Source organism: Simochromis diagramma, unplaced genomic scaffold, assembly GCF_900408965.1.
Source record: "Simochromis diagramma unplaced genomic scaffold, fSimDia1.1 OVJJ01000308.1, whole genome shotgun sequence".
Classification (NCBI taxonomy): Eukaryota; Metazoa; Chordata; class Actinopteri; order Cichliformes; family Cichlidae; genus Simochromis; species Simochromis diagramma.
In genome coordinates, this window is record NW_024386785.1 from 4,310,280 (window position 1) to 4,380,819 (window position 70,540).

Below are 70,540 nucleotides of genomic sequence, written 5' to 3' on the forward strand. Positions count from 1 at the left end.
AACCACACGGGGATGCAGCTGGACAGGACGCTCTCTATGGTGCCCCTGTAGAACAGGGTGAGGATGGGAGGAGGGAGGTTGGCCCGCTTCAGGCGTCTCAGGAAGTTTAGGCGCTGCTGGGCCTTTTTGGTGATGGAGGTGGTGTTAGTCATCCAGGTGAGGTCGTCTGAGATGTGAACTTCCAGGAACTTGGTGCTGTTAACAGTCTCTACCATGGATACTGAGTGGTGTGTGGGTGGAGCGAGTCTTTCTGAAGTCAACGATCATCTCCTTGGTTTTTTCCACATTCAGTGATAGGTTGTTTTTGCTGCACCAGAACGCCAACTGCTGAGAACACAGCCCTGAGGTCGACCTGTTCAGCCGGCATGCAAGCTGCAGAGGGTCCAGTGAGCAGGGGAGGCTGCTCTTCATGTGTGCCATGACAAGTTTCTCGAAGCACTTCACGATGATGGGGGTCAGGGCATTCAGGCAGGATAGGTGTCCCAGTCTGTCTGTGTGAAGCAGTCCTGTAGTTTGGAGAGAGCATTTTCAGGCCAGGTTGTAACAGTCTTTGTGGTGGGCCTGCACTGCGTCTGAGGGGGGTGTAGGCTGGGGAGAGCAGGAGGGAGAGGTGGTCAGACTGACCGAGGTGTGGGAGGGGTATGGCTCCATATGCATGCTTAATGTTGGAGTAAACATGATCTAGAGCAGGGGTCTCGAACTCCAGGCCTCGAGGGCCGGTGTCCTGCAGGCTTTAGATGTGTCCTTGATCCAACACAGCTGATTTAAATGGCTAAATGACCTCCTCAACATGTCTTGAAGTTCTCCAGAGGCCTGGGAATGAACTAATCATTTGATTCAGGTGTGCTGACCCAGGGTGAGATCTAAAATCTGCAGGACACAGGCTCTTGAAGCCTGGAGTTTGAGACCCCTGATCTAGAGTGTTCTCTCCTCTGGTGGGACATTTGACATGCTGATAGAACTTTGTGAGCACAGTCTTTATGTCGGCCTTATTAAAGTCACCTTTCCCATTGTAGTGTATATTTCAGTGTTTTTCTGTAACGCAGGTCCAACATCAACAGTACGGAGCATTCGCCTGCATCACATCTCATCAAAATGGAGACTCTAAGGAGTGCAGTTTCAGCAGAGTGAGCTCTACAAAAACCAGGTTGGAATTTATCCAGAATGCTGTTTTCATCCAGAACAGCTATAAGCTGCTTAGCAACAACCTTTTCTAAAATCTTAGCAATGAACGGTAATTTTGAAATCGGTCTGTAGCTACTGAGAAGAGAAGCATCAAGCTTAGGTTTTTTTAACAGTGGGTGAATGACAGCATTCTTACAATAAACAGGGACCCGACCAGAAACCAGTGAGGTATTGATAATTGTAAGCACACAGACCGATAGACTGAAGGACATTTTTAAACACAGATCCAGGTAAAATATCAAGAGAGCAGGAGGACGCTTTCATCAAATTAACTAACTTGACCAGCTCTGGTAAGGACGCAGGTAAAAATCTTTCTAAAATTACAGGCCTAGCTTGAGTTGGAGCAGACAAGAGAGACACAGAAGGAGAGATACTGTTCTTCACTTTTTCAACGAGGAAAGAAAGAAATTTTTCACAATCTTCATTTGATGAAATTGGGACAGCAGGTGGAGCAGGAGCAACAATATCACTAATGGTGTCGAATAGTGCCTTGGGGTTACCTCTGCAGAAATAGGCCGCCCTTGCATCTCGAACTGAAGTGTTAAAAGAGACTAAAAGGTCCTTTAAATGAAGGAGATGGACATGCAAACACGTTTTCCTCCATAAACGCTCAACCTTACGGCAGCAACGCTTTAAGAAGCGAATGCTGTCATTTATCCTGGGAGACGACTTTGAAACCGGAGCTAGTCTAGTTTTGACAGGACAAACATTGTCTAAAATACAAAGACAATGATTATTAAAAAGATTTCTTAACAGATGAACATTGTTATAAGGAGATAAAACTAAATTAAAAGCATCGGAAAATTTAACAGCAGTTAAATTGAAGATGCGAGAGCTAACCACATGTCAAATAGGAGAGAGGGACAGATGAAAAGAATACAACGATGGTCCGAAATAAAAATGACCTCAGTACAAATAAAATCAATGTTTAAACCTAAAGTAAAAACAAGGCCCAGTGTGTGTCCTTTGGTGTGTGTGGGACCAGACACATGCTGAGTAAAATGAAAAGAATCCATGACGCTAAGGAAACCTCTGGCAAAGAGGTCAGAGTCATCATCAACGTGTATATTAAAATCCCCGACTATAACCAGTCAGAACAGCTTCAAAGTCGAGGATAAAAAGTCACTGAACTCCTTTAAAAACATGCTGTTTAGGCCAGGTGGACGATACACTACAGCGCAGTAAAACGGATCTTTATTTCCAATTTTAACCAGCTGTAGTTCAAACTATGAAACGTGTCCGACCATTGAGCGACAGTAAAACCGGCTTCCAAACAGCGCAGCCACACCTCCTCCTTGACCCGACGACTGAGGCCGGCTGATGAAGGAGTACCCACTCGGGCAAAGTTCGACGAGGGATGAAAAGTCACCATCGCCCTGCCAGGTTTCAGTTAGAAATAAGAAGTGTCGTCTGGATTATTTTTTGGTCAGCAGCTCACTGCTGAGTGACATTTCAGACACTGAGATTCACCCTATAGCTGTCAGCGATCATGCTCCTGTATCTTTAACACTAATGCACAAGAATAATACTACGCCAAGTAAAAACTGGAGATTTATTAATACATCACTGCTTAAAGATGAAGACTTTATTAAATATTTTAAAAAGGAATGGACTTCATATTTAGACTTTAATGACACTCCCGGAATATCTGCTTCTGTTCTATGGGAAGCAGGGAAAGCTGTGATGAGAGGTAAAATAATTTCTTTCTCATCACACAAAAAGAAAGAAGAAAACAAAAATATTCAGGAATTAGAAAAAACCATCAAATCACTAGAAGAAGCCTACGCGTGCGACCAAGATCAGGAAACATTGAACAAAATACGCAAAACAAATCTAGAATTAAATGAAATTATTAATAAAAAAACACAATTCCTTGTACAAAGACTTCGCTTGCAGAATTTTGAACACAGTAACAAATCAGGTCGATTTCTAGCTAACCAGTTAAAAATAAATAAATAAAAAACAACTATATGTGCTGCTAAAGATTTATCGGGGAACACAATATATGACCCTGGAAGAATAAACAACATTTTTAGGGATTTCTATGAAACTTTATATTCACCACAAATAAACCCATCTGAAAATGAAATTGATCTGTTTCTTGACAACGTAACTCTTCCAAAATTACTAGACAGTCAAGCAATGGCATTGGATTCGCCACTGACGCCAGGTGAACTCCAGGAAGCCCTGATAAGTATGCCCAATAATAAGGCTCCAGGTCCAGACGGCTTTCCTGCAGAATTCTACAAAGAATTCTGGACAATTTTGGCACCAGTATTCCACAGCATGTTGCAGGAAATCGAGGAAAAGGGCAGACTACCACCAAATATGAATTCTGCCAACATTAGTCTCCTGCTAAAACCAGGCAAAGACCCTTTATTTCCCTCAAGCTATCGTCCAATTTCTCTTTTAAATGTAGACCTTAAAATAATCTGCAAAGCTCTCTCAAAGAGATTAGAGAAAATGACCCCCCTCTTAATTCATCCTGACCAAACTGGTTTCATAAAAGGTCATCACTCCTCAACAAACACTCGTAGATTACTTAATTTAATAGACTACTCATACAATAAAAACATCGAAACCATAATATTATCTCTAGATGCAGAAAAAGCATTTGATAGAGTTAACTGGAAATTTCTATTTGCAACTTTACACAAATTTGGTTTTGGATCCTCTTTCATAAACTGGATAAGAATATTATACAATTCCCCAACGGCTCGTATCAGAACAAATGACCAGACATCCTCCAGCTTCTGTCTCCTGAGGGGCACCAGACAGGGATGCCCACTCTCCCCTTCACTTTTTGCAATTTTTATCGAACCTCTAGCAGCAGCATTTAGACAGGCTACAACAATTAAGGGCATAAAATGTAAGAACATAGAACATAAAATCAGTCTCTATGCGGATGATGTGTTGCTTTTTCTGCAAAACACACAAACCAACCTCTCTGAGGTAATTACTCTAATAAACTGGTTTTCAAGAGTTTCAGATTATTCAATTAACTGGCCAAAATCTACAGTTCTTCCCATTAACTGCTCCTTCCATAATTCTTCCTCTGCCCCACTACAATCTGGAAATATTAAATATTTAGGTATTAATGTTTCTCCTAAGCTTTCAGACTTAACTAAATTAAACCACATCCCACTTCTAAAGAAAGTAGAAGGCGATCTGACTAGATGGAAATCTTTACCCATATCACTCATGGGAAGGGTCGCCACTATAAAAATGATGATCTTGCCAAAAATAAATTACTTATTTTTGATGATCCCTAACAAACCATCACAAGATTGGTTCAGATCTCTGGATTCATATATTTCCAAATTCCTTTGGAAAGATAAACCCCCGCGTATCAGCTTAAAAACACTACAAAGAACCAAGGATAGAGGAGGATTAGATCTGCCTAATTTTCACCAATACTTCTTAGCCAACAGGCTTCAGTTCATCTCAGAATGGTCAAAACATACCTTCTTAGATGAGCCCTGGCTAGATGTTGAACAGGCACTATGCAAGGATCTAGAGATTTCAGACCTACCATTTATTAGCTCAAACATCAAAAGACATGAATGCTTTAAAAGTATCAACATCAGCTTTTCTCTGACAGCATGGTGGGAGTTTCTAAAAATAACGGAGTCTTCATTAATCCCATGCAAACGTACACCTATCTGGAATAACCCTGACATATTACAAAACAATAATATGATTAATTTCCCAGAATGGAGTTGTAAAGGAATTAAATACTTAGAACATATATTAGAGGGAACAGAATTTATTCCATTTGACAGACTAGTTGCACAATATGGGATCAACAAGAAAAGATTTTTAGAATATCAACAAATTAAATCCATAGTAAAAAAGAAATTTAACCTCAGTCAAGTTGAATTACAAACACCACCAAGTGCGGCACATTTCCTTACTCTTAAATCCCCCAAATTATTATCTAAAATATACAGAACACTTTCTAAATTAGATGAATCAATATCCCTTCCTATTGCAAAGTGGGAAGCAGATTTATCAGTCAGCTTCAGACTTCAGACTTCAGACCAAAACTTCAGGTCTCAGGTATGCTTAAAAACCTTTAAATTGATTAAAAATCCCAGTCTGCAATTAATACAATACAAAATACTACATAGAGTGCACTATACAGGTCATCGGATGTTCAAGATGGGCTTTACATCTTCCAACAACTGCTCACACTGTCAAGGCAATACACCAGACAATTACATCCACGCTCTTTGGTTCTGTCCACCAGTGCAGAAGTTTTGGCACGAGATATGTGAAGACTTATCAAAGTGTCTGAAATGTAAAATTCCAACCTCCCCTTTAGTATGCTTGTTGGGAAAATTGGATGAGGTCACTACAGAAACTAATACAGTCCACATGGTTTTTACTGCCCTATGCATCGCCAAGAAAACGGTCCTCATGAACTGGAAAAATAAAAATAATCTTAATTCTAGCCAATATAGAAACCTTCTAATAGATCACATTAGTCTCGATATACAGTAGCCTCTGCCACCACATTAGATTAATCCCTCTGGGCTCCTTTGATCGGCTCCATCATCTAGCGGGGGTAGGGGGTCGTGGTTTGGTCCCGCCTTAGCTACTGTGGTTGATATGGAGTTGGGACGGGCTTAGTGCGCCTGGAGGACCCCTAGAGACGTTATCCCTGGAGGGCTTAACCCGGGGGTTGTGTTCATAATTTGGTTAGTGGCTCTGGTCGCTCTTAGAGGTTGTTCTCCTCGTGGCTGCGTGCAGCGGGGCTGGAGGATGGTCTGTACTGCTGGACGTAGGTTACTGGCCTGGTGGCCTGGCTGCCCCTGAGTGGATCCGGGGCAGGCGTGGGGGTTTGGGGTTCGGGGGTGCTTCGCCTCCGTGCTGGGGCTCTGGCTGGGCCTTGGGGGCTTCGGTCCTCGTCGGTGTGTCACCGAGGTTGTGGGCAGGTGGGTGCACGGGGGCTCAGCCCTGGCGCAGGGGGCCTCTTGTGCATCGGCCTAACTGGGGGGCTCTTCAACTGGCGGGGAGGTTGTTCCATCCTTGCAGGAGTCCACTCTGCAGGTGGGGGAGAGACATAGGAGAGGTGGAGAATAAACTTAACCTGGGTGTCTGTTGTCTTGTGTAGTCTGGGAGACGATTGAATGTTGGGGTGGGTACAGTTTCCTCTGCGGTGGGGTAGGGTGGGCTGCCCCGGGTCCTGTGGGGCTTGGCAGTGCTACCGTAGGCCCCGGTCTGGATGGACCTGGGCTCCCTTGCCTTGGTGGGTACCAGAGGACGGGGGTGCCTACTGGGGTCAGCGGGGGAGCTGGCCCTAGGGAGAGGCATCCTCCCCTCCCTCCTTTTCCTCCCCATCCCCGGCTACCTCCCTCTTCCCGCTCCACCACACTCACCCACACAGGTAGGGCCTTAGGGTGCGGGTGTGTCACAAGGGTGCAGGGGAGACATTCCCCCCCCCCTCTGTCCCCTTCTGGCCACCTGTGCCTCAATTTTATCTCACAACTTAGACATCCACATTACTTACACTCTCATAACACACACATACATATAGGGCCTTGAGGGTGGGCACGTTAACGGCGTCCAGTGGACGGTCTGTGTACTCAAACCTACCTCTGGCGCTGGTGCTCACCTCTCAATTTTAAATCCATGTAGACATTGAGGGTTCTCGGGAGGGGCCGTGCTAACACCTGCTGCTCTCTGGCAGCAGCACCATGCTCTCCCCTGTTTTAAATGCACTTTAAAACAACACGCAGCAACACTACACATGAGCGGGAGGAGGGAGGTATGGGGTCTTCTCACACCCCCGTTCTCTGCTAGCCATTGGGGCAGGGGGGCTGGGATGAGATGTTAGCTGTCCGATTGGCCTCCCTGCTGCTGCGGAGCCTGGGACGGTCTGCTTGCCTCCACCCCGGGGGAAAGGGTAACATCTCTTGGGTCTGGGTTCTGTTTCCCCCTCTGGGGGCGAGGGTACCTGGACCCGGGGTATAGAGTATGTTTGGGGAGTGTGATTGTGTGTACATGTCCATTTATGTCAATCCTTATGTTGGGTGAGTGCTGAGTGTTTGTATATGTGTGCATGAGGGTGGGAATGCATGTTTGTGTCTGTGTGTGCCTGTTTGTCTGTGTCTATATGTCAGGTCGGGTCTTAGACTCCACCTCTCTGGGAACTCCCAGGCCCTCCAAAGGCCTATCTCCCCTCACCACACTCCCTGCCGGTGACTGATGCCCTCAGGGGTCGGTGCGTTGGTGGTTCTTGGTGTCCGGGGCTGGGCACTCAGGTATGTACCGGCTCACTCCCGGTGGCTACTTGGCGGGGCCTGGCGCCTGTTGCTCAGTCAGGCCTCCTCCGGGGTGCGGGGGGCCCTCGGGCCTCTGGCCTCTGGGCCTGCGGCTCGGTTCACTCTGGCACAGCTGGCTGCCGGCAGAGCCGGCGGGCACGCCGGTGCAGCCCCCTCTAGCTTCTGCTCGGTGGCTACTGGGTGACGCCTCGTCTGGGGATCCTCAGCCCTTCCCATGAGGGTGGCACGGATGCCCCTCCGGTGGTCCTCCTTGGGCTCTCGCACTCTGGGGCCTCTGGATGTCTGGGACCTGGATCTCCTCCATGCCTGCTTCATGCCCTGGGGGACGGGGCTATGGCTCTCTACATCCTCTTGCAGACCATTACATGTGGAAACCATTTGAATACAAGCGCACTGATCCACACAGGTGTGCACACGCGTGTTCACTGCTCGTAGACTTAAATTACACCTTTCTTGGCTGCTACTTCAAAGCACATTGTGCGCTGTCTGTCCTGCGTGCTGCACAACAACATTGAATATTTAGTATTTACTGCTGTTTACACTTAGCTAGATTAATGCGATGGTGTTGTGTTTAGTATGTTGCTTTGGTTTTTTTTTTTTTGCTTGTTTTCTATTCTTCTCTCAACAGGTGATCCAGGAGATTTTTTTTTCTCCCCCCCTTTCTCACTGTCCCTCTCCCCTTCTGTTTTTCTTTTCCTTCCTCTTTCTTTCTCCCTTTCCTATCCCTCACTCATGTCTGTCCCGTCTGTAACATCTGAAAATAAAATATAATAAATAATAAAAACAGAGGTTGATCAAATGGACCAATACGGCAATGCCACGATGATCCATTTGGCAAAATAAATCCATTGGGTATCCCTGTTGGTCTTCAGACAACAATTCTGACGGCTAAAGAACCAAATGGGACAGGCAAAAAAAAAAAAAAAAAAAGAAAAAAAGAAAAAAGAAAAAAAAAGAAATAAGAAGTCCAGTTTCTTGGAAAGAATAAAATCGTTCAGCAGGAACGTTTTATTAGTCATTGATCGAGCGTTAAAAAGCGCCACTCTCAGCAAAGTAGAAGACATATCATTAACAGAAACGGCCCGATTTAAGGGACGAAGAAACAGAGAGTTTGATCCGCGACGCTCATAAATTCCACTCACCGTGGGGATGGAAGGCCAAACAACCGGAGAGTCTGGATGAACACTCCTGAGGTAGCGCCGTCTCATAGATCCAGACACAGCTAGTCCCCGCTTCCAGAACAGTCTGAGTTTTACCTGGACACCTGCTCTTTTTCCTCTCCTCCGTGATTTGCGTGGACCCAGAAAGGCGCCACAGATGACACCTAACGAAGATCCAGACACCGGTGTCGGCAGCGGAGGATGGAAAATACCGCAGGAGGATGAGGCATCTTGACTTCGTGGCCCGCCATATCCACCATATCGACGTTTTCGGAGACGTCTGTTACCCACCAGCTCGATAGTGAGCCGAGAGCTCGAGGGTCACTGAAGCCGCTGAGAATGCCACAACTCCCAGCACATCATTTTCAGATCACCGCGGTGTTTCGCTACTCAGGTTAAACGTAATATATAAGCCACTTAGACAACCTAAAAATGTTACTGTTGGGCTTTTTTCAGTGTTTTGTTTGTTCGTGAGTAAATCAGTTTGGCTGAGATTAAAGTTATTAGATTAGATAAAATAAAACATTATTAATCCCCCGGGTGGGTCCCTCCTTGGTTTTCACACAGCTGAATAAACATCAAACAGAAAACTGATTAAAAAGACGTGTGAGACGGTCGAGAGTTTACGCGGTCTATGTGGGCCTGTCGCTACCCGATCCGTACCGGAAACCCGATCCGTACCCCGCATGGACAAATCTTACGTCACTTCCTCTCTTTACCAACATTGCGACATTCAATATATTTGAATGACACGGTTAGCGCCCAGTTAGCTCCTAGCATTTCTCAACAGCTCTGCCTCCTTTTCGACTACCGGGACATTTAAGCAATGGATAATCCGTATACAAACAAATTCATGCTTTTCTCCTCAACAGAGAGCGTCCCCCGACTGAACAACAGCGCCGTAAAATAAGAAGAATGGCGCCTAATTACAGAGTTAATAATACAGACTTTGTAATATGTCACGTGAAGATTCATCAGCCAGATTAAGTGTTTACTGGCAATTGACAGTGATAGCGGACATCATCATCAATCAATCCTCTCCACACAGACAAGCATAAACACACTCGACTGTCACTAAATCAAATTTAACACACGTTTTCATGACGCTAATTCAGTTTACAATAGGGTTCATTCGCTCAGTCAGCAGGTGGCGGTATCCTCGTACACTGGGAGTAAACTGCCATTAAACTAACAGAAGAAGAAGAAAACCCCTGCACATGCGCGGTACGGATCGGGTAGACCCGATTTGTATGGTCCGACTTTGCACATGCGCAGTAAGGATCGAGAGTCCTGATCTGTCACTATCTTTTTATTTTTCGTTTTTGTCTACATTATATTGAAATGTTTCATTATCGGAAACATTTTAAGAGATACTTGTTATTCTTAACATCTTAACAGATACTCTGACCTGTAACTATCGTAAAACGCTTCGACTGGAAGTAGACACCTTTGGCGCATGCGGGGTACGGATCGGGTTTCCGGTACGGATCAGGTAGTGACAGGGCCGATGCAGCCCATGAATTTGGACACAGCTACAGGCACCATCATACCGGAACCGGAAGATGAGGGGTTGAAGGATGGGTCCTGGCCTGTGGGAGCAGACAGCTGCCAGCTAGCAAAAAAAGATAAAAAACTATTGCACAACCAAAAGGTTTCTGGAGGGGGAAACATATAAAGTCCGTCTCTCTCCATGTATTCGCGTGCAAGCACGTCGCTCCCATGAATCACAGAGAGGGCAGTGGCGCACACTAATGACCTCATAACCCCTTGACTTATGTTACATTAAAGAGACACCACACCATTGTGACTGTTACAAGTTCCACAGGGTTCAGTGCTACAACAACATTTATTTTTACATTTAACTAGGTTCTGCTAAGCAATATTATTATATAACGCTATATATACACTTTCATTGCTTTATCTGTCTATTAGCACTGTGCTTATATGTAAAACCAGGCATCAGCAATTAAAACACATTTAGTGCACTACAAATCCTTTGATGAATACGAGGCTTTAATAGTTTTACTGAAGCTCAGTGAGGTACATAAAAATCCAGCATTTTGATAATACAAAACAAACATTTTCACATTGGTACTGACCAGAAATATTCTGAAATGACTATGATATTATCAAGTTACTGCATATTACATGATGCATGTAAATAATAAAATGTGATATTCAGATGCACATTGAACAAAAAAGGATTCAGGTTGCTTTGAAACGAGCAACACTGCCACAAAATTCATGAAGTTTGATCTCATGTAAACAAACATGTCATTGACATATAGGTAAGTTCAAAAAACTATGACTTGGTCGCATTTTACATGCACACTCATATATAACCTGATAAACAGTATTTCCTAGTTACAGATAAATACATTCAATATAGGCACAGCCAGTAACTAAAAGCAGGTTGTTACGGCACATTCAGCACAGCCTGGCGTCCGGCCGTCATTCCTTCGCGACACAGGTGCATCCGACCGCCAGATCGAACGGACAGCTGCAATACCCATGCTCGCCTATGCTCTCGTACACCTGAATCTGTACGAAGATTGGTCTGGCCACCATGTTCTCCACACTGCAAGGCATGCATTTGGCCTCCTTGATCGTCTGTGGTTCTCGGCCTGCTTTAGAGTTGTTTCTGAAACACAGGAAAACAAAGTCCACGGATAAACGGAAGTGTTCAGGTGTGACAGTGTCAGACATTAAGATCTGCTCACGCTGGACTCAAAAGCCTGTGAATTTTAGCTCTAACACATGTGCTTGTCCCAGCACTGTGTCCAACCTTTCCTCTGCTAAAATCAATGTTGAAATCCAGTTTTTATGGCTGGGTGGCATAAAGTCTGCAGCAAGATTGGACTGACAGGGCATTACCCAGTAATCCTCCATGACTTCCTGCTCATTTGTGACGGTAATGAGATCATAATTTACAAAATGAACATTGTGTTTTATTCAGTAAGACCTGAAACCAGCGACTGAGACCATGAAGTCATGAGGACAGCTTAGAGTGGCCCCCACTGAAAGTGCATCCTTACACTCCTGAAGCACCAGTCGTATATATACAGCTGTGTTTGTATGATCAATGAAGCCTAAATCTTTCTTCTTTCCTGGCTTTAAGTAAGTAAACTCACTGTAGTTTCCAGGGCGCGACTGAAGAATTATGGAGGTCGGACACATGAGTGAAGTACTGCCTGTGATAGTGCTGAGCATAGTTGCAGTTCTGAGGACAAACCGGGCTGCTGAACGCTGTCCCCATCAGTCCCAGGAAGAGCTGGAAAGACAAACACACATTTTGACACAATGACACCGATCAGAGGCTTTGACTGATCTGTCTCCAACGTCCCTCCAAAAGAAGCTCAATGAAAGGGTTTGTGTAGTTTGTGTAGTAATGAGCTGTGCAGTCCAAAGCTGTTTCCAGGCTGTCACTTGTGAGGTGAAGTCAGAGCGTACAAAGCATCTGCACACCTGTTCTCCAGGTGACGGCTCGTACTCACCAGAATAGCGCTGGAGTTCATGCTGAAGCTGCTGAGCTGGAATGCGTCTCCTCCTGTTCACCTGTGTAAACTCTCTGCTGGCACACAGCTGCTGGTGTCTCCCTGTCTGAGCACACCTGTTTTATCCTGTCACTCGCTGATGAAAGCTCATTTGCATTGTGTGGGGGAGGTGGCGGAGCCGTGTCAGCGGGATGTCATCATCGCGCGTACACATCAGTCAGCGAGTGTGTACGTGGTTGAAGTTTGTTTTGTGTCGGGGGCTAAATTTAGTCTGAACCTGCAGGCTTTCCCATGTGGAAAAGAAATAGTAAAAACTTATATGTGATTACTCATGAAAGTGGCCACTTTCTCATTACTTTCATACATTGTTTTAGTAAGTATCCAAAACATACAAGTTTCATTATATAATTTTTCAAGGGATCTTATATCTGTTTTCACTCTTATATGCTTTTCATACAAGTTTGACACAAGACAGATACAAACTTTATAAGATTTATATATATCTTTTCCATATGGGTTCAGTCAGCTTTAAGCTTCATTGTTCCCGAGGGAAACTTTCAAGTTTCAAAGCAAAGAGAGAAAATCAAAGGTGAAAACATAACATGATATTTCAAAAGGTAAAAAGGCTGTAACAGAATTAAACACACATTTAATTATTTCATGTAATTGAGCTCTTTTAGATATGTTATCATATCCTGTAGTTGGCTTTTGACTTCCTGACCTGCTGATCAGTTTGAAGTTATCCTGGATTATTGAGCACTTTCAGACTTCTTCTCTGGTTTTCAGGCTCTTATTTTGTCAAGTCAGCCTTTGGGATGATCAGTCAGAATAAATACTGACATTTATCACGGCTTAAGGGAAACGACATTTGACCTGATGTAGCTACAACTGATACGACCTGCGTTTGGTTTCATGTCCAAACTGAGCGTCAGTGTTCAAATGTCTCGTTATCCAGTCATTTCCCTCGAGGTTCAAAATTCCCAGGCTTGGGACACCGTGACAGGGATTTCCTCGTCTTCTGCTACATCACCAAAGCGCAGCTTCCCTGGAATTTGACCCGGCCTGACACCCACACACCGATAGAAGTCCTGATGCAAGTGTGGGTTGGAACAAGTAGGAACAAGCCTGCTGCTTACTATCACTACTTTCACAACACCTGAAGCGCTCACCTAATGAAATTCCAAACAGGCAAAGCTATAAATAGAAATCTTGGAGGGCATGCAGATACAGGCTTTGGAGTCAAGCAGCTTTGGATTCAGGAAATGTGCGTGTTCATGAACAAAGCTGCACACGCTCAGTTTCATCACTATCCCACACACCTTACAGTGAGAGCAACAGTTTTCTGTGAATGAACTTTATAGTGCAGATTAACTTGAATCCCCAGTTTAACTGGGATTGTCTTTTTTTTGTTGCCTGTCCCGTTTGGTTCTTTAGCCGTCAGAATTGTTGTCTGAAGACCAACAAGGAGACCCAATGGATTTACTTTGCCAAGTGGACCATCACGGCCTTGCCGTATTGGTCCATTTGATCGACCTTTGTTGTTATTATTTATTTTATTTTCAGTTGTTACAGACGGGACAGACATGAGTGAGGGATAGGAAAGGGAGAGAGAAAGATGAAGGAAAAGAAAAACAGAGCAACATACTAAACACAACACCATCACGTTAATCTAGCTAAGTGTAAACAGCAGTAAATACTAAATACTGAATGTTGTTGTGTAGCAAGCAGGACCGACAGCGCACAATGTGCTTGTGTAGTTTATGTCTATGAACAGTGAACACCCGAGTGCACACCTGTGTGGATCAGCGCGCTTGTATTCAAAAGGTTTCCACATGTAACGGTCTGCTAGAGGATGTAGAGAGCCATAGCCCCGTCCCCCAGGGCATGAAGCAGGCACGGTCCAGGCTCCAGACATCCAGAGGCCCCAGAATACGAGGGCACAAGGAGGACCACCAGGGGGGCATCAGTGCCACCCTCCTGGGAAGAGCTGAGGAGAGCCCCAGATGAGGGGTCACCCAGCAGCCACGGAGCAGAAGCCAGAGGGGGCTGCACTGGTGCGTCCGCCGGCTCTGCCGGCAGCCAGCTGTGCCAGAGTGAACCGAGCCGCAGGCCCAGAGGCCCGAGGGCCCCCCACGCTCCGGAAGAGGCCTGATCAAGCAACAGGCACCAGGCCCCGCCAAGTAGTCACCGGGAGTGAGCTGGTACATACCTGAGCGCCCAGCCCCGGACACCAAGAACCACCAACGCACCGACCCCTGAGGGCATCAGTCACCGGCAGGGAGTGTGGTGAGGGGAGATAGGCCTTGGAGGGCCTGGGAGTTCCCAGAGAGGTGGAGTCTAAGACCCGACCTGACATATAGACACAGACAAACAGGCACACACAGACACAAACATGCATTCCCACCCTCATGCACACATATACAAACACTCAGCACTCACCCAACGTAGGGATGGACATAAATGGACATGTTCACACAATCACACTCCCCAAACATACTCTATACCCTGGGTCCAGGTACCCTCTCCCCCAGAGGGGGAAACGGCACCTAGACCCAGGAGATGTTACCCTTTCCCCCGGGGTGGAGGCAAGCAGACCGCCCCAGGCTCTGCAGCAGCAGGGAGGCCCCGCATCCCAGATCCCAATCGGACGGCCAACACCTCCTCCCAGCCCCCCCGCCCCGATGGCCAGCAGAGAGCGGGGGTGTGTGAGGACCCCATACCTCCCTCCTCCCGCTCATGTGTAGTGTTGCTGCGTGTTGTTCTAAAGTGCATTTAAAACACGGGAGGGCATGGTGCTGCTGCCAGAGAGCAGCAGGTGTTAGCACGGCCCCTCCCGAGAACCCTCAATGCCTACAGGTGGGCACCGGCGCCAGAGGTGGGGTTGAATACACAGACCGTCCTCTGGACGCCGTTAACGTGCCCACCCTCAAGGCCCTATATGTATGTGTTATGAGAGTGTGAGTAATGTGGATGTCTAAGTTGTGGAATAACTGGGATTGTCATAAAAATAATTGCAATGACCCGACTTGTATTTGTAATCAGACCTTTGTGCTCATCCTCCTGTGAGCTCTGAGTGATTGCGGTTTCACGATAGTTTCGTATTTGGACATATTTATTGTATGATGTCATAGCTGTGACGTTTCTTAGCATGAAGCACAGTATTGATGAATTTCATCGCTCGGGTGTCTCCTGAATGTCACCGATTGCTTCATCAGTGCAGACGAGTGGAGGTAAGTGTGCTTTGACTAACATGCACACAGCCTCCAAACAGCCAGTGTGACCTGTGCTTCTGTAGGAAGTCAGTAAAGTTTATTCAAGAACTAAAGTGGCAAAGTGCTTTTGGGTCTGCAGCACAGTCTCCTTTAGTCACCTGGACCGAGCAAGTCCTGATGAGCAGACCTCAGAGACCTCGCAGTCAGGAGTGGATGTAGGACCTCATTAATACTCCCCAAGATCTGTAACAGTGATCGCCAAAATCTGACAGTAACCCTGAACTTTATGGGGAGCCGGTGTAAAGAGGACACAGTCAGGGTCACGTGGGACCTTTAGGAGGACCTGCCGAAGCCTTCTGCAGCCTCACAGCAGCATCCTGGACCATCTGGAAGTGATCCAGGGATGATTTCCTCAGGCAAAGGAAACAACGAATGACCAAATCAAAGCTTGTATGGTTCCAGTTTACATGGAGACGGATAAACACACGTTTGTACAAGACGGCCAAGATGCTTACCAAATCTGAACAACAGTAACAGCCACACTCCTCACAGCACAGCCCCTTCTTTTAGCTTCATTGATTCTCCTGATGCTGAATTAGTCCCTGTTTGTACATCAGTCCTTTCTTGGGGTTTCCCCACAGCACACCTGGAATTACTCCAACAGCAACTCTCCCTGACATTTCAGCTCAGTTGTCCTGCACAAACTCATAAACTGAAGTAATTATCTATTGCAGGAGTCAGAATAATTTTCCTCAAGCTGCACTATATTGTAAAGACCCTACAATAACACAGAGAAACCCCAACAATCATATGGGGAGGAAGAAACCGCCGACAGAACCAGGCTCAAAGACGAGAGCCAGAGGTCAACAACAGGTACGATTCAATGCACAGAGGTCTATTAACACATAGTGAGTGAAGAAGAAGCACCCAGTGCATCATGGGAATCCCCGGCAGCCTACACCTATTGCAGCTTAACTAAGGGAGGATCCAGGGTCACCTGGTCCAGCACTAACTATATGCTTTAGCAAAAAGGAAAGTTTGAAGCCTGATCTTGAAAGCAGAGATTTGTTTATACACAGGTAACTACCTTTTATTTAACATAAAGAATCTGTAAAGTTGAACCTACAAAAACTGAATTTCAGCTTCTCATATAAAACGAATGTTGTGGATTTGAATTTGCTCTAAGTGCTGGTGTTTTCTGAACACTTCAGGTGTTGAAGAACATGTCGACATGTTGATAATTCCCCTCGTTGGAAGAATAAAATAAAGGAAACACTTTCTGTGTATTCCCTTCCTTTGTTCCTCAAATGTCGCGCTGCTCTCTGTGTTCGGGAATCCTGGGGAAGACCTCGAATGTCGTATTTGCATAATGAAAGGTAAACAGGTGGGTGGATGGAGGAAGCAGGAGAGGGCTGGACAATGGGAGAGCGGACAAAAGGCGATCCCACATGCAGCATGGAAAGCATATTCCACAGCGCTGTTCTGTGTTGTTGTCCAGATATGAGGCCTGTGTGCAGGCAGGGAATCCCTCCGAACACTCCCACGCACTTGGAAAGTAAACCACAGGACTTTATGACTCCAATAGGAACACCAATGTTGTTGGCTGTTTGTTTCTCAGGATCTTTGACTGCAGGCCATCACCGACACAAGCAGAAGAATGTATAAATATACACCTACAGGAGTGATTCAGTTTAGGGAACGAAAAGTCACCCCAGACTTTCACACTGTGCACAATCTGTTCATCGGCTGCTCTGTGTTCTGCTATTTTCTATATACAGTATATAAACATATATAAACCACATAGCAGTTGTGTTTGTTTTAAGCACCGTGTGCGGTGTTGATGCCGTGGTTTATCAGCTCACAGCTTAGATGAGCACAATGGTTTGTAGCTGAGTACAAAGATAACGTTATGAAAGCACACGTGTGCAATCTGACACCAGCTTGAAGCCGCAGCTTCTGTATTTGGTTTCAGGTGATTTAACACTACAAGCTGCTGAACGAGTTGGCGTGCTGCTCCAAGCGCAATAACATCCTGACATCGGCGAATTGTGATGAGGCGCTGACGAAAGCGGCTCATTTCTTATGATCCAACGTGATTTTGAAATCGTGAGTGGAGGCAGATCAGATCTACTGCAACCGTGCAACCCGTCTCAGCTCGTTTACAGCGAATGATTCAGCCGCCGCAGTTTCAGTGAAATTGTTTATGTGAGCGGATTCTTTTAAATCAAAGCATCCACATTCGATGACAGAGTAACACCAAGTCCTTTGGAAGTTGTCCCATTGTGTGCTTTTCTCCTCTTCACATATATTCCTCCCGTTTGTTATTCATTGCTGCTCTCACCGTGCACATTCCCATTCACGCAGGTGTGGTGACATCAGTAAAGCCACAGCTGTTGTTGCCGTAGGATCTGATATGCTGTCAGTTCCTCCAACTGGCTCACTGACCACACGTCTGTAGCATTTATGGAGCTGTTAATGAACAGTGTACTTCTTCCCTGCATGTGTCAGTTTATGGTTCATATCTAAAGAAGAAAAACATGAATAACGAATCCCCCTCGGGCAGCGGCCCTGAAAACAGGAACAACCAGGCTGCCCGCCTGCAGAAGGGATGAGACGCTTCACAGTGAACGTGCACACGTCTGTGTCAGCGACAGGCAGAGGCACATCACACATGGACATCACTGACCAGAGGTCAGCCATGGAGAAACCCCACAGAGACTAACGTCAACCCTGTACTGACTCTACAAAACACAGCTTTAACATTCTGCCCGGTGTTTCCTTCAAACCAGAGCCACAGCACTGTCTGCCCAAAGACACCTCTGAAACACAGTCGGGCTGAAAGCTGAGACCGGCTGCAGCTGGAAGGCTGATGTGTATGAGCCACGTCACTTTCTGCAGTAGATGTCCTGCCTGTGCAGCTCCACGCTGCGGCGTGAGGTGCGCGTCATGACTTACAAAACCGAGTGTTTACACTGGAGTTTAGTCAGGAACATTATTCACACCTGCAGGCTTTTGCTCTGTAAATGTAGCTCAGTGAGAGCTCCCAGAGCAAGGTCTGGGTCTTTCTCTGTATGTATTATTGTAGGTCCTGCTGACAATATAAAGCACCTTGAGGCGACTGTTGCTGTGATTTTGTGCTATATAAATAAAACTGAATTGAATAAAGGTAAACTCTGGGTCACATGTTTATCACAGACAGGTGTGTCCACATCAAAGAGCTCCTGGTTGCAGGTTACTTCAGATCATCAGCCTGAAGGTGCTTCAGGTGTTTGAAATGCAGATCTAACGTCAGGGCCAACAGGGCAGAGAAAATAACAGATTTACCCCTTCTTCACAGGATAGGTCTTTAGCATCAGTTACCATGGTGATTTACCAGGAAAGACATGAGCCATGTTCACCGTCCTAGAATGACACTGGATGGCCACTGATGTTTGGGATCAGCGTGGAGAATGACGAGACGTTTTCAGGTTGTAACAACTTTAATTTCCTGCCATGAACTTGATCACAAAAAGCCTTTCACATCACGAGGAGACAGAAAGAGCAGAAGGTTACAGAGACGATGGATGGCGTCCGTCTTCGCCTTCGCGAAGGGAAACCAAACATAACAAAGAGCGAGAATAAAAACTTGGATCAACTTTTCCCCCACAGTGATAAAAGCGATCAAACCTAACAATGTTCAGACAGAGCTATAATACAGAAACACTACAATACTAAAGGCCCCCCTCCCGCCCCGATATCAGCCCCCCACGTGACTGCTGAAGCCGAGGGCGCACGACCACGACGCACTAATGCCGACTACTGTACACCCGCCCCTCCCCTGGGTCCGGTAACGGTACTGTGTGAAGCCCCGCCGCGTCTTCAGTTCTTCACCTGTGCGCTGGACATTTAACCGACTCGAGTCCACATTCTGATTTCAGCCTCACATTCTTTATATTCCTGTAATAGCCAGAAAAGAACTTTAATTTTACCTGTAAAACACCTCAAACACCTGGGCTCTGTGAGGGCGGGGCAGTGCTGCCTCATTTCCCACACTTGTTTTATTAACACGTCAGATATCATCAATACCGAGGTCGGTTTGGGCATTTAGGTCAAACATATATTTTATTATCATTATTATTATTGTTAGCATTATTGGCCAACAACGCACACATAAATGCGACAAAGTTCCAAACAGCCAATTTGCTTGTCAGCGATCGCAGTTACACTGCTTAAACAAAAGGGGGCGCTGATATCAGAGGGCAGGCTGGGATGTTCTCTCCTGGCTAATCATCATGAAGGCTGTGTGTGTGTGTGTGTGTGTGTGTGTGTGTGTGTGTGTGTGTGTGTGTGTGTGTGTGTGTGTGTGTGTGTGTGTCAGAGATATGGACTTCATTGTTTTTTAATGAACACTTTTCACAATAAAGGCCTCTGACTGTTCAGTAGAAGAAGACTTTTATTGTGAAACAACAGGAAGTGAGTTATCTGAGTTTACAGTTGTGGGTGTGATTACAGTTTAAATACAGGTAAATTAGCCCGGATTCAAACTCACATGAAGCCTGGTCCTTACTCATGTAACTGTACGCAAATACAGTGAAATTACCAGATGTTTACAAGTATTTACTCTGTATAATTACTACGTTTCCTGTGGAAAAAAAGCATATTTACTGTATATATTTACTCTGTAATGACATGAGAAATACTCGGGTAATCACACTGTAAACTCAAAAGAAAACAGGTAACTGTACTGAAACTGCGCTGTAATAACAGGTGTGCAGATCTTTGTTTGTGTGTGTGTGTAGCTGGTGGTGCTAACATCAGCCACCGATGCTGCTGTGTGGATTTTATCATACATTCTCTGAGTGGGAGTGGCGGTGCTGGTGGAGGATCCTCACCCCCCTGGACGCCAGCGACCGTTTGTTTGTCGGCCATGAAGCAGATGTTGGGCAGATTTACAGTTTTAATGATCCCGAACAGCCGTGCATGCTTCACGTGTCCCTCCGTGCAGCGCCGCAGGAAACCGTGTGAGGAATGTTGTCTGTGACAGAATGAGGCTCGTTTGGGTCGCCCGTCTCAGCGCGTTGACTCAACTTAGTTTTTAGTCTTTTTTCCTTCATTTTTGTTTAGCAGGTTTTTGGTTTTTATAAGAAATCTTAGAAAAATGTGACGCCTTGGAGAGGAGCCTGAACGCAGCCATTAGCTCAACCACCACATCTGCAGAAGGAAACCTCAGAGATGATGTGCAGAGGTGTGTGTGAGGGGAACAGAGAGGTGAAAATGTGACTGGCCAGGTCGGACCAAACACAAGTGCTAAAGCGCAGCGACCTCAGTAAAAATGTGAGAAAAGCTGCGAGGACGATGGTCCAACAACAGAAACAGAACAAGTCTCAGATCAGGACCTGAGTGTTCAGCCACGCTTCGCCTCCTCGTTCACGACGGCGTCACACAGAGGGCTAAACGACGCCACGGCACGAAGGCTCTAATCTAAGAACGTCACTGTAAACACGACTCAAAGACCACGAACGGGCTCGGCTATAAATATATAGAGACCTCTGACACTTGTGACTTTAATGCATCCAAATTTCACTTGCATTCGATGTTAGCTGCCGATACGAGCGAGCACAAACCAGGCAGTCGAAGACGTTCCCACGAAGCCAGCGTCGGAAATAAAGGTAGTACGTGTAACATCCTGTTTTTCTAAACTGCTTTAAAAATGCTCAAAGTTAACTGGAGCATCACCAGGATGTGAAGAAACTCCACATCCAAAGCCCCGGCGTAGCGTGCGCGCGCATGTATGGAGCGGTGAGCCGCGCTCATTTACAGCGTGAAGACACGTGCTGGTGAAATGCTGCCCCAGGTGGTGAAAGGGGGAGTCACAACCAGTGCCGTTAAGTAGGAGGTTTTCGTGTTTATTAACCCGCTGCACCTCCAGTATTAAAAAAAGGCTTTATTTACACAGACAGGAAGTGAAGTTGGCAGGCTGCGTTTGGTGCTTCGGGTCACTCGTGTTACAGCTGCGCTCCTCTGGATGACCTCTTTGTTCGAGGCGTGGCTCGTGGGCGGAGCTTTAGCTGCGTTTCCCTGTTTAAACCCGTTTGAGTAGAAGAAGACTCTCTGAAGCCTGTGACGAAGGCTCCGCGTCGTAGCCTGGCAGCTGCGTGGCGGTGGCAGCCGTTTAAGACAATAAAGTTTTTATTGGTTTATTTATTTTATTAGAAATAAAGTTTGAGGTCATTTGTTTCTTTGCACATTCCTCTGAGGTCAGAGGTCAACCGATTCGAGCCAACTGACACATTTTCACCTCTGTGTGTGCTCCCTGGGATTTTCTGTGTGTGAGGAAAAGTAGGAAGAGGAGGAGGCGCCTGTCTGGAGCTGCTGTGATTGGAGGACAGGCGGTGATGTCGGGCGTTCCTCTCTCTGCCGGCTCGATGGACTCCACACGGTCTCTTCTCCATCTGCTCTAGGTTGCCTGCAATGAGACGAGACACACCTGGATTATTGGCAGCACGCCACAGGAGTTCTTCATATCTGCGGGGTGGAATGCCGCTCTCTCTTCCTGTTTCACGCACGGCCTAAATTTCCCTCAACAAGGAATAAGTCCTGAAATACGGGATGCCAGGTTTTACGTGTCAAGACTGTTTTGGCAGCTTTTGGACGGAAGCTCTGCCGAGTGGTGGGCTGACCTCTGCGCTCTGTCGCTGCATCTTGTGCACGGAGCAGGACGCCGGCTCTTCTTCCCCCGACCCCTCACGCTCCGACTCGCGCTCCCGTTTCCCTGTGATGCCGCCCCGGGGGTGCAGGAGGAGTCCTGAAGGAAGAGGAGGAGAAAGGTCTGAGCCGAAGCTGACGTGAAACACTTCAAATGCTTCCCGCCCGCGGCGTACCTGGGTGCTGAGGCACAGCAAACTCGTGGTAGAGTCGGCTGCTGGTGTTCTGGCTGGTGTCTGGCACTGAGTGGTATCCTGCATCTCACACACACACAAACACACTATAAATATGACATCGTGCCACTAAACTGTGAATCTGACCTCAGTCCAGACACGGAGCTGCGGCGTCATGTACCATGCTGCTGCAGGCGCTGATGCTGCTGTCCAACGCCGCTGGGGCCGGTCTGTTCTTCGCTGTCAAAGTTGAGAAGGATGCTTCCGCTGCCATTTCCTGTTGGAACGGGGCTCCCCGACACTCCGGGCGCTGAAGACCACAGAAGCAGACGTGACTCAACAACAGAGCTGCCAGAGCGGCTGGAAGCTCGGACTGTGTCCAGAGGCCTTACTGTGTGAACTGTTGGTCCCTGGGTGCTGCTCTCCAGGAGAATAGGCCATCATTCCTCCATTCCCGTTCCCGTGGGTGGACGGCACTGATGCCAGCAGACCTGAAAGACACACACACACTTATTACTCGTAACTTTGACAATTTGAAAATGTAATAAATCTGCTACACGTCACAGACATCAAACTACTGCAGGTTATTCCATCACATAAAACCTGTTTGGAGGAGAAAAACACTCCTGCAGAATAAAAACTAGGTTCAGCTTTGAATTCGTTTTTTTCATGTGCATCTCTCTTAAACTCCTGAAGCTACGACGACTCAAACCTCTGGAAAGAATCACATGAGTGTGTGAACTGAAAGTTTGCGCAGCATGAAGACAGAACTTGGCCTCATTAAATATTCTAAAGTTACTGATAGCTTTAGTTCCTGGAGCGACCTGGGCGTGCCGTGCTGTGGTTTAAGGCTAAAGTTTTATGTTCTCTGATCTCGTACCCAGTCCTCTGTATCGGCTCAGCTGCTGGTAGATCTGCTTCATCCTCTCGATGTTGAGCCGGCTCGCCTCTGCGTGGTGCACCATGGGCTTCGGGTAATGGACTCCAATGATGCACTTGGCTGCCGCCTGCACAGACTCCGGAGCGTTCCACGGGTCGTAGATGAACTTAGCAGGAAAACCTCGGAGGACAGGTAAGTATCGTCTGGAAGCAGATGGAGACATTAGACATGCTGGCTTCTGTCAGCACGAGGAGGGGTACAAAGTGCATTGGGGTGGTGGTGATGCAGGGAGGTAAAGGGTTAAGAGGAAAAAATGTCATGTCTGAATGTTTCGGAGCTACCGTCTCAGATATGAGCTGAAATGTGTGTTTCCAAACTTTAGCTGCTGCTGAGTGAAGAGCTGGCTGAGGTTTAGGCCTGCAGCCGGAGCACGCTGGTCTGCAGCCCTTCGTGCTTACAAGTTTTAAGGAAGTCAGCTGCTGCAGAACGAAGCTACAAACAAGCACAACACTGCACAGTAAGGCTACAGGACATGAGTCAGAAGCACTGCGGGCAGTAACCGTCGCAGGGCGCTCAGAGAGACGTTAATGCTGCCAAACGTGGTGGAAAACCAGGGGCTGTGGTCCCAACAACATTTACTGTGAGCTGGTGTGACGGCAGCCACGCCACGCACACGCAGAGCGACGCTGCGAGAGCCAATCAGACTGCAGCAAGAGGTCAACATCTCACAACGTGCAGAAGATTCCTTGGACTGTCGTGGAAAGAGAGCCACCTACCTACTGCGCTTGGTCCGACCTTACCGAGTCCGAGGAGGGGACACAGGCGGGGCGGAGGAGAGGGGCGAGTGGAACTGTGGGAAGCGGCACAGTGGGGGCAGGCAGCGGTGCGGCCGTGTGGACGCACGCGTGCTCGACGGACGGAGAGCGTCGTGTCGTTAGAGACATCACTGCTGATTGGTGCCGCTAGGAAGACGTCTACTGCAACACGCCATTAGAAAGCACAAAGTTTTGAGCCCACCCGCCCAACCCCTCCCACCCCACCCCACCTGGACCAGAGCCGGCGTACGGTGGAAAAGATCTGCCATCGAGCTTCCTGTCCGTCCATCGCTCAAAGCTCTTCTTCGGGTTCATTCCTCACAGCTGAACAGAAGAGGAAGCTGAAGTTCTCCTGAGAGCTCGCCCTTGATGACAGAAGTCCTCCACCGTACCTCCCAGCTCTGGCCCCACCCTCCCCCAACCTTACCCCACCTCCATCCCCTTCAAACAGCAGCGGACTGAGAAAAGAGCTCAAATCTGCCCCCCCCTGCCCCTCTGACTGTGGTGGTTGTCTTTTAAGTGGTCAGTGGGCCCAAAGCCCCTGCTGACTGTCCTCTCCCATCGCCACAGCGCCATACTCTGGGCCGGCACACTAGGGAGCCCCCTCATTTCACCAAAAGGGACCACAACCCTTTTGCCAGGAAGATCCGCGACCTGCCGGCAGCACGCGAACCGATGGAGGGCGGCGGGTGGCGTGGGCAATAAGGGCTTCCTCTTCCTGTCATGTAATCTTTGATGATGTAATCTTCAATCTGCTGTCCATATTTAGTGTCACTACTTTGGATTTTCACCTCACACCTACACTGGCAGATATGCAGACATCTTTAAACATAAAGGGTGGGGCTGACTCTCCCTGCTGCATGTGGTTGGATGTTGGATGGATGTGACTGGGTGGATGATGGTCGGGGAAAAGCCTAAGCCTAGCCATGCGAGGGCTGCTTATCCTCTGCAGTCAGATCTGTATCTTTGATCTCGGCCTGTTTTTTACCCTACGTGATGCACACGTGCACTAGTGATCCACGCCATGTGTCTGAGTGAGCCAGCCGCCGCTCCAGCTCCGCCTGAGCCGCAGGGCTGCATTCACAAAAGCAGAGCGCCACTGAACATTTCACAAAGGGCCTGACGAGGGGCTTTGCCCAGCGCCTGGACAGTGGACCGGCTCGCGTGGCACGGCGCAGGTAACGAGTACTGGCGCCAATCGTGCTTCACTGCGATGGCAGAGCTACAGCTGGTCCAACGCCTCTCCTCACTACCCTCCGTGGAATGCTTCATAACGCTCTACCTAACGAATGCAGGCGAGGCGTTTGCATTTCCCTACCAAGCGGTCAGAATCCCTTTTGACGAAATGAGACGCCACCGAGTCATAAACCTGCTCAGAGGGTGCCGCTGGGGCGCGAGTGCCTCAGGGCTGCACAGGTACATGAAACAAACCGCCATCAACAACGTCCATCCACGGCAGCCCCGGCTGGAAGCGCAGGCTGCACCTGGGTGGAGGGGCGAGAGAACGGCCAATCACCTTAAAAGCAATCAGCTACAATCTACGAAGGGGAGAGGGACCGCTGAACTTTCCCCCCAACCCCCAAAAATCACAAACAGAGTGGAAGGAGGGGGGAGGGGGGAGAGAGCAGCAGTAATGAACACGCTGCTGCAGGTACACGTCTACTGATGCATACATGTTCAGAGTCCCTCACACACACACACACACACACACACACACACACACACACACACACACACACACACACACACACACAGTGAGGTCGTTAGCATCCTGGATCCCAGACTAAGTGCTGAGGTGTGAACAGACAGCTACAAACAGCTGATGACACACAGACAAAGACGAGGAGGGAAGGACGCTGGTTTGTTGACTTACCCAAAGATCTGGACGTCCCCTTTATCCCCCCCATCTCTCTCTCCCCCTCTGCTGTCTTCAGCTGACCTGTCCCTGAGCTGACTGTGTGTGAGACACTGACGTCATCAGTAACTGGCAAGTTCCATCAGGTGTAACAGGTGTTACTTTTAAAACAGGTAAATCTGTCTGTGCTTCCCCTGTGACTCACTGCTCTCCTCTGATGACCCTCAACGCTCTAATATCTGTGCAGTCCTGAGAGACAGAGGGAGGAAGGGCGCCATCCAGGTGCAGGCTCAGCTGTTGGCACCAAGGGGCGATAGAAGGAAAGGTACCCACCTGATGAAGTCCCCGTTGGGGTCGGTGCGCCGGCCGAAGCCCACGGGGCAGTAGCAGTGGAAGAACTGCTGGAAGAATGAACTGCAGGACAGCCACATCCAGCTGCCCGCATTCACGCTCCAGTCTGCATCCAGCAGCAGCTCCTCAAACACCTGCAGCAGGTAACCACAGCCCATTAAAACAGGAAGTGCAAAAATAAGCCGACACCTGAGTGAGTAACATCACTTTGTTTTAACTCTGTTGTTTTTATTCCTTAAGCATGAACGGAAGTTACTGGCAAACGTGCCAAAATAATAAGGCCGACACGAAGAAGGAAAAACACCTACGACATTAAACCCTGACGCACAAAAATAAAGGCAGTAATGCGGTCAGCCGCTCCCGTCTGATTCATCGGCATGTTTCAGTATCGGCACGTCACCGCACCATGACCGCTTCCCATGTGCTCACCTTCATTCCTTCCTCCCAGCTGATCCACAGGTCTCCTCTGGTGAGGAAGCAGGCCACGGCATGTCGGGCCAAGTGATGAATCCACCCCTCCTGCCTCAGCTGAGTCATGATGGCATCGATCCAGGGAAAGCCTGTCTTCGCCTCAGCCCACTTGGCGAGCGCCTCAGGATTTTTGTCCCAGGGAATGCGGACGCAGATGGGGTTTCCCTCCATCTTGTCGAAGCGTGGGTTGTTGGTGGCGGCGGTGTAGAAGAACTCGCGCCACAGTAGCTGTCCGTAGAGCGAGAGTGGAGGAGAGCTGTTCTTCTTCACCTGCATCAGTAGAAACATCACAAAAGCATCGGGTTAAAAGCGTTCGGGGGGTTAACTCTTTCAACCTCGGCCATCGGTTTTATAAAAGTGTTTCAATTCAACGACGTTCTGTTGATCACAGCAGTCGGTCACCGTTCGACCGTCTCAGTGGGTTCAGCAGCACCGACCTGAGCCCAGCGGTGATGTCACCACCCTTTCGGTGGGGCCTTCATGCCAATATTTCATCTCTGATGGTTCAGATCTGACCAATCAGATCACTGCATCTGGCAAGTGCACTCATAGCTCACACCTGCACTGATATGCAATGATCTGGAAATAATAAAATGATATTATTCCTCTTTGGGAATCGCCTTGTTGGGCCAAAAATCCCATTTCATGTCAAACTGCGTTATATTTGGCGTGTCTCATAGATTCACAGATAACGTGTTTGTGTGACAGCCTGCCTTCTTTAGTTTTAGCTTCTGATTCAAATGTGTTTGTAGTGTTAGGTTGTGTCTGCACACAACAGGCACAACCTAACACTACAACACTGGTTCAGAATGATTCAGAGGTCAGAGTTTAACATTATAAAGACCTCTGGACAACTGTTGCTCAAGAGCACTTCAAAGATTACAGGAACGTTTGTGAAGAAATGAGGGGTGGCTCAAGACTTTTGCACAGCATTGTCTCGTCTATGGAGTTCATTCGTACAGAAACAGAGTAGCAGATGGGCTCTGCTTCATACACGTTCATAAATGAGATCATCGCTGCGGTGCAGTCGCACCGATGCTTCGGGGCAGCACAAATATGCAACAGCAACGTGTGGGTCTGACGCAGACCTTGCGGTACAGGTCGGTGAGCTTGAAGTAGAAGAGGCGGCAGGAGAGGCAGCCGAAGCGCAGGTACGGGCTGAGGCCTGTTGGGCTTGCCAGCAGTGAGTTGGCGTTCATCCTCGGACGCTCGAAATTCGCCACCCACGCCTGGAGAGAGAGAGAGAGGGAGAGAGAAAGGAGGGGAAGTAAGACGGCCACGTTAAAGTATTCACCAAATCACAGGCGGCTGGTTTGGAAAGCAGCAGGGAGTGTTTCACATGTCTGTGAACCTGAACAAAAGATGTTTTCGGACAGACAAGAACATGACAAGAAAAGAAAGCGAACAGTGTTTGTTAGAGCAGGGCGATATGGCCAAAAATATTTATCACGATATATATTTGAAAATTTGCGATAACACGCAAGAGACAAAATACAACTCCACAACTTTACTAGCGCAAAAACCCATCCATTTATTTTCACTTAAACAAGCAGCTGTTTTTATGTGCATTAAAGCTATATAAAAATTGAACAGTGCAAATGCAAATTCCTTGCTGAAGGTTTAACCAAAAGGCATTTCCAGTAGAAATGGGATGACATATCTTGAGCATAACCATGTATAATATCCACCGAAGTTAAAAAGAGGTGCTTTGCAATATTAAACTGCAGTGTGCCAAATAAAAACGTCAAATACGTATTTTTTTGGACCATAAACTGCACGGGATTATAGCGCACATTAAGCGAAACAAAGCAGTCAGATGAATCAAACTTTATTCAACTCATTCGTCTTGCTTCTTCCACTGCTGAATTCTCTCACAGCTGCTCTATTCCCATGTTGTTGCAGTATATTAATGACCAACCTCGTATTGTGGATGGATTATCTCAGTTGTTCTCCTGACTGAAGTTTGGTCTGTTTACAGCATCCTGCCATAGGATTGCATTTGTCTCTAACCATCAGGAACCCTGAAGTTAACTTTTATCGAGTGGAAAAGTGTTAGCGTTCATCCTCCAGCTTCACTGTGTTTGTTGTGCTAACATAGCTGTGTCGTTAGCGATCACGTAGCACATCATTATATACCAGCTAGCCCAACTTCAGTAACCCTACAAATGTCACTGCTGTTTAGTTTCCTGTCTTAATATATGTTGGAAGTGATAGCAGAGCTGTACGTTTGAATTTGTTCAGAAATCTCTCAGTCAGAACATGCTATATCATGTTTAGGTAACTAGCAAAACTAGCGAGCTAACTTCCGCTAACTTCCTGCTAGCTTCTAACTCCGTTAAGTGTAATAAATCCTGTTTTCATGGATGCCTGGATGTTAAACTTAACTGTTACACCTGGTAAAGCGGCAACGCTGATCATTTTATTAAAGATGAAAGAATTTAGACAGTTTTTTAACTCTGATGCTGCAGTGTTCATTTGACTTTAGGACCTGAAGCATACGGAGTTTAGGACCCAGATTACTCCCAGATTTACGAGCACCTTAGTCCGACAAATACGGCAATAACGACGTTCACATTCTATCGCCATATTTCATTTTCTTATCGTTGCCTAACATTGTACCGGTATTACCGTGAACGGTATAATATGGCCCAGCCCTACTAATGTGTTTACTGAAACAGATGAGTGCGCGTTTCTTCTGTTGTGATGCTGAAGATCTTTAATCTGCCCCATCAAAGATAACAGCCAATGAAAATAGGAGCTGCGTCACTGAGAAGTCCTCAGCGCTTCTGCTGAACGTCATCCCCTCAGAGCTTTCTATGACCACAGCCCACCATCAGCTGCAGTACCCACCTTTCTCTCCAGGTGGCGCTCTATCCTGGTAAGAGCCTCGGTCTCTCCTCCTGGCCACACGGCTGACGGCAGCCCCTCCGTGTCAAAGCCTGAAAGAGACGGTTCACCTTCATCATTGTCCTTAGCAGGTCAACCTTCCATAAACACACACAGCCAATCAGAACTCGGCACCCCACCCACCTGTCTCCCATCCCAGACCTGCTGGATTACCTGAACCTGCTCGCTGTGCCTTTAAGTCACACCTGCACAGGTGAAATTTAAACCCAAGGTACTCAGAGACACAAAGAAAGAAGCTTCGACTGGTTGTTGGTAATGGTGTTGTGGTTCTTTTTTGTTTCTTTTGTTTTGGTTTGTTTGTTTTTCCATAACTTGTGTATCTGCAAATATACACATTCTGTATTTTTCATATGAAAGAAACTATACTGTGGTGGGGCTTGCTAATTTCTTGTTTTTGATTTATGTATGTTTTGTTTTGTTTTGCTTTACTTCATATGTTTCATATGTTGTTTGTTTAATTTAAGACAAAAAAAAATAAATGAATGAGAGATAAAACTTGAGGGGGTAGGGACAAATAAGTAAATACCTCAGCCTACTCCTTTTCAAACAAATAATGGAATGATATTTTGTAATGATTGTGAAGGCACATGTTTGAAATGCTTGAAATAAAAATGAACTGAACTGAACTGACTAGTTCAGGAACAAAAGAGCGATTCTCCGTCATTCCACGACCGCGTGGGTAAACGACCCGTCACAACCCTGTGGGTAAATGACCTCGCCATGACCCCGTGGTTAAACGACCCTGTGGGTAAACGACCCTGTGGGTAAACGACCCCGTGATTAAACGACCCTGTCACGACCCCGTGATTAAACTAACCCGTCACGACCCCATGGGTAAACGACCCTGTCACGATCCCGTGGGTAAACGACCCCGTCATTTCACTTCTGTAACCTCTTGAGAACAAGCTCAGAGTAAACGTCTGATTGGTTTGAAAATAAAGACTGAAGATGATTTATTTTCATGTTTTATCACCAGAATAAAAAGTTCAATATTTCATTTCTGGACTTTATTGACGTTATTGATCAGATCTGCTCAGATGCGGCCCGTCAGTGAACCTGCTGTAGGATGAAGCAGAAACCGAACCCACCGTGTCCCCACCTGCCAAACCCGAGGACGACTCTGACTGAGAGAGCGGCGTGGGCCTGACGCTACGAGTCGTGACAGATTCAACTCTGAGTGAGGAGAAGTCATCAACGAGCACCAGAAGTTACTTAATTGGGATCAGATTAGAGTTATATTGGGCAGGTGTGCATCACTCTACACGTGACCTGATGAGGTCAGTGAGCGGCAGCTGTGAGTGGCAGATGGAGGCGGAGCTTTGTGGAGCAGCAGGTTTCTTTGAATGGGGAGCAGACTGAGGATCAGCACGTTCATTCAGGAGCACAGAGCTCCTTAAATGTCTCAGGGTCAGGTGCTCCACAGCAGGTGCTCCACAGCAGGTGCTCCACAGCAGGTGCTTGCATGAATGGACAGAGACAGATGGCTTCACCCTGACTCAGAGCTTTAAATTAGAGAGCAGGTGACAGGTTTGGGGTTTAATTATGGGAGGAGTTCTTCTTTCGGCATCAATCAGCTGACTGCAGTTTCTCCTTAAAGCTGAATGAGTCCAGAATCAGATCCACCAGGCTGGAAGCTCTTTTCCTGCATTTAAAACAGCTCCAGCAGAGGGCGCTGCAACAAGTGTTTCATGTCTGTTTGTGGAGCTGCAGAGGCCTTTGCTCAGGCTCGGTGCCCGGGTCGCACACAGGAACAAATAAAATATGACAATGAAGTCGAGGGACTCAGCAGAGAGGACAACTAAGCCAAAGCCCTGTTTGGGGTGGGCTGGTCCCTGTCGTCTGAGAAACAAATCAGTGTTTCAAAGTGAAAAAAGTTTCAGCCAAATATCTTTTATATTATTTCACTCCAGACACTCATCCAAAGCTGATGTGTGTCATCAGCTTTGGATGAACGTGCAACACTCAAGAGCTTCAAGCGTCACAGCTTCACTCAGGAGACACGTTTAAGGTCTCCTGGCCCTTACTTTGATTTTAAAACTCTCTGGGACAAAACCTGCAGGTGTGAAAGCAGCAGCTGACTGACGGACGCTGTGCAGGAACGTCATCAAACTGCACTGAAGCTGTGATGCACACAGCTGCCACAGGGGGCGCTGCAGGCCTGCTCAGCTACACTCAGTGTGAGAGAGTGTGCGTGTGTCTGTGAGAGTGTTTCTGTGTGTGTGTGTGATTTGATCATTGGTCGATTTTTATGGGCTCAAATTGTAGTCATAAATATTTTGTACTTGTAAATCAGGTTTGTATGCGTAAAAAGAATTTGTGTGTGTAAACAATACGCATGAAACTCTATTTTTCTTCCTTTCATCTGATTGGTCAATGTCATGTCAATCACAAATTTAACAGTCCAATCAGAGAACAGATGGGTTTGGCTGTTGGAGGGGTTCTTGTTTTGAACTGCAGGTCCTTGAAGGGTAATACAGTTTGAAGCTGGAGGATCTCTGTATAAATATCCGATAGCAGCCAGGTCCCCTAACTTTCAGCAGCTGTTGAAAGGATAAAGTTGTGCTATATCAGTGGTTAGAAACACCATCATTACTTTAGGATTAGTTTAACACAAAGTCAGGGCTGACCCGGGACCATTGCTGTGAGTCACAGTGCGCAGCATGAAGGTCCTTTCACATAGGACGCAGCATGTGCTGCTAATGCTAACTGCTAACTAAAAGCCAAGGATCCAGAATTTGTTGCGCTGGCTGCTGGGCTCTGTGGGTTTTACCTGTACTAGATGCACCTGCTCCTTGTCGTTTCTATCTCTGACTTTATGTCCTCTACAAGAGTTTCAGTTTTTTATTCATAACAAAGAAAGCTTTGTAACTATCCCCACTAGTGAAGACTGTCATTTCCACAGCATTGCCTGCCCCCCCCCCGAGGTCTGCAGCACTGTTGAAAAGGCTCTGGAGGTCCTTGTATTAAGCACGTAAAGCTGTGACACAAAAATCACCAAACTCGGACCGCCACAGACAGAAAAAGCTGGGCTGGGATGTAAAAGGGCATTTACTCCCTTCAAGGACCTGAAGCTCCATAAAGCACCCCTCCAATAGCCAAACCCATCTGTTCTCTGATTGGATTGTTAAATTTGTGATTGACATGACATTGACCAACCGGATGAAAAGAAGAAAAGTAGGGTCAAAATTCATACTTGTAACCTGAAACTTGAGTGCAGAATTTCACACGTATTTTTTGGCCACACACAGATCTTTTTTACGCACACACAAATTCTTTTTACACATATAAATCCTGATTTACAAGTACAAAATATTTATGACCACAATTTGAGCCCATAGATCTTCGCCTGTTTGTTGTTGGATTTTGGTTTTAGGGCGTGGATGAATAAGTACACGGAGATTCTGATTGGTGCTTCAACTACGAGAAACGCTGTCGGCCATCTTTGTGGTTGTTTTCTCGTGAGTGTGTTTGATTTCTCACCAAGCTCCTCCAGCGAGGGGACGCCGTACTTGTCCCCGTGGTCCTCAAGGACGGGCGTGACGCAGTGCCCCATCAGCGTGTCCGTCAGCATCTCCACAGGCATCTCCGGAGGATCCAGCCGGCTGATCAGAGTCTGGAAACGCTTGTAGGTGAGCGGAGGCTGCCCGCCGTTCAGCTCGATGATCCTGCGGAGAAGCAAAGAGGAATCTCATGACACATGACCGTGATCATGTGACCTCAGGCTCCATGACGGTTTGAAACAACCCTCCCTGAATGTCCTTACAGCGTCGCTGTGTTCTCAAGGGTCCGCGCTGTCGTTAAATAAAGCTCACTCACTTGTCAAGGTCATACAGGGTGTGCGATATTTTGACGATGACCTCCACGCCCGCCTCCATGGCCAGCTTCTTGATGGCGGCGTCTCTCTCCTTCCCAAAAGGCTCTGAGTCGTATTCAAAGGTCAGCCGGGAGATCTTCCACTCCTGAGAAACAGAGAGAGAGAATTCCCAACAGGCTGCGGGAGCAGCAGAGCAGAGCGCCCTGGTCACATGTCTGCCCTAACCCCGGAGTAGGATTTCCTGCATCTCACCTTAAAGAGCCGCGGGAACACGTTGGCTGGTTGGCCCCTGATGACGAAAAGGCGAGAGTTGAGCTTGCGAAGGCTGGCGTCCAGATCCTCCAAACACTGGAGAAGAAACCTGAGGAGAGACAGGAGGACAGAAACGAGATGCATGACAAAGCGAAAATCATTGACCCTCGTCTAGGACGGGAACCCAGGGATTCCCAACACCTGCGCCCCTGCCCCGCTGGGCCGCGAAGCTGGAAATGCCCTCTCAGAGTTATCCACTACAAAAACACTTTAGTAATAATTACAGCTCACAGGAAGATGCTGGATCCTACAGGTGAAACTCGCGCTTTTAAAACCCGACCCAGATAAAAATCATTTCGCTGTAATGAGACAGGCTGTGATCCACAAATCCTCTCAGCTGCCCCCTCTAGGGGGCGCCACAGCGAAACCCTGAGAAGTTTCTTGGTTTTTGGAAAAGAAAGCGTGCATTCATGTGTGTAGTGTCTGAAGCTGATGAGCTCTGAGGGCGTGCTGGGGTTCTGATCAGGTGTGACTGCAGGTCCAACAGACCAGACAGAGTCTGATCGTTACAGCTCCGTCCCCCCGTCTGACCCCATCGTTAAACCGCCAAAGCTCTGCCTGCTCCCAATCTGTGTGCGGCGGCACGTGAGCGCCTGCACACACTCAGCCAGGAGGTTTTATAATCACCGTCTGCTCTTTTTATAGCTCGGTTCAGTCTGCAGCCACTCGGGCCTCCGAGCAACATGATGCCTGATTTCAGGAGAATAAACCGGCCCGACGTTGACTTTACAACGAGCGCAGAAACGGCTCGACCAAGGCCGCAAAACCAGCGCAGTCATCAGTTTCAAGTCAGTCAAACGCAAAAGTCCCCCGGACCTGATGTCCAAGAACGACTGTGAGCGAGCTAAAGACGACGGTGCTCACACAGCACAGCGCTGTGGTTTCTCTGCAGTCGGCGCTCATGTGTGCAGGGACTCAGAGGCTCAGTGCAGCCCTCAGTGTGGCCTCCGTTATTCTGTGCCTGAATCCATGGAAGTGAAACACGTTCTGATCACTGAGGTTTCTGCGTTTTCAGATGGTGAGAATAAAGAGGACAATGACCAAAACAGTGAAGAGGCTACAAGCCCGAGTCCTGACCCTGAGCCACGCGTCTGCAGTCACAAAGACAAACGGCAGAACGGCGCCCCCTGGAGGAGGAACGCTGACAGTAAAAGACTGTTCTGAGGAAATCCTAATTTCCATCTGACTGGATGAAAACCAGCCAGACGCTCGGCTCCTTCGTGCCATCAGCTGTTATGTGTGCGCACGTGAGCACCCTCATGAGCGTACACGTGCAGAGAGTGAACCTGTATGACCACGTGCACTCAAGCAGGCTGGTATCTTTGATGGGGAAGCTTGCACTGCTGCTCACATACATGCTGGTGAAAACACAGGGAGGCGCTGTGTGTGTGTCACTGTATGCATGTGTGTGTGTGTGTGTACAGCCATCCTTATATAACTGTTCTGGCCTACATCTGTCAGAGCAGACACACTCAGCTTCGACCGCTCCACAACACAATCCCTTAGCCCAGTAACCTCATTCCTGTCGCACACACGCGCGCACACAGAGACACACACACCTATAATGAGTCACAGGCTGAATCGAGAGCAAATAGAAACACTGTCCTGACTGGATGAATTTGGTGCTTTGACACTTTCATGCAAAACCTTCAGCATAATTATCATGAAATAAATCCAGACGTTGTGTTTTCCCCGATTCCTTCAGCACGAGTCACTCTGCAGGCTCACACTTTAACACTTCAGAAGATCTGATCAGCTGGAGGCCTGAACGGCTCACAAACTGTAGAAACCTCATCAGGTGTTGGAGCTTTGTGCGTAACATCATTGTTGTCCAGGAGGTGTGAGTTGTAGAGCATTTGTTTCTCTGTCAGCAGTAACAGGAACACAGACACTACAGGAAGCCAGGTGACAGAGTGAACTCTGACCTGATCACTCTCATCCTCCATAGTCCGCTCAACGCCACAAACACGTTTAAGAGCACAAAGACCCTCCCACTGTGTTTGGGTGGGCTCATGTGCTGTAGTGCGTTGGCTGTATCTCTCCAGCTCTGGTTGGAGTTCCCAGGCTTGGTTCAGTAAGGATGAATTGTTTCAGAAACCTCTCAGTCAGAACATGCTATATCATGTTTAGGTGGAAGCTAGCGAGCTAACTTCCTGCTAATTTCTAACTCTGTTAAAAGTAATAAATTCTGTTTTCATGGATGTTAAACTTAATTGTTACACCTGGTAAATGGCCTGTATTTGTATAGCGCTTTTACTAGTCCCCCCTAGGGACCCCAAAGCGCTTTACACACCCAGTCATCCACCCATTCACTCTCACATTCACACACTGGTGGAGGCAGCTACGGTTGTAGCCACAGCTGCCCTGGGGCAGACTGACAGAAGCGAGGCTGCCATATCGCGCCATCGGCCCCTCTGGCCAACACCAGTAGGAAACGGGTGAAGTGTCTTGCCCAAGGACACAACGACCGAGACTGTCCAAGCCGGGGCTCGAACCGGCAACCTTCCGATTACAAGGCGAACTCCCAACTCTTGAGCCACGTTCGCTGGTAAAACAACAACGCTGATCATTTTATTAAAGATGAAAGAATTTAGACAGTTTGTAACTCTCAGTGATGCCGCAGTGTTGGTTTGACTTTGGGACCTGAAACAGACGGAGTTTAGGACCCAGATTACTCCGCGAGGCTCCAGACTACGGCAGCTGTAATGCTCCGACAAGCAATCAAGCGGTGCAGCTTCGTAGCTTAGCAACGTCATACTAAAACATTTTTGACAGCTCTGCGTGTCATGTGCTACAAAATCGGTTCGTGGTCAGTAAGCACAACCAGAATTCACACATAAGGCTCACTGTTGATTTGTGAGAAAATTAAAGGATTTTAAGTGCGCCTTATAGTGTGTAAAGTACGTTCTACAGAAGATATGATATGGATTTTAGGCCATATTGCCCAGCTCTACGAGCACCATCACAGACCTGAAACAGATCAGGACTCATTCCGGAAAGCTTCGCAGCCCATAAGCAGCAAGTCCAGTTTGACAGTATGGCAGCTGTGTTTGATGAGTAGAGCTCGTTGGCTCTTCATCAGGGAGAGGGAGACTCAGGCCTGATGGAGTAGCCGCCAGCCTCGCTCAGAGGGAATGCTCGGCATTACGTAGTTTAACAGACTGTTATTTAGTTTGATGCTCCTTTATCTTTTCCTGCTCCTCCAGCATCGATCAGCTGTGTGTACGATTGAATAACAGCCACGTGGGAAAGCCTCCCCTCATGTAGGTCACCATCACATAACCGCTCATAAGTTTACCGCACTGGCACACTAACCTACATGTCTGCACAGACTCTCACATTTCCCTGAAAATGGCAAAATATCTGGTCCCACATTAACAGGCCACTGCTCAGCCTCTGCACTCACACGGCGCTGGTGCACGCTGACTGCTCCGCCTCTTCGGTCCTTCGCCAACCAAGCAGAACCAGAACCGAGCGGGAAACTTGAGCACGTTCGAGGACTTTGAAAACAAGTGTCTGAGCCTCTTACTGTGAGGATGATGGTAATGTCAGAAAAATCTCCATGATCATCAGAAAAATAAAAGCCTGTAACAGAAACGTATCCATAAAAATGAGTCCATATACAAAATGTGACACTTTCTTTACTGTTTATAGATTTAATCTTAGGAAGACCCCCCCCCAAAAAAAAAAGAACAAAACCCCAAAACGTCCACTTACATCCTGGACTTTTAGGGATGGCGTGACTTTTTACACACATTTAGATATAAAGGGAACTTTAACATGAGCCAGTTGTGACTGATTAATAAATACAAAGAGGACTGTAGTTAAAGGAAAGCTGCAGAACGCGTTGTGGATGTGCCGGTGGGTTTCTGGCTGAGCACAGCAGCAGGGGAAGCAAAGCTGAACACAGTCCAGAGAACCAATGCCAACAAATAAAGAGTGAAATGTGCAGCAGAGCAGCAGCAGAGCAGCAGTGAGCTGAAGAGGAGGAGAGGAGCCACGGAGGAGCAGTGTGAATGAGACGCTGCAGGCTGGTGAAGCGGAGGCAGACAGTGCGAGAAACGTTCACCGTTTTACAAAAGTGAATTTAATCCAGTGTTTCTCTGTACAGCTGTGACATCCCTCTGAAAATGCAGCAGCTGAGCGGCTAACTCCGTTTTTACACTTGCTTTATTTTAGTTATCCAAAACATCCAGACTCTTCTTCTACAGCACTTAAACATACAGAGTGTAAAATCTCTCAGCAGCTCAAGTGCATAATTCAAGCTATGGTGGCTGCTACAGGACGAACATGTTTTAGTCTGACACGTTAAACTTGGCCCTTTAATGACCACCGGTGTGCTTCTGAATCTGGATCCACCCCCAAGTGTTTTTCCCGGCTGTGTAGGCTGGCAGTCTGCTGTTTACCTCAGCTGTCAATGCACGTGAGCCGCGTCCATCTTTATTTACACAGTCAGAAGCTCACTTCTGACCAATGACAGCGATACTGAGGTGAGCTTTTGAGGACTCGCTGAATCAGTAAGCACTATTGTTAGCCAGCGTTAGCCTCTGTTTGCCCGCGCTTGCCTCTGTTTGCCCGCGCTAGCCTCTGTTTGCCCGCGCTAGCCTCTGTTTGCCCGCGCTAGCCTCTGTTTGCCCGCGCTTGCCTCTGTTTGCTGGCTTTAGTGAAACTGTTGGACTTGGACTCTTACTGAATAAACTTTCATAGGATTTGAGAATATAATCAAACTGTTTATTGGGGGAAAGAGTGACTTCTACGATACTACAGCCGAATATTAGCTGTTATAATGTTAGCTTGTAACCAGCAGTGGTTGTTCAGCTGGCTCTCTGGAGACGTTTTATCCAGATGTCTGTGCAGGCTCGTCATCCAGGTCATGGGGGTCTAAGGAGCTGCAAGAGAAAGTGACTGGACTCCAAGTTTCTTGAAGACGTTTAATTCAACAATAAAATACATGATCCTTTAGTCTGAAGATGGCACACGAAGCCTACGACCTCTTCTCCATCACCTCTGCTGGATGGTCAACGTTATTAGTGAGAAGGGAGATGTCCTTCAAATATGGTGGGGGAACATGGCGGCTTCCACACACTGCCAAGTATTTTGCATATATTAAATATACGTTGAATGAATGAGTTTGTTGGGAGAATAATTACACGCTAATCTATGTATAATTATGAGCACAGGATCCTTCTTCTCTTAAATATGTGATTGACACATGTTCGTTATAATCTGTGTTTATTGGTGGAAAATATAAAAACCTTTATGATCTGTAAAGAAGTCGTTTGTAAAACTGATTTAAGTGTTTATTCTGTCAAATCTTAGGACGTTTCAGCTTAGTCTGGCTTGTTTAAGTGAAGCTTGCAGCACAGATTAGATCTGGGTTAACAGTAACCTACATCTCAGGCAGCTCTCTGGTTTCAGCGATGTTATCCAACGCGATCGTGTCTGACCTCTATACGACGTCCTGCAGCACACAGAGGATGTGGGTCAGGAACACAGAAAGCTTCAGAGGGTTCTGTTCCATCAAGTTTACTTTCAAACATGCTCATTCAGGAGACGGAGCCATTTAATCCCGGTGTGACTCGAGGTTTCAGGTAAAGATAACGAAGCTAATGGGATGATGGGCTGCCATCACAGAGCTGCAGGTGTCACAGCAGCTGAACAGACATCTGCTGGCTCTCATTCATCTTCTCCCAAAGCAGGACATTAAAGCTCAGAGCAGCTCATAATAAAAGGCTTCAGCGACGGTGCACTTCTAAGCCACGGTCTGCAGATTTAGTTTAAGACGCGAAAACAAAACCTCAACAAAATAAGCTTCTCCCTTCAGAGTCCACATCCCCTCAGCTGCAGCACAACCCTGCGAGTCCTTCTGCTTCTCCTCCCCTTACGACTGACTCAGAAAAACCTTAAATGTGTTTGTTGGCAGGAAAACGCAGATTTTAGCTGTAACAACACAAACTCACTGCTGTTCCCTCTGCTGCCCCACCGGGAATCCTTTGGAAATTCTCCAGGTTTTCATCCCAGGTCCCTGCATCATGTCTCAGATTCAAGGCAGACTTTGATGCCATGCGATCATAAAGTGAATATTCAACACAGGAAAGTACGACAGCTTTAAGAACTGGTGTCTGAAAATAAGAATAAAACCTGTCTCACTGGCATCAAACACACTATCAGAGCGACCGTGGCTCAGGGCGTTGGGAAGCTCAGCTGTAACCGGAAGGTTGCTGGTTCGATCCCCCTGCAGCACACTTCACCTACTGGTGATGGCCAGAGGGGCCGATGGCGCGATATGGCAGCCTCGCCTCTGTCAGTCTGCCCCAGGGCAGCTGTGGCTACACCTGTAGCTGCCCCCACCAGTGTGTGAATGCGAGAGTGAATGAACAGTGGAATTGTAAAGCGCTTTGGGTGCCTTGAAAAGCGCTATATAAATGCAGTCCATTACTATTAGCAGTTTCTGCGTGGACTCTAAACTCCATCTTTTATTAATATTTATTCGTTTTCATTAGTTTGAATGAAAAATGTCCGTCTGGGAATTTCTGGAAAGTTTCTGGAAATCCATGAGAAACAGTCACAGAGCGTCACCCATGTGCACTTCCTGTCTCGATGCCGACACCGCTGACCAGTTTACACTTTTAGCATTGCAGTCAGCTGGATACGAGCGGGTCACTGCCTTCAGGGTGGATCGTGCTGCGCGGCGACCACGAACAGCAGTTCAACCCCGCCGGTCTGCACGTGAAGCCGAGCGGCGGGCAGCTTGGTCTGACCACACGCAGCCTGGACAGCGATCCTCTAACCTACTTCTGCTGTAACCTGCTCATCGCGCCGGCTGACCTCCTTTCCCGGGATTATGCAGAAGTGAGCGACTGTGAAAGCAGCTGAGCGGGCGTCTCCGGGTGAAACCCGGCGCAGAGAGACCACCGACCCACGGAAAAAAACGTCTGCCGTTAAATAAAACTCATGTGACTGACATCAGAGAAACGCTGACATCATGCTGCGCCTTAAGGAACTGCAGCTTCGCTCAGCACCGGTCTGCTCATTTCCTCCTGCTGGACTCATAACGACAGGACCACCAGATCGTCATGGAAACACGTCAAGTTTGTCAAACGCACGCGGAACAACGAGCAGCATGATTCCAACACCTCTGCTGTTATCAGGAAGGATAAAGAGGTGCTTTCTGTCTTTACTGAAGACTCAGTGAGATGATGCTCCGCAGAGAAGCATGAAGTGCTCCTAAACAACACGCCGCTCTCTCGCCACGTGTTTCTCAGTAAAGACATGAATGATGGAAAAACAGAAACTATTTAAAAACATCCATTTTAAACTCAGTTTCAGCATCAGATCATTTGAAGTCCAGTTAACTTTAATGGTTAAAATCGCGTCCTGATAGGACTCAATAACAGATTAATAACTGATAATCTGATTGTAACTTAAATCCTCTTACCTCCACCTGTTGACCCCGACGTTGGACGAGCCCGCGAACCACGGGTCCAGGAAGTAAACGCACCGCACCGTGGACGCCCCTTGGACCGCCTCCCGCAGAGCTGGGTTGTCGTGGAGACGGAGGCCCTTCCGGAACCAGTGGATGGAATTTAGGGCCATTTTATTCTGAAAGGAAAGAGGAAACAGGAAGAAGCTTCGGTGAGTCTACTGAACCGAGCGGTCGGAGGCGCGTCTCGGCGAGCAGTGGCGTGGGATGGGCCCACAACAGAAGCAGGCTTTTACTTTCTGCTGTGGGTAGAAACAGTCACAACAAGCTCAAAGCACAAGGTTAAAAAATCTTCAAACCTTTTCCTGTTTCCTCACTTCCTGTCGTACCTCATAATCTGATATTGAGCTCGGTGAGTGCAGCTCACTCATCACAGAGTTCTACAACCAATCAGACTAAAGAGCTGAAGGACGGGCAGCACCGACCCCCTCCATCGCACCTGTCCCACAGATGCTCGCAGGATCTGTCAGCTGCGAGAGAAACGGTGAGCAGAGTGTTTACCTGCTGAGAACTTAACCCGATTACTGACACGGAAACATCAAAGCAGCAGGTGAGCTTTACCTGCAGCGCGGACAACTTTTACTGCCTTTTGTTTCGTCTGAGCTCGTCTTCAAAGGTGAACTCGCCGCGCTCAACAACAACTCAGCGCCTCGAAGATTCACGACAGACTCAGAGCGCACACAGAGCTGTGAGACATGGACGCATGGTTAGCGTGTGGCGTTTGTCTCCACACCTGGACGTTTGCTGCACGCCTAACACTGCACACCTGTTTATCACACACACGCCATTATTTAGAATGAACTTTCAGGTGCGGCTCTGGGTCAGGTGTTCAGAGTCAGGTGACCCAGGTTGGTGCTCTGACCAAACCTCGTCCAGCCTGATCATTCACTGGTTTCTGATTGATTTTTGGAAAAGCGCCGTGTCCTCAGCTTCTGTCTGTGTGGACAGTTTAGAGAAGAACAGCTTGTATTTGGCTCAGGTGTTAGAAAGCTCCACCCACCATGAGGTGACCTCATTCTTTTGAAATGTTCACCTGTCACAGAAACACGCTGGTGCTGATGCGCTGGGAGGAGGACACTTCCTGCTATCTGCTTGCTGCTAAAGCTCCACGGCGTTCAGGACTTCCTGTTACCTTTGATGCACCTGCTCGTTGCACTTGTCACCAGCCAATCAGGTCCGCTGACACATTCTGTGGCAACGGCTGCCCTGCAGCGACTGAAATAGCAACGACAGTCAGTTTGCCTGGCACCGAGCACTGCCCGCAAGCCGGCAAACAGACACTGTGATGTAAACAGTGTCATCAGCGTGGAGGAGATATTTCAGCCAATCACCAGCTGGAGGCTCGCTTCAGAGGAGGAGTCGGAGTGTGGTGGGCTCATTTTCACTGAGGACACAGTTTTACAAAGATGTGTTTCTTTGTTTTTTTAAATATTTTGAGTGGTTTTTTTTTTACTGTTCTGCATGAAAAACATACAGACGACACCAAACACCAGGAAACCAGAGCAGCCAATCATCGCTCAGTGAGTCCAGACTGCTTCCACGCAGGCTGATTTGAAATAAACGTACAAAGACAAAACTTACTGAGGTCAGATGACAAGCCAAGCTGACCCCTCCCCCATCTTTAAGCAGCATCATCACACTTTCAATATCAAGAATATTAACAATGATGACGACACTCCCAGGGTGCACCTGGGTGAGGGAGTGCCGCTGGGCTGCAGGTCGGAGCTCCTGCTGCTCCTCCTCAGCAGCAGAGGAGACGTTCCTCCAGATGTCCCAAACACACTAGATTATAATCTGAGCCTGGTCTGTAAACTTTCCAGCTGTGCTGCGGGTCTGCACTATGTGCGGCTTCAAGGATCATCTCTGGGGCGAACCTCCTCCTGTGCAACCCGCAGCGCCGCTCCGACTTCTTCCTAACAACAACACAAACTTCCCACTGACCCACTTTCCCCCCGACTCAATCAAACCATCAGCACACCGACCCCCGATCAGCCAGCACAGGAAGCTGCTGGTTCAGAGATCAGCTGTGGGATCAATCCTGGGATCCAGGTTGTGATGACTGCGGTCAAAGCTCCGCTCTTGTGATTAGTCGGCGGATCTCAGACGTTTCTGACCTTCAGGATGTCCAGCGGCTCCAGCCTGAACTTCTCATCCTCACACTCAGCCCACGCGATGAAGATGAAAACATAAACGCTGAAGCTTTCGGCACGCCAACAGGCTGAGATGCGTTCACGGACCCTCCAAATGGAAATTAGGTCACGGAGTTTTTTGTGAATGGGCTCTCCGCCTCAGCGCAGCTCCGGCTGAATAAAACCGGTGCGAATCCAAACCACATCCACCTGCCCCTCACACACCGGGGAGACCCCCCACACACCTGCCCGGGACGGCACACCCGATACGGCCCCAGAAACTGGGTCACCGGAGCGGAGCTTGTGTAACCGGTGGCGCTGTATACGCCGACCTCAGTCTCCCCCCAACCCGCACCCACCCGCTCACCTTGTGCTGGCTCCCCGGAGGTGACATCTATGTGAGGCCCAGGGACGGGAGCATGTCTTCGGGCAGAGCGGGGAGCTGTGCCGGGGTATAAGTGTTTGCGCGCTGGGTCCCTCTGACTGTCTGCACCTCGAGCCGCTGCTGCTCTACTTTGTTTCATAACACTTTGGCTCAGTGCGCATGCTCCGCCCTCTTACCCACAGCTCAGGCTGCGTTCATGGAACGATGGAAAAAAGAGCACCGAGAAAATAAATGATTAAAGTCATAAAATAAATGAGGGGCGGTCATCAGGAGTTGCTGAAGAGACGCTGCAGAAGCTGCCCAGACTCAAAGACTCCAACTCAGGAGGGTGGATTTCTACAAAGGAGTGTCTTGTTGTCTTGTGATGGACAGGTGCGAGGTTATCGACGGTTCCAGCCTCGTACAATAACGATGCTGTATTACACACCACATCAGTTAGTTTCACACGAGGCGTTTATGGAGGACACAGCAGCTCGTCCTGAAACCACAGCTGTCATCTCCACATTTCCACTAATACGCCGTTGTCCTATTCTTTCCTACGGCACTGGAATGCAACACAAGCACTGTTGAACGCGCATGCTGACGTGCTCCAAATCCGGGCTTCCTCAGTGGCTGGTTAGCAGTGACGTGCTCCACGCCGAGTCACGTTTATTAGGCGTGGAGATCCGGAAGTCCATTTAAGCTGGGCAGACACTGGCTGTGTCCCAATTAAGAGACTGCACGCTTGAAGTACGCGCACTACGCGTACTACGTACGGTGCGTACTATAAGTACGAGAAGTGCGGAAGTGAGAGGCTTGTAAAATGGGACGGTATACGCTTCGTCGCGCTGTTCAGGTTGCCTAGCAACCATAATACTAACCGCGAGACACGTTACATACAGCTTTGTGTGACAGAAATGAAGGAGAAAAATGTTTTGTTGGTCATTTTTGTCATGACATCACTTTGATTAGTTGAGTATCTGAGGCTGAGACCACGGGACTGTGAAACATGATTGTTGGGCTTCATTTCTGTGCTGAACAGTCATTTAAGATTAGTTAGTAAATAACAATTAGTTAATGTTGTTCATGAGACTAAAGTCATCTCACTGTGGCAATGTAAATATAATATGGCCAATATTATAGTATTGTCAGATTATTATGATATATATATATATATATATATATATATATATATATATATATATATATGACTTTCAGCTTGTTGTGTTTGTGGATATATGACTGACTTTAATTATTAAACATTCGCACATAAATAAGTGACGTCATATTCAGTACTTTTGACAGTTCACTCTTCGGCCGCTCCATCTTATTAGGGAAAGTCCACATACATAAATGTAAATTTCAAGACTCAACCCCATCATTTAATTTGTTTTTGATTGAAATTGAATATTACTTAAACTCTCTTAAATTAACTTCCAATAAAAAAGGTTTATCATTGATTGAAATTAATTCAGAAATGTTCAACGAATGAGCTGTCACAACTTTCAAGTACAAAGTTGTTATGAAGTCTGTCACATTCCCCCCTTTTTTTTCTTTTTTTCTCCTTTATTTATTCATCCTTCTTATTTCATTGTGCTGTATATTGTTACTCTTATTTGCCTTGTATTTCTACTGTACAAACTGAACTGGAATGACTGACTGTTCGTTTTATGATTTCAATAAAGTTTGGGAAAAAAACAACAACTCTTCGGCCGCTCCCTTCTGCCGTATTTTGCGGCACAATTATCCGCACCCACCGCCGCGCTATGAATTGTGGGATATATGGGACCATGAAGCGTGCACCGGACCACGCTTGATATTTGGGGAAATCGACGGCGCATTTGAAGTACACTTCGAATTGGGACAGCCGTCGTCGCGTGGCGGTGACGTAACCGCACTTAAAATGCGTACTTCAAGAATTGGGACACAGCCACTGTGCGATTTTTTCAGTCGCGTTAATCAGCTCCTCCTCAAACTGTATGATGACTCGCAGGGGTTAGACCAGGGGTCGGCAACCTGCGGCTCTTTAGTCCTTGTACTGCGGCTCCGGGTGGTTTGGGAAAATAAATTAGAAGTATTTAGCTGAAGTGTATTTTATTTGTGTTTAGTTCTTTTTTAACTTGTAGTTCTAAATTGGAAGATTATTGTGATTTTGAAATATAAAAATAAAATTATATTTTATTATTTTTTTCATCGCTCAAAATAAGCGTCACACTCGCGGAAGCCGGTGTACCCGCAGAAACGCCGTGCATCGAGACTTTCAATCCCAGGTAGGCCAGTTATGGATCTTCGGATCCACATTATGTCGGCAGCTGTTCTTCACCATGAACTATGTTAAAAACAAACACCGCTCACGCCTCACAGACGACAGCTTACAGTCCTGCGTAAAGATGAAAGCCCCGACCTGCAGACGCTGTGCGCAGAGGTTCAGGAGCAGAAGTCCCATTGTAAACATATCACGGCAGATCCGACGATGTTTGCATGAACACGCTTTTCAGCATCTCTTTAATGACCACTTTTCACACATGGTTGCTGTACGCACACAGCCGGCTGTAGCTTTGCAGCTCACAGCCCGACAACACAACAGCAGAGAGAGCACAGACTTTAAGGCCGCGAGGTGTGATTGCGCTCCACCTCCTTCAACCTGGACAGGTAGGCAGCCCTTCACAGGAATAAGCTACTGGTTAGGTTAACTGGCATGTTTTGAGCCAAATGAGTTGATATCCCTGGTGTAATTTGAAAACGTACACCTGTTTGCAGGTAAGGCTAACGTGAGAGCACAGCAGGATTCAGATGTTCAGAATAAAAGCTCGACAGCAGAGGGAGTTTTTGAGTCTTGTGTTTTCTCAGTCCTCTCAGAGGCCGCCTGAAGAACTTTGCTCAGCCAGCACTTTGTAACCTGCAGGGACCCCCGCACTCGCAGAGCTTTGTACGAACTGGAAAACCAACCTCACTGGGCTGGTCAGGAGTTCTTCCTTCCTGCTGTTTCCTGTGCTGCGTGTAGGAGATCGTCTGATATTTCAGCATCTTTACCTTAAAATGCAAAGCTTCCTGAGAAGACCTCCAGTGTCCTGGTGCTGTATAAATAAAACTGGGCCAATGTCTGTGGGATGGGCACCCTCACTGAGAAGCAGCACAGCGGGGAGTCCAGTATGTTCAGATCTGAGGCCAGGTCTTGACCAGCTATGAGTCGTGACAGTCGTGACGACAGACCGGAAGAGAAGCGTGCTGAAAATAGGACGAGGAACAGACGCTGCTTTAGGAGTTCCTGTGGCCTGAAGCCAGGCCCTGATTGTGACTCAGGCTCGCCATCCCTCCCTCTCTGGGATGTAACTATGACAAGAGCCAGGGGGCTCAGCGAGCCCGCCCACACGGGCCGATGTGAACCTCCCACGCTGCTGCCTCCGAGCATCACAGCGAGCCAGGCCGCACGTCATCGTCTGATCTGTTGGGGGGGAAACAAAGCTCCAAATAGAGGTGGAAATCAGCGAGTGCTCGCCATCTTTGATAAAAGCATGATGAAAGCAAAATCAGCATCTATTAACTGACTGAGACTTTCCATGTCCTCAGCTCGTCTCTCAGAGGCACTCAAAGATTCCCTGTGGCATCCGTGTCGCATGCTCCGGATTTATGGCATTAACGACACACACATGCCGCATGGATGCGTGTAGAGCACAACCATAGTGTCCCGTTTAAACGCACCGGGTAAGCATCATTTCGGCCGTCTCACCCTAAACCTAACCGTGTGTTCAGGCCGCTGCTGACAAACCGCCACCACACACACTCTTTCTTTAGAGGAGCAGCTCTCCTAGTGCCTGACTCTCACCAGGTCATATTTGTTCTCTAAATCTAAACTGTGAGTGATCACTCACAGTTTAGATTTAGAGAACAACAAGGTTCAAGGTTCTTTATTTGTCACATGCATAGTCATACAAGTATAACACACAGTGAAGTGTAACCTGACACGCTCCTCGACTAAAAGGGGGGAAGAGAGGAAGAACATTATCTATTATATACATTAGGTGAATGTGCAGTAGTAGCATGTATGCAGCAAGCAGGTGAATTCTGTACATTAAGTGAATTAAATAAGAATAGATCAGGGGTCGGCAACCCTGGGCACGCGAAGGGTTAACTGATGGCACGACCATAGCTGGACTGGGGCATACCGGGCATTTGCCCGCTGGGTCGATGGTGATTTTTCATTTTTATGGGCCAATTTTTTTGTTGTTGTCATGTAACGGTATAAACAATGAGAGGTGGTGGATTGGCCAGATGCTGGTCGATGTGTAACAATAACTCAGTTGTTTGGTGGTGGCTGTGGCAGAGCTTCCACAGAGGCCAGCAGGTGGATGAGGGAAGGGGAGGCAGAAGGAGGAGAGACCCGAGGCGGCCGCCGGTCCGAGTGTCAGGTGAACTGAACTTCAGGTAAGAAGTTATAACCTGCAGTCTGTCTGCCAAGAAGAGATGCTGAACAAATTTAAAGACAGAAAGTACAAAGAGGACTGGTTAAGATCTGCAGAAGAGAAGGTGAGTACAGTAAGCAGGGATTTCTATTTAGCAACTAAGAAATCTCCGAAACATAAACCTGACCTTGCACAACGTTACACCAAAAACCAGAACCATTAAAGAAATAATTTTAAAACATTGGCATATCCTTCAAAATGACCCAAACTTATTAGGTACCTTTAAAGAACCACCAGTGATAACCTACAGGAGAGGAAGGAATATTAACGATAGGCTTGTTAGAGCTGGTCAGGACCCTGATACTCCAGATAAAACCCTGATAAGCCATAACCTACAAGGTAACTTCAAGTGTGGGGCATGCATTAATTGTCAATACACCAAAAATGTTAAATCATTCAAAGACCCTATAGGTGACACAACTATTGCCATAAAGGGCTTTATCACATGCAGAACTTAAAATGTAATCTACATGATACAGTGCCCGTGCAATAAAATATACACAGGAGAAACATCGCGCCCGCTGAAAGATCGAATTAATGAACACGAAAGTTCGATCAAGAGGAGTGATCGAACCAGCCCTGTTGCAAGACACTTTAATGATAAACATCCATATTCCCCATTATTTTTTCTAGGCATTGAAGCCATTAAACTAAACCAAAGAGGTGGTCATATTAATTTTATCCAGACAAAAAGAGAAGCATTTTGCATGCTCCACTTTAAGAGTCTGCACCCCAGAGGTATGAATGAGGACTTTTCTATCAATGAGTTCTTGTGAACTGAACCTTTTTTATTTTTTATGTTTTTATTCTAATTTTATCAGTTAAATTGTTCTCACACGGGTAATGTTTATTTAATTAATTTTATTTATTTTTTCAGCCAAAGGAGTAGCATCTACATCTCATCTTAAGTCTACATTTTAGAGACATAAATTAGGACCTTTTAACAAATGTGTTCCCATGTGATGATGTCCTCTTGTTTTTAATTCAACTGCTGGTCCAACCTCCTTTTATTATTAAATACTGCCCTTCCCCCCCCCTTTTTCTTTTGTACAGTATTATTATGTATTTCGCGCATGTGTTTTTTGAGATAGGTGGGGGTCATGTCTCCTCCCCTCGTCCTCATCATTAATGATCTAGTCCAGTATTTACTTGGGCGTGACTTAACCAATTAACCAATACCTACCTGTTATATGTCAGCTGATCTATCTATGAAGTTTTGATTGGTTAATTTGAATGTTTTTCTGTTTCCTGTCTTGTATTTAAGCAGCTTTCTACCATGTTGAAGCTGTTGGCATTACGTTAAAACTTGTATTACTGGTGTTATCAAAATCCCATATTAACATTTTCATTACAGGTGCAGTTATAATCATTTTATACACACATTGCAGGCTTGTGCTTCTAGAGAGTTGATGTTCGGTTTATTAAAGCTCTTAAGCTTCACGTGGCGTGACTGTCCAGGCGATCCATTGTGTAAGTGACTTGGAGCAATAAAAGGTTCAAAGCATGCACGCTTACAAACACACATGACAGTATTGATTTCAGGCCAAAGGCCTGGGATACATTTTGCTTCTAACTGCATTTGAGTTTGCCTAGTAACAGGTGACAGAAGACAGGTCAAGAAAAGGACAAGCCCTCAGGGACCATTTAGGCTTGCAACTTATTGCCTTGTTTGGAAGGTGTGATAGAAAAAGGAACTTCTTTGTCTAATTTTAGGGGTTTAAGATTGACCATTTACTGTAACTGATGCATATCATGTTCATTTGTGACACATGAAGGGGCGCAACCCTGATGAATGAAACCATTCTGAATTGAGCTGTTCGGGGAAGATCGATGCTGGTGTTGCAGTATACATCTTCCCACGCGTGTACTCAATAAACCATTGTTTGACTGAACTTTTCCGAACCCGTAACAGCCACAAACTGAAACACGTTGGTCAATTATTAAAGTTGTTCATCTTCCCTTAAGTGTTTCTGGAGTTCTTGCATTGTGAATTCTTTCATCCTCTCCATGCACCTTGGAAGTAGCTGAAGTTGTGCCAGAAATCGTTGCTGCTAATGCATAAAGCCCCAGGTGTGTGCACTGCAGCCTCTATAACCCTCTAATAAACTGTACTTCAGCTGCAGTCTGCTGCCTGTGTGGGCTTGTTTACATACACCTTGTCATGTGACGATGAGCAGGATGACACCTGTGCATTCAGTGCATTGGGCCGGGTCACTGCACAATATAGGCCATAATTATCAGCTCCAGTATTTGGGGCTCTCAGAAGCCTCCTGCAGCCCAGCCACCTGAATATGTGGGGCGAGGCGACCTGTCCATGAAGCCATGATGAATCCTCTGTGACCATGTAAAATGGGCGAAAGCATCTTTAACAGGGCCCCACAGTGACAGGAGGAGAAAAGCGCTCTCAACACTGTGCCCATTAACGGCTAAAGAGCCCCTCTGAGGAGCCTGGTACTGCCCCCCCCTGCTGTGAGCTGTGGGGTGGCCATGACAGGCTGACACACAGACAGGAGCTCCAACTGTCCAACATTCGGCCTCCTCTCTGAGGGTTTCCAGCTCTGAGCTCAGAGCTCTGGCCAGCTCACTGGTGAATATTAACGCCTCCAGTGACGGGGAAACATTTAAAGTGTGTTTAATCAGTTACAGAAACCTCACACTGACTGCAGACCGTCACGTTGCCGCCTGATTTATGACAAACCAAAGCTGCAGCAGTTTGATTATTTTTAGAAAGAGGACCGCAGAGAGGGTGGAACAGTAAGCTAAAGGAGCCAAAGGAGAAGATCAGAAGGAAGGATAATAATCACACGCTAATATGAGCAGGAGGAAGACGAAAGGAGGGAAGAAAACCACACAACAAACCTTCAAAATAAAACAGGAAGTAAACCATAGACTGTGTAAACATAAATGAATCTTCTGGGTCTGAACAATGAAATCTTAAAGCTGCAGGATGCTAATAGCTGTGGTTCCACCTTTATGGCTTCTGCGTCGCTTTCCACTGCTGTTCAGATTTAGCTGCTAAAAAGTACCTGAAACCCAGTTCAGGAGCTAAAAACGACCCGCACGACCGAGCAGCAGGTATATCGTCACCTTGATGTCCACCTTTGTTGTATCGCACATGCAAGACGTGTTGCTATGACAACAGCCACACACGTTAGGCAGTACCAGATTGTAATGGAAAACCAGTCGATCCAAGCATACTGGAAAAGGAGCAGATCATTGTTGGACTCTTCAGCTAAACCCAAAGACAGGTCAAAAACATGGAAAGAAAAACTTTATACTTCGATAGAATTAAACCATTTCAAAGATTCTGACTCTGGAATTAAATGGTTTTCTCACCGCTATGACGTCCTCACGCCTAACGTGAGAATTCATTTGAGTTGAAAGCCCACGCAGTGTGATAAGAGAAGACAGCCTTTAGCCTGTATTAGTCCCACAGCTGGAAGTTATAGAAGCTTCCAGGATTTCTGTTTTCTGCATGTAAAAGATGCATGATGGATCCAACCATGTTTCGACACTTTTCAGCAGTTTCCTTTTATTTCTGGTTGTCGTCTAAACATGCATGCGATGCAGCTTTTCAGCGGCAACAACAATAACTCTGGACCCAGTCCACTCCTTTTATGCAGGGGAGGCGTGATGAGCTGATTGAGCTCAGGTGTATCAGCTGCAGCTGCCCCACGCCCCGTCACACTGGATGTTTTCTGAGCTCTGTTTAAAAGTGAACCAAAGAGTGCTGCCGATGGAGTCAGTTAGGTCGTCCTGCAGCTGATGGGACATTTTTTGCAGTAGCTTAAAGTTGAAATACTTTAACCTGCATGAATTCAGATGTTATCAATGTTCATCGGGGAAATTTACATTGACTTTATGCATAAATTCAGATGGACTAAAACAGCGTGAGGTGGTGAGGGTCTCTTTGAAGCTGAAGTAGTTTATTGATCACGTGGCTGTGGTTTCCTGATATTACTCACTGCGATTGTTTGGGGGATTAAAGTAATTTTACCAAAGCTTAATATGACCATTTTATGAACCTGCTCCAAATCCAAGCTAAGAATTTCTCAGGTTTCTCTGGCTCTCACTGAAACAAATGACACCCTGGGAGGATAAGCCTGATTATCTTTACTTTACTTAGTCGGGTAATCATAAGATGGTATTTGACTTTTTAGCATGTTTATTAATCAGATCTAGAAAAACAGTCCGAAGGCCTTTTTTGAAAAATGTTTCTGTGCTACAACTGGATACAAATGCAGATGACATCAGGTCAGGCAAAAGGAAATACACAAAGCATGCTGGTTATCCTGGAAACCCACAGAAAGTCCAAATAAGCTCAAAGGAATCAACCTGAGGCACTGAGAAACAGAAGGGAAACACAGGAGGAGGGAAACAGACAAAGGCAGGAAGTAAACAAACTGAAATGCAGAGGGAAGGTAACTGCCAGAGTAAAACAGGAAATGAAACAAGGAGACAACCTGAGAAAATAAAAGAAGCTAAAAACTGTGTGCAAGAGTAAAAGTGTAAAAATTCAAAGCAGAATTTCTCGCAGCAGGTCGGAGCTCCCGTGCACGTCCCACTGATGCTGTGCAGCACCCACTCACACACGCCTCGCCGCCAGCACGGGGACGCCACGTGTCGGGACGACTCAGCGGGTTGGGAGATGATCTGACGGCTGCACCGAGCACGCTCTGCACCTCGTTCTCTCACGATACACTCACCTTCCATGTGCTCCTTCTGGTCCCCACGCCTACGCTGAACGCCACCTTTCCGTGTTCAGCCTCTGCTTCGCATTGCTTACCTGGGTGGCACACCTGCTGATTCCCAAACACGAATTTAACCTTTTCAGTTTAAAAGGTTTGAACCAGACCTTTTCTTTTGTTGGCTCGTGTGCCTGTGCTGGAGGCTGGAGGTGTGTGTCATTCATTATTTAGTATGTCATCATCATTTCACTTCTGTTACTCTCCAGAGGTTTAGTCAAAGATCAGGTTTGGGTCCCCACCCAGGACTCTCAAACTCATGTGGATCAGGACTGACGAAGCTGAAATGAATAAAGTTAATTGACGAAGGTGTTTTGTTTAATATGAATGTATGTGAGTGTTTCTGGAGCTTCAATCTCTTAGTTTCCTTCTCTGGGCACCTTGGATGTAGGTGAAGTTGTGGCAGAAGCCTCGACTGTGTTTCTGCTGTGTGAGGCTGGTTTGTTCTCATCAGGGTGCAGCGTACAATCCGCTAAACACGCTAAGGTCATGTGCTGTGTGTTTGAAAAGCTTTTCCTGTTCACCATTGTCTCCAGCACCTTTCCTGTGCTCCCCACTCGGCGTCACGTCATCGGACCTTTAACGTGTCTCACCTGTTTCTGATCACAGCAGTGAAACATATACCCGTGTTTGTCCTTAGTGTTGCTTCTCGCTTTAGGCGAGGCCCGGATCTTTATTTGAACTTGGTTTAATTTACACCTTTAGCTCAAAATGAAACTATTAAAGGTGGGAGAGCCAGAATCAGCTCCGAGACAGTTCACAGTCCTACACTTCACGTGCACATGAAGAGTACTTCCTGCTGTGCTCCGAGTGATGCTCGTGGTTTCAGCAGCAGCCTCGTTCTCCTCCTGAGCTTCTGTTGAACTCTGAGTCCGGGTGAGGATAAACTCGGACTTCAGGTCTGTGAATTGGGTCCATGCTGGACTGAACCGACAGAATCTCCTGCACCAGCATCCTGAAACGCCACAGATTTCACAGCTTTAATGACGTGTTTTCCTGACTGATCAGATTGAATTTTCTGTTTAATACTCTTTTTCTCTCTTGCTTTAGATCTTAGATCTTTGTGTCAAAGGAAAGACGGCTTGGATACCTCGATAATGTTCAAAAACATCTCAGCTGTTTCCAGCCAAAACCACCAAAACCTGCGAGACGATGACCTGGTCAGAAACTCTTTGAGCTGCTCGCTCTGAGCTTCAGTAATTTCAATGATCGGAGAAAACAAGCTGTTGCAGGACGTCCCTCCAACATTCAGAGCATCGTCTTTAAAGAATAAAGCCGTCGTTCCATTTAAACCAGGGAAGCAAATATGAAGTTGTTAGCTATTTAAAAGCTAGCAGACAGCTAGCAGTTACAGCTGGCTGTGTCAGTGAAAGAGGCCACGCCCCTAATAATACAAACTGGTGAGTTATAGAAACGCCCCCTCCCCCACAGGTGTTATTGAGGAGGAGGACCTCAGAGGAGCTACAGACATAGGCTACGTTCACACTGCGGGCAAAAGCGCACCAAATCCGATTTTTTTGACCCTACGCGACCCATATCCGATCATGGTGTGACAAATCAGATATTTTCAAATCCGACCTGGGTCACTTTCGTATGTGGTCCTGAATCCGATACATATCGTATGTTTTAGAAAGCGACTGCTGTTTGATGGTCATGTCGCATTAAATCCGTCTTTTACGTCACTGACACAAGACAGACGCCAATTATCAGCGTCGGAGAAGACATCGTGAACGCTTCCTGTCCATCCAGTGTAGATGTCAGTGAAACTGTTGGGAAGACAACGTGAACATTTTATTTGTTCTGTATAATCTGCAGATTCTGACAGAAATCTGCAGCTATCCTTTGAAGCTCCGCTCCTCTAAAACAGCAATAAGGATCATTATTAGGTTATCTACATTATTATGTAAATAACAAAATAACTTCAAGCAAAAATTAGGAAACGTAAAGTCCGAAGTCTTTATATTAAGGGCCATCAGTCAAACAATGCTTATTGCTCTGGGTCTAAACAGAGCGCGTCGTGTGTGACGTCTTCTTTTGCGCATGCGGCCGCTTTGATAGTTCACACTAGAGCGCGTTTGCTGTCGCATTTTATTTGTAGTGTGAACAAGCAGACAAAAAAATCGGATTTGATTAAAAAATCTGAATTGAGCATCAAGACCTGCAGTGTGACTGCCTGACTCTTCAGGTTGATTCCAGCTTCAGCAGGTGCTAACATAAGCTAATTTCCTTCTTGCATGTTACATTTTATTGAATAAAACTGCACATAACACAAAACTGAGATGTGGGATTCTACTGGATTGGTCCAGGTTTAACTCTAAATTCCTAAAAATGAATTCTCTGAGCTCTGCCTCTGATGTTCTCTTCCTACCTCATGGCTTCTCCAACGTTCTTGTTGTCTTTCACTGAAGTCTCCATCCATGTAATGAAGCCGTGGGCTTTGCTGAACTTGTCGATGGTGTCTGCAGAGACAGCCCTGTGAGCGAGGTCGCACTGCAAACAGACCGAAGCAGAAAGTTTATAGTCAGGTGACTCACTGCATGTTAGCAGCCTGTGCTCATTAGCCTGAACCTCAAAGCTTCCTGGTGGATCCTTCATTAGCTGGATGCACTCAATCACCTTGTTAGCAACCAGGATGCAGGGGATGGAGTCTCCGTTGGGCAGCATGGCCTTATTGTCCAGGTCCTCTTTCCAGTGGCGACAGCTGGAGAAACTGGAGGAACTGGTGACATCAAACATCACCACACAGCCCAGCGCCCCTTTATAGTAGATCCTGGTCATGGATATGAAACGCTCTTGGCCTGAAGAGACAAGGCAAAGGTCAGTGTGTCACCAATGCATCCATCCATCCATGACCCAGTCAATAATGCAGAGGCATTAGATATTTTGAATTTAATTTTAATTTTATTTTGAACTATTTTTAATTGCTTTCAGTTTTCTTCCTGTCTGAAAATGTTCAGTTTAGTTTTTTTGTTTCATTATTTGTTTGAGTTTATTGTTGTTAAACAGATTGAAGATGTTCAGTTCAAACACAGCCCTTTATGTCAGGTAGACAAAGCAGTTTCTAAACAGGTGCACCAAAGCCTCCAGAAGCTTGTAGAGCACACTGACTCAAACTTCAAACGTTTGCTGTTGTTCTACCTGTGTCATGTCTACACCGTGTCATGTCTGCTGGTTTTAATCTTTTTCTCAAGTCGAGTTTTTGTTTTACGTCATTTAACCAGTCTTAGCTAGCATCAGCTGACCCACTAAGGCTAAAAAAGCTGAAGCCAAACTTTCTTTGTACCTGCGATGTCCCAGAGTTGCAGTCGGACTTTCTCTTTATCCGACCAGTGCAGCAGCTTAACGGAGAAATCCACTGCAGAAGGAAACAGTCTGTTTTAGAGACGCAGCAAGAGAGAAATGAAACGCCACTGAAGGCACATCTACACAGGAAAATATGAAAACAAACTCAAAGTTTCACTTTGCTTCTTCTGAAGTGAAACCTCTGTGAAATTATTCATTAAGTGCAAAGAAGTGAGAGCTGGTTCCGTCCAGCTGAACCTGCACTCATTCTCAGTTGCTTCCAGGTATGTATAAATATTGAAATTAACAACGTGTCTCATCCTGTAATTATTCATTCAGTATTTTGTACACCTGGGGTCTGAATCAGGTGACTAATCCACAGTTTCTAATTGTGCAAACAGATTGAAGGCTGTGACATAGTCAGTGATCTCCTCTTCATTTGATTCAACTCGTGCAGAGAGACTGTGAACCTGGAGCTTTGGTTTAAAAGGAGGAGCGCTCCTGATGTGATGGGTTCAAATGTAGCTGTAGAGACCGGCGGACTGAAGTCGCCAGTCAAAGCAAACCAAAGGACAAAGTCTGAAAATCAACTCCAGCTATATTTGTAAGAAACAAAGTTTTAGATCATAAAGTTAAAAACAGCCGAGGTCCTGAGATGAAAAATACATTTTGACCTGACGGTGGTGCTAGAGGACAAGTTACAGAGCTCCTTCAACAAAGAGAGAGCAGATTTCTCCTGTTTTGGCTTCCTGTTAAATCCAGGATTCAAAATCCTGCTCCTCACATACAAGGTCTTAAGTAATCAGGCCCCATCTTATCTTAATGACCTTGTAGTACCATATCACCCTATTAGAGCACTTCGCTCTCGCTCTGCAGGCCTACTTGTTGTTCCTAGAGTATTTAAAAGTAGAATGGGAGGCAGAGCCTTCAGTTTTCAGGCCCCTCTTCTGTGGAACCAGCTTCCAGTTTGGGAGACATATATAAGTTGAAATGAATTAAATTAAAAACCCACTTTGTGTGTGTATAATAAATATAAGGTCCCTTGAGGAACGGTTTAAAGGGAACTCCCACAGTAAGCAAATTTCCTTGAATAACACGACTTCTCTGAAACATTTCTAATTCAGGAAGAGGTGAAGGGAACGAGACAATCATGGTGGGACAGATAAATGTTAAGATCTTTTACAGTCCAGATTAACTCATGATCTTGTGTAACATGAGCCCAAAGCAGGAGCTGTGCAACAGTCTGATGGTTTTTGTTTTCTCAGTCAGGACCAAAGTGGTGGATCCACTTTTATATTCCATCTGTCTTCAGATTTTACATGAACATCAGTCTGCTCCTCTACGATATAAAAACCAGTTTCAGGTTAGTGCCTGCTATTTCTAACATGACTTCTGAAGTTTTCTGATGACCATGCAAAGTCTCAGGGCACCCAAACACACCACGCAGACCCTGCCAATATTTCAAAGACTCAATAAAGTAAAGCAGCCCTACCTCCCACCGTCATCTTGTAGGTCTTGTTGAACTGTCCGCTGACGTAGCGATGAGCAAAGGAAGACTTGCCGACGTTTCCATCACCGACAATGAGAATTTTCAGAAGGTGCTCCGTCATCGCTGTCCTCCGTCATGCAACAGCAGGTGACAGACCTCACCATGAAGAGCTCAAAGTTCACACCTCTGCTCAGGAAACACCGTTTATGAGCCAGACACACATTTTACTCACCTCTAACTAAACAACACCACACATACATGTTCTGTTTCTTTAAATTACACCACATTCAAATCTGCCCAGCCTCAAACCCAGAGAGGGGCCAGGCTTACACCTCAAAGCTAACTGTCCAACAGTGCTGCCAGAGTCGGTATTTCAACACTCTGCTGTTTCCTGACAGGAAGTTGCTGCAGGCCATAAATATGAATCAGACACATAAACCACGCCTTCGTGGACGGCGGGCTGTTAGTGACTTCTGTTGGTTTCTATCGGTTTCATGGCAGTCTGTGATTACCTGTGGCCAGGTAGTCACAGCTGTGTTAACCCGGAGTGGGTCTCCTAATCGGAAGGTTGGTGGTTCAATCCCCGGCTGCTCCAGTCTGCATGCCAAATATCCCTGAGCAGGATACTAACCCAAGCTGCTCTCTGATGCGTCTCAGAGCCAAACCACCAACCCCCATTTAGACCCCGGTTCCTACAACATGTGTCAAGAAGTATTGATCAATGGTTTGATAATAAATCAAATCCGTTTGATAGGTTCCTGTTTTTGATTAGATTAGTGCTGGAGTTCCTCAGGGTTCTGTGCTGGGACCAGTACTGATTACTGTTCTTGTGACACAGCATTTTTATCCATCATTGTCTTTTTTAAACAGTAAGAATACTTGAGCCTGTTTGCTTTTTAAATCTGTAACTAATTTTACTTTAGGAAAAGTTGTGATTAGTTTGGGGGGCTAAACAAAAATGATTTGTTTTTTCAATCACATTAACTTTTGTTTATGTCTAAGTTGTAAGAAATGATTGGGTTTATATTTTAGCACGACGCCAGTGTCCGGCAGCCTCGCCTCTGTCAGTGCGCCCCTGTCAGTGCAGCTACATTGTGGCTACAATGTAGCTGCCATCACCAGTGTGTGAATGGGTGCATGCAGTGTAAAGCACTTTGGGGTCCATAGGGACTAAGTAAAGCGATATACAAATACAGGCCATTTACCATTTACTTCACATTATTAGAAAACACTGCATTTTCTTCCATATTCAAACTGAATGCACTCGGTTATGTTTTTCCTCTGTTGTTGATGCTGTCCCAGCTTTACACAGGACACATAGAGCAACAGTAGACGTAGAACCTGCCCATCGTCTCATCAGCATGTTTCATGCTTCAGCCTGTTTTCAGCAGAAAGTCAAACCTCTCTCATTGGCTGCTTTCTTTTTCACAGGATCCAGCATCGGTGAGGATCTAGCTGACCTGCTGGCAGGAACAATGAAACATTACTGTCAAGGAAAACTACACAGGCTGCGGCATTTCAAAATACAGATGTACTAAAGAGCAGAGCATTGACTGAGAAATGTTACTAACATCAGAGGAATCAGGCTGTGGATCGTAACCAAAGCTGCAGAGTAAACGTGAACCATCAGGACACTTTCATGGAGGCTTCACTGTCCCCACCATCATCTTGGTGATGCAGGGAGAGTTTATCTGCTTTTACTTTGTGGTTCTTCCTTCTCCACCCTCGTCCTGCTGCATCTCCTCTTCATCTTCATCTTCCTGTCTCTGGGCCTTGTGGAGTCGAGTTTGACAGTTATTGGTGGGTGCAGTCGCCATGAAGCAGACTCATCTCTGTGACTCCGTCAGTGTGTTTCCAGCCTTTGTCTTTATCCCAGCAGCAGCAGCAACACAGGGACTTTTTAAGGTTTTGTGTTTAAAACGCTCAGATTGTCTGTGGTGTGGGAGGGTTTCTGCGTTTTTAGCTACAGATGTTTTCACCTGTAACGGATGCTGTATGTGACCTGTTCAGGGTTAGGGTTTGTAGAGTTTCAGGTGTAATTCTTTGAAGGCTCTGATCCTTCCAGCAGGTGTTTGGCTGAATGATGTTTCAGGTGTTCAAACCATCAGCTCCCACAAAACAGCTGCGCGTCGACACGGAGGAATCCACGGTGGATCCTGAACGTGACGGATACAAACGGACTGGTCCTTGATTTAGTAATGGAGGCAGGTGACTGTGGTGACGTGCAGGTAAACAGAGGGATGGCGCTCCCCAAAATGGAGTAGAATAGAATAGAATATCTCTTTATTGTCATTGGACACGTACAACAAAATGATGGGTGCTCCACAGCAACTGTGCAGGAATTAAATATAAATAATGAGACGGCAGAATAAAGGACAGACAGGAGAAATACATCTAAAACAACAGAAAGGCACTCATGGGAAAACAAAGTGAAGGAGGTGTACAAAGGTCTGAGTCTGTGTGTGAGTGACCTGACTGACCTGAGGGCAGCGGGTCAGACAGGTGGTGGGCAGGGTGCCTGGCTTACCTGAGACAGGAGGATCTGGCGATGGCCTCTAGGGGTGTCAGAGGGCAGCCGGTGATGTTTTGGCAGGTCAGTGACCCTCTGTGCAGGCTTCTTGTTGCCAGTATTGCCCCCTGAGTACCAAACACCAGGCAGGAGGAGAGCACGCTCAGTTTGTGTTGTTGTGTGAAAGCAGTGCTACACACAGAAACTTAACACAACATGTACCAGGTGTGCTCACACGATCTGCTCACACCATCAGCTGGGATCCAGCAGGTTTCCATCCATGTGACAAACTCTGATTTCTGAAGTAAGCCAACACCAGCTGATTAACTGTGTGTTCTTGACTCTGCAGGAGATCTCTGAGTCCTCACAGTAGAACGACTCTCCAATAGGGATGGTGTTGGGTCTGTGTTTCCACAAGCCCCGCTAATTCTAGAGACTTATTCATCATGAAGAAAACAAGACAGTCGATCGATCGATTATTTGCGCAAGGGAGGCCTCGTCTGTGTCCACCACGAAAATGACCCCCAGATCTGACCTCCTCCTGCTACCTTTTATTGAGAGACAGTTCACACAAAACACGTCAGAACAAAGCCACGCCCACATGGTCCTAGGACAAGGCATTTGTATATGTGTGAACTTCTGTAAGAGTGTGTGTGTGTGTGTGTGTGTGTGTGTGTGTGTGTGTGTGTGTGTGTGTGTGTGTAGTTAGACCTCCTGCTGACCAAAGGGTCGTAAACGCAGGAAGCCTACATCAAAAGAAGCAGATCTTCCAGATAGGATGTATCTGCAATAAAACATTACAGCCCCCCACCAGAACCTCGAGAATCTGGGGGGAAGGACAGTGGAGTTTCATCAGTTAAAACACTGTACAAATGGTAAACATAAAAATGACAAACATCTAACAATTCAACTCTAACAGATGGGTCCCGGTATCCGGTGCCATGATGGTACCGGTTCTGACATAAACGGTAGTAACCAGACCGAAAAGCAGCGCACATTTCAGTGCTTCATTTCGGTGCTTCATTTCGGTGCTTTTTTTTCCTGAGATGTCACACACTTTGGATTCTAGCCAATCATTTTACCTTTCCAAGGATAGTAGGCGGGCCCAGGTACGTACGTTCTTTTAGAGCAGAGCTACAGATTAAAAATGCCCAAAGCAAAGCGGTCAAAGTCTGGCTGTACTTCACAGCAAAAGATGCAAACTCAGCAGCAACAAGTGCTTTAAGCTGATACTGTGATACTGTCAAAGGAGGTAACACCTCGAATCTGATGAAACACCTGGCGACACATAGCGTTTTTTTAAAGCCGAGAAATGCGCCGTATTTGATAGCTTGCTGCGAGACCTCACACCGAGCACATCTACTGCGGGTGTGGTGCCTGTTATCGGACCCGGAGTTAGCAACATCCCCCAAAAACCTGAAGAGGAGAGTCCTGGCCCCTAGCCCTGCCAGTGTAGCAGAAATGATGAGGATGATGATGCAGCAGCAGCCGTTCTTCTCTGCGTGAGTAGCTTAATGTTGTTCGTGTGTAATTTACGTTGAGTAGGCTAACCACGTTATTACATTAATGCATGTAAGGTGAACTAGCAAACACCGTCGTAGTTACATGCGGCTGTCTTCTTGTTTGATGGCAGATGCTCCCTTCACCCTGGCCAAAAAGGCTAAAATGACCAAAGAAAAAGAGGGAAACAGCTGAACATGAGAGGTTTTTGGATAAAGTTTGTGTTTTTTCCATTGTTTAAGCACCGGTTCGAGCTCCGTTTAAGTCTGACATAGTCCACAGACACACACACACACACACACACAGACACACACACACAAACACACAGACACACACACACACACACACACACACACACACACACACACACACACACACACACAGACACACACACACAGACACACACACACACAGACACACACACAGACACACACACACACACACACACACACACAGACAGACACACGCACACACACAGACACACACACAGACACACACACACACACAATCAAAGGCTCTGATAACTCTGAGTTCGACTGTCACACTGTGACTGCAGCAGCTGTGCTTATGTTGCACATGTTGGGACCAGAAAAATCACGGTGTGTTCAAGGGGCATTGGAAATAACGCTATAAAGCGAAAAAGGACCAGTAACCATGTCTATAAGGGTTACATACAGATGCACAAACAGGCGATTTTCAGATATTTTGGTTTCCAAGGTTAGAAAGCTCACACCTACACGTCTGAGTTACAGGTACAAAGTATTCCTGAGAAGGTCTCCACCCTGGAGCTGTGGTCGTCACGACAACTTTACATTTGAATGTAAGCGCTGTTGGTGACACACTGAACTTCACCCAGCAGGTGAGTTCACCTGTTTATCCAGTCTAAAGCTTTCTGTCTGCTGCTGATAGAGCTGCGACACCGTCCGGCAGACGTGTCACGGTTCCACTTTCCTGAGATTCAAAACCAAAATCAGCAAACTGAGACTAAAATCAGGGAATAATCAGAGTCATGAAATATTCATGAAAGAGAGAAAATAATGATGAGCAGTGAAATTAGACGAGGAAAACGGATCTTAGCCACGAGCTGAAGGAAGCTAAAAGTCACAAAATCGTTGTTTGATAGTTACAGGCAGCCCGGCAGCGAGCTCCCACGTTTCTTATCTCAGTGAAACGGAGTCACTGTAAACGTGTGCTTCTTTTTCTTCTACAAGGACCTCTGACAGAACGGAGACCTTCATGCTATCCTCCTGGCAGCATCACCTCCAACCCCCACGACGCTTCTGCTGAGCTTTAACGTCACTCCCATCATCTGCTGGAGGTAAAGGTGCCATCCAGGGAGAATTTCCTGTCCTAAACCCTTAACCGACCAATCAGCACGCGTTAGTATGATGGCATGGTTTCTGGCACGTGACCCACGCTGGGTTCTCTGAGCCACTGTACAAATCGTGACCAAACTTCCTGTCAGGATTCAAAGTAAAAGTTGTGTCTTCATCATAAAATGAAAACAAACAGTTTCTTCTTCTCTGCAGATTCCCCATCGAACCTCAGAATGCAGAGCGTCGGGCTTCAGCGCCGCCTCCTCGTCTCTGTCTGCCTCTTCCTCCGCCTTCTGACCTCAGCTGAGTCGCAGCAGGTGGAGCAGCTAGTGGAGGAGGTGCAGAATGTCCCAGTGGAGGTCATCACTGAGAGCTCCCCCTGCAGCGCCACCTGTGGGCTGGGCCTCCGGACTCAGACTCTGTGCCTCCTAAATGACAGCAGGGTAGTGATGGAGGAGAAGCTGCCGAGCGGCGGTGAAGCAGAGGTACAGACGCAACACTGCTGAACACAGGAAGAGGAGGATGTGGTGGTGACCATCTGTGTTTGACCTGCAGGTGACGGAGAAGTGCCGCATCCGGGCGGTGCAGTGCATGGACACGTGGCAGTGCGGACTCCAAACCATGACAGTCACATCCGGACAGAGGGTGGAGGTCGACTGTGTGGGAGACGTGATGGAGGCCACGGGGAGGTTCTCCTGGAGGTGAGGAAGAGGTCTCAGTTTTAAACCAACCTTTGGGACGGCTGGACCAGACGGGACATTTGGACAATGAGACGACAGGACTAACCTGCCTGAAGGCGGGCCCTCATCGCGTCCTTCAGTTTTAGATTCCATGTTTATTTTATTCTGATCTTCAGTCGGACTCTGTCGGCTTCTTTTACGGCTCAGGGTGTCGTGGCGTTACGCCCGAGGGATCATCAGCACTGACGACGCTCTGCTCGCCCGCTGGGACGCTCCCGAGCTGGACCGAGTGGTTCTGGACCCCGTCAGAGAGGAGGATGCAGGTGAGCGCACCTCTGCACGTGCTCAGTCAGACCCACATTGTAAGAGTGACGTGATTCTGCTGGGATCTTTATTTGTGGGTCACTAACCTGTAAAAGCTCTTCTTCTGTGGTTACGCTGACACGAAAGGAAAATATTTGTGAGAGTGAAACTCGAATCAGACTGACTCCTCCCATCGTCCTCAGGGACGTACCGCTGTGACGTGCAGGACGCCGCCTACCGCAGGGTCAAACGGGCTTACTGGGGCATCCGGGTTCTGCCCGTCGGCGTCCTCAGCCTGGACTACGACAGCTCCCTGGCCCTTTGGGATGAAGGCGAGAAGAACCAGACCGAAGAGGAGGAGGAGCAGAGGAAGATCTTTCCCTTTGCTCTCCTTGCGGTACGTTTGGTTTGGAACACGTTCATTTAGCGCTTCTTTGTATTCAAAGTTTGGCTGCTGCTTTGGTCACAGATGTGCGTCAGCGTAGCGGTCGCCGGCGTCTTCGCTGCTCTGCTGAGAGGCTACGAGGCGATGAAGAGGATAAGGAGGAGGAGAAGAGGGATTTAAAGGTGTCTGGTTCCTTCTGAATCTTCCAACCTGCTTCAAATCATTGAAAATCGTTTTTCAGGAGTTTGTTATTAAAATGAATGACAAATAAAACCCAAACCTGCAGATACACGTCACCAACAGGTTTCAGTTTGGAAAGCGCTTCATTCTGCCGGGTGCAGTGCGGCCGTGTTCCTGTAGATGGCAGTGTTGGCTCAGCCCTGATGAAGCTCTGCAGCTCATAAATCAGCTGCTGCATACAAAGCCTTTTATCCACATTTTAAAATATTCTTTAAGAGTTGTGAAAAAACTAGTGTTCCTTTTTCCAGCATTCCAGGTCACAGCTGGAACATCTGTGCGCTGAGGTGCATCCATGTGTGTTACAGGTGTGTTTGAGTCTCAGACTGCAGGGCAGCTCCAGCCAGGCAGGGAAAGCATTAAAGACTGCCCTCCATAATAACCAGCATGGTGTTGTTGGCAGTGCTTTGGTGCTTCCGTGGAAAGGCGTCTCCTCAGCAGTGATTCTGCTTCACAATAAGAAGCTTGTTTTAGCACAGGTCAGGTGAACGAGGCCACGATGCTGTCGAGCTGAGTGAGCGAGCGGGCAAAACAAACAAAGTGATGATGATGAGCTCGCTGTAACGGATTAACGCTGGTGGAAGCAGCCCTGCGACGAAGCACGAAGGGGGGTCAGGTAGGCCTACGTCAGGACCATTTACTGTCCTCAGCAGGGAAACAGTCAAATGTAATGCACATATGGTTCATGACTAATGCACCCATCTTATTGTTGTGACTCAGACGTTACATGGTCTTCACTGCACCCTCTAACTGGTCAGACTGGTAGTTGGTGTAAAAATGCAATGAAACTGGTTTTAAACGATGCCCCAGTAATAACTCATCTTCCCAGGATCGCTGTCCCGTTTTTTAAAATAATAAGCCACCCTGGGGTTTGTGATGAGGACCCAGAGCAGTAACATCTCTCTCTCTGCAGGGCTCTCATTTATGAAACGGAGCGTCTCACTCTGAAAAATGTCGTTTGTAGCACCGTCCAATCAGTGTTTGAGCATGAAAACCCAGCCAACGGCGCTCTGATCAACACATATCCAATCAAAACAAACTGATCGCACCTTTTGATTCCTCTCTATAGCGTTTCCAGCCATAGACCAAAAACATGACCACCAATGAGCAACATGTTGACTTAAAGGGGAGGAGCTAAAACAGCTTGTTTCAAGAGAGGTGAAGTGAGGGGCTCGTACCTGCAGCCGAGCTGATTTACCAAAGAAGAATAAAAAGAATGAAAAATGTGAAAAGGTTACAAAGGAAGGAAAGCACAGCTGCTGCAGAGAAATCAGACATGTGAGAAGAAAAGTCGCTGCACATCAGATTATTCTTCCACGTTACTAAAAGTGAGACTGAAACCTGGGAAGAAGCCAGCCAGAGGTAACGGACTGATCGATATCAGCCCTCTGTCATTAAGACAGGACAATCTGATGGATTACAATCATTATTTCATTAAATGAATCATCAAGAGACACCTTTAGTGTTCATTCTCTCAGCTGCAGCCTCAGTGCTGTTGAACAGTTTGAGAGGAAATAAAGTAAAATCAAATAACATTTGTCTACGTGCAGATTTTGATGTCAGCAAGTGTTTTAGGGTTGTATCGAAATACTTAAGGAACAATAATCCTGTTGTAAAATTTAAATATATATAAACAATATATTTAAAAAATGAAACAACAAAGCTGACTGACTACCATACAAAGACAGTGAGCAGCACTGGCAAACTGCCGGCCCTCTGCTGATCTTTACTCACATAACCTGCTGTTAGATGTTAGCTTTGCTGCATTGCATGCAGATGCATCCCTGTAAGGAGTAAAGCACCGTCGCAGTGCAGAAGTCCCAGGATGAACATCTCACTCTTCATCACTAAGTGAAGAAAATGAAACCCGAGGTTTCTCCTCAGCACTGCTTGTTTTTGTCTACTTATGACATTTTACTTGGTGGTTGTTTGCTGCTTCTGCTAACTGTACAATAAATCGCTCCTTGGGGATAACAAAGACGTCCTCCAGCCCCTCTGAAAGCACACACCCGCTAATCAATCCGCTGGTAGCAGGGGTCAAATGAGAGTCGACAATCTTTTCAAGTATAAATCAATGAGTCAATTCATCAATGTTTGAATAAAATCTCAAAATAATTCATTAAATCTGATAAAGTTATAAAACATAAACATTGCACAAGGTCACCTGGTTCTGCTGTGTACTCTGAGGTTTAATGTTTGAAATGTTTCCTCTTCTGTAGGGAACAACGTGCCTCATGTTCCACTGATTATCTGTAGATGTGTAGTATTCAGTTATTGATTAGCACACGTGCAGGTCAGGGGTCAGCTGTGGGGCCGTTTATGACCGCCTCTCTCGAGGACACTCATTTCTGCCCTAACTCTTGCTCCATACATTATCTCTGACTGCCCCCGAAGTCATTCTGACCCTGCAGCTGTAAACTCCTGAGCTGGGAGCACCGCCTCCTCTGTGCTGTCTGTACCACGATAAACCTCTGTGAATCCTAAAGTCCCCCGACGGCGAGTCATCGCAGTGAGGAACCATCCTCTGCTGTCCCAGGGGATGATGGACGGGAAGCGTTTCCACCACTTCAGAGCGGTCTGATGGACGGATCGTGAGCCTCTGCAGACACTTCTCCTCGAAAACCAATTAAAGCTAAATGTAAGCAGCCCTCTGTCACACTATAATCTGAAGATTAGAGCAGGAAAGGCGACTGATGGGGCGATCTCCAAACACAGCATGAACGTGTTACTCTGCAATTTAATCCTGAGTGAAGGCGTAATTACAGCTGTCAGCAGCCATTCTGTGTCAGCCACTGTTTAATGGCCTGAGATGACTCTGAAGAAGCTCAGCAGCACACGCTGGCTTTAACGAACTTTGTAGAAATCCTGAAACTTTAACCTTCTGCTGAAGTCCCACACAGCCCAGTCTGAGCTCTGCAGGCAGTGACGCTGACGTTGGACTATGTCAGCTAATCAGAAATCAGCAGTGTTGGCCAAGTTACTTTGAACAAGTAATTAATTATAGATACTAGTTACTTCTTCAAAAAAGTAACTGAGTTAGTAACTGAGTTACAAGATTCAAAAAGTAATTAATTACTTGAAAAGTAACTATTGTGTTACTTTAAAAAACGTTTAACCCTCTGGGGTCCAGGGTGTAATCGGCCATTTTTAACTACTTCTGATGTTTCCTCCACATTTCACCTTTAAAAACGATTTACTTTGCCTTGTTTGGTCTCATCAGCACAACCTCACGTGTCTGAATCTGCAGTCATGTTTTCATTTTGACTACTGTAGTAACACAATTGATCTCTGATGAATTAACCATTTCAAACTATTTACAGAACAATCAGCTGTTCTTCAATAAGATGCCACAAATTATTTGTGCCACTCCAAAATAATAATTTCTGTCCACTATAAAGAAGAACATCACAGCCTGATACCTGCAGGTCTGACAGCAGCAGGTGTGTCACTCCTGTTTCTACCTGGAGACAGCAGTCGCCTCGTTGTTCTGACACACAACACAACACTATCCACAACACTACACACTAACTACACAAGACGACACATTAACTACACACTCCAAACACGCTAAACCTCACAAATCTCTCACATCTCAAAACTCCACAGCTCCTGAAACTTCCAGTTTTAGGAGCTGTGTTGTTGTTTTTGCTCATAAGCAGAGAGCGTCGCTGCTGTCCTTAGACAGACGTGACGAAACTATTGAGGTAAAACATGCGTATATCTTGTTTATCATGACTCTGGTTTTACGTGGCCACACAGTTTATAAACTGGTATATGTCACCTTGTTGCTTTGTCTGTAAGTGGTCATGTGATTGACCACGACTACTTTATTCTTCCTCGGTCAAACAGCAGCACTCATGCGATTGTTTTGCCCCCTGAGCTCCAGCTGTTGTGCCAGACAGTGCTCGTGATCACCGTCCGCGGGAGCGCAGCTGCTTAAATCTGCAGCGTCCAGATTACTTACAGCTACTTCCTGCAGCTGATATAAGCTGCTGTAAACTGAACACAGCTTCAACGTCTGATTGTTGAAAAATAGTAACGGACCTTGTTAGTAACTGTAACGGCGTTGTAACGACAGAAATAGTAATAAGTTAGATTACTCGTTACTGAAAAAAGTAACGCTGTTAGTACCGCCGTTATTCCCATCACTGGAAATCAGGCCATTTATCCAGTCTCCATATAGCCACGCCCACATGTCTTCATAAAAGTAGGCGTGTTTACTTGGAGGAGAAAGCAGCGATGTCCCTTTCACTGCTCGTGTTTGACCTCTGAACTGTTTCACAGGTGTTGCTCCTCACCTGGTTTGTTGGCCACGCTGCTCGCCTGAATGAACGTGCAGGCTGTTCATGTTTTACCTCTGTTCTCCTGCGCAGGGTTCTCCGCAGACCAAGCTGTCTCACGCTGAGCTCAGATCAGGGTCTGGAGGAGTTCTGAGTTGGTCTTAAAATGAACCTGAAATCTTGGTAAATAACCATCCCAAGAACCAGACGTTTTCTCTGTGTCAGATTAATCTGAAGCATGTATCGATCACATCACGATCAGGAGTCTTTCTCTGAACAGATCCGTCCTGTTTCCTCTCATATTTCTGTCAAGTTGCTTCTTTCAGCTCTCAGTGACAGACTGGAGACGCAAAGTCGCTGCAGAGGGACACATCAAAGCAGCCCGAGGCTCAGACAGCAGCTCATCACATGGCAGACTTCAAACACCAGAGCGAGGGAGGACCCTGATGAAGAGGACACGTTCTTCATCATTTCTCACTCCTCGAGTCTTTCCCAGCTCACTCACAGCAGATAGAAATCAGCAGCCAGCTCAGAGTCGAGCCACACAGGTCCAAGAGCACCGCACAGAGGAAACACGGACACACAGATATGTTCGATTTTTGTTTTTGTGGACCATTTTTAAGATGGAATTTTATTTGTATAATCACAACAACATTGACCTCAAGGCGCTTTTATATTATTGTGTGGTAAAGATGCAACAATAATACAGAGAAAACAGAGACAAACCCAACAATCATATGAGCCCCTATGAGCAGCACTTTGGCGACAGTGGGAAGGAAAAACTCCCTTTTAACAGGAAGAAACCTCCGACAGAACCAGGCTCAGGGAGGGGCGGGGCCACTGGCAGGGGAAGTGGTGGTGGGGGGAGATAGACCTCCAAACCTTGGAGGGCCTGAGATGTCCCCAGAGAGGTGGCGTCTGATACCCAACCTGACATATAGACACAGACATACAGGCACACACAGACACAAACATCCATTCCCACCCTCATGCTCTCATATGCACTTACTCCACACTCAACCAACGTGGAGACAGACATGAAGAGACGCTGTACACACGGTCACACTCCCCAAGCGTACTCTACGAACCGGGTCTAGGTACCCTTGCCCCTGGAGGGGGGAACTGCACCCAGACCCAGATGGTGTTACCCTTTTCCCTGCGGTGGGGAGAGGCAGACCGCCCCGACTCCGCAGCAGCAGGGAGGCCCCACACTCCAGACCGCAGTCGGACGGCCAACTCCTCCTCCTAGCCCCCCCGCTCCAGCAGGTCGCAGAGAATGGGGGTGAGAGAAGACTCCAAACCTCCCTCCACCCGCTCATTGTAGTGTTGATGCATGTGTGTTCTAAGGTGCATTTAAAACCCAGGAGGGCATGGAGCTACCTGCCAGACTGCTGTGATTGGTTGGGGTGAGAGAAGGAAGACAGGATAAAGACATGCTGTGGAAGAGAGACAGAGATTAATAACAGATATGATTCAGTGCAGAGAGGTCTGTTAACACACAGGAAGTGAGGAAGAAACACCCAGTGCATCATGGGAATCCCCCGGCAGCCTACGTCTATTGCAGCATAACTAAGGGAGGATTCAGGGTCACCTGGTCCAGCCCTAACTATATGCTTTAGCAAAAAGGAAAGTTTGAAGCCTAATCTTAAAAGTAGAGATAGTGTCTGTCTCCTGAATCCAAACTGGAAGCTGGTTCCACAGAAGAGGGGCCTGAAAACTGAAGGCTCTGCCTCCCATTCTACTTTTAAATACTCTAGGAACAACAAGTAGGCCTG

At 46.9% G+C, this 70,540-nt stretch overlaps 4 protein-coding genes and 1 pseudogene across 6 annotated transcripts; 2 read left to right on the top strand and 3 right to left on the bottom strand.

Annotated features, from left to right (window-relative positions):
- Positions 1-10,012: 10,012 nt before the first annotated feature.
- LOC120728115 (interleukin-17A-like) lies at positions 10,013-12,480 on the bottom strand. Its single transcript, XM_040022851.1, has 3 exons — positions 12,127-12,480; positions 11,764-11,903; positions 10,013-11,273 (listed from the first exon to the last, which is right to left on the bottom strand). Exons 1-3 carry the CDS (start codon positions 12,145-12,147, stop codon positions 11,084-11,086), a joined length of 351 nt encoding a protein of 116 aa, XP_039878785.1. The 5' UTR covers positions 12,148-12,480; the 3' UTR covers positions 10,013-11,083.
- Positions 12,481-18,798: 6,318 nt separating this feature from the next.
- On the bottom strand, positions 18,799-43,742 carry LOC120728116 (cryptochrome-1-like). Of its 3 annotated transcripts, none has more exons than XM_040022852.1 (15): positions 43,580-43,742; positions 41,039-41,202; positions 33,541-33,649; positions 33,291-33,433; positions 32,955-33,139; positions 29,418-29,506; positions 27,656-27,796; positions 26,526-26,837; positions 26,079-26,230; positions 23,076-23,278; positions 22,588-22,686; positions 22,377-22,505; positions 22,199-22,282; positions 21,998-22,122; positions 18,799-21,783 (listed from the first exon to the last, which is right to left on the bottom strand). In XM_040022852.1, exons 1-15 carry the CDS (start codon positions 43,604-43,606, stop codon positions 21,775-21,777), a joined length of 1,971 nt encoding a protein of 656 aa, XP_039878786.1. In that variant the 5' UTR covers positions 43,607-43,742; the 3' UTR covers positions 18,799-21,774. The 3 variants fall into 3 exon arrangements, with proteins under 3 accessions (XP_039878786.1, XP_039878787.1, XP_039878788.1); XM_040022853.1 differs by having other exon boundaries at positions 22,199-22,276; positions 43,580-43,741; XM_040022854.1 differs by lacking the exons at positions 41,039-41,202; positions 43,580-43,742 and adding an exon at positions 38,994-39,015.
- A 3,169-nt stretch (positions 43,743-46,911) lies between these two features.
- Positions 46,912-49,073, top strand: LOC120727960 (annotated as a pseudogene).
- Positions 49,074-49,097: 24 nt separating this feature from the next.
- LOC120728118 (ras-related protein Rab-7L1-like) lies at positions 49,098-58,551 on the bottom strand. The gene is made up of 5 exons (XM_040022855.1): positions 57,559-58,551; positions 56,068-56,139; positions 55,401-55,582; positions 55,153-55,274; positions 49,098-53,739 (listed from the first exon to the last, which is right to left on the bottom strand). The coding sequence occupies exons 1-5, from the start codon at positions 57,674-57,676 to the stop codon at positions 53,610-53,612; spliced, it is 624 nt and encodes a 207-aa protein (XP_039878789.1). The 5' UTR covers positions 57,677-58,551; the 3' UTR covers positions 49,098-53,609.
- A 3,452-nt stretch (positions 58,552-62,003) lies between these two features.
- On the top strand, positions 62,004-64,866 carry tmem81 (transmembrane protein 81). The gene is made up of 7 exons (XM_040022857.1): positions 62,004-62,423; positions 62,776-62,882; positions 63,094-63,365; positions 63,436-63,581; positions 63,768-63,883; positions 64,067-64,260; positions 64,333-64,866. Exons 3-7 carry the CDS (start codon positions 63,114-63,116, stop codon positions 64,426-64,428), a joined length of 804 nt encoding a protein of 267 aa, XP_039878791.1. The 5' UTR covers positions 62,004-62,423; positions 62,776-62,882; positions 63,094-63,113; the 3' UTR covers positions 64,429-64,866.
- Positions 64,867-70,540: the final 5,674 nt, after the last annotated feature.

Coding starts and splice junctions, on each gene's coding strand:
- LOC120728118 (XM_040022855.1), bottom strand. CDS start 57,676: ATGACGGAGCACCTTCTGAAAATTCTCATTGTCGGTGATGGAAACGTC. Junction 56,140..57,558: donor CTACAAGATGACGGTGGGAG/GTAGGGCTGCTT, acceptor TTCCTTCTGCAG/TGGATTTCTCCGTTAAGCTG. Junction 53,740..55,152: donor AACGTTGGAGAAGCCATGAG/GTAGGAAGAGAA, acceptor GTGGCGTTTCAG/GATGCTGGTGCAGGAGATTC.
- tmem81 (XM_040022857.1), top strand. CDS start 63,114: ATGCAGAGCGTCGGGCTTCAGCGCCGCCTCCTCGTCTCTGTCTGCCTC. Junction 63,366..63,435: donor CGAGCGGCGGTGAAGCAGAG/GTACAGACGCAA, acceptor TTTGACCTGCAG/GTGACGGAGAAGTGCCGCAT. Junction 64,261..64,332: donor TTCCCTTTGCTCTCCTTGCG/GTACGTTTGGTT, acceptor CTTTGGTCACAG/ATGTGCGTCAGCGTAGCGGT.
- LOC120728115 (XM_040022851.1), bottom strand. CDS start 12,147: ATGAACTCCAGCGCTATTCTG. Junction 11,904..12,126: donor TGAACTCCAGCGCTATTCTG/GTGAGTACGAGC, acceptor TTGTCTTTCCAG/CTCTTCCTGGGACTGATGGG. Junction 11,274..11,763: donor GTCGCGCCCTGGAAACTACA/GTGAGTTTACTT, acceptor CCTGTGTTTCAG/AAACAACTCTAAAGCAGGCC.
- LOC120728116 (XM_040022852.1), bottom strand. CDS start 43,606: ATGTCACCTCCGGGGAGCCAGCACAAG. Junction 41,203..43,579: donor CTCCGGGGAGCCAGCACAAG/GTGAGCGGGTGG, acceptor CTTTCCTTTCAG/AATAAAATGGCCCTAAATTC. Junction 33,140..33,290: donor ACCCTGTATGACCTTGACAA/GTGAGTGAGCTT, acceptor GCTTCTCCGCAG/GATCATCGAGCTGAACGGCG.